The sequence below is a fragment of the Petromyzon marinus genome, unplaced genomic scaffold (assembly GCF_048934315.1).
Source record: "Petromyzon marinus isolate PM22_M1 ecotype Great Lakes invasive population unplaced genomic scaffold, UKy_Petmar_22M1.pri1.0 PM_Scaffold_26, whole genome shotgun sequence".
NCBI lineage: Eukaryota > Metazoa > Chordata > Hyperoartia > Petromyzontiformes > Petromyzontidae > Petromyzon > Petromyzon marinus.
In genome coordinates, this window is record NW_027423235.1 from 856771 (window position 1) to 928859 (window position 72089).

The window sequence follows — 72089 nt, forward strand, 5'->3', positions numbered from 1 at the left end:
TCATCTCATTCAGTCAACCCATCGCACTGGGGTCTGTCCCCTGATCTCCTGTCGGCAAGCCTTCGACACTTCAAGTGGCCTCGGAGTGCACCAGGCCTGGCACAAGCGCCATGGTGACGTCTCCGTCACCTAGTGGCGAATGAGGGCTGTTGTTGTTATCTGAGTCGGTTAGGGGCCTCCCCTAGGTCCACTCAGCCTCAAATAAGTATCTGATACGGTGTGTAAACATCGCCACTTGGGAGACAAAGACGGACAAGTGTGGTGCTGGCAACCCACCCCTCGTGTGCGGTGCCGGCCGTCATAGGTGCTCACTAACAGCACTTGCTCCTACAGTGTTTCAAGGCTATACACAAGATTTCTGTCTTTGTTTGTGTCTATGTGCAGTGTCTGTATGAGTGGTTGGGAGCAGTTGTGTCTGTGGGGATCGTCCTGAGTTCGATTCCCATTCACAACCATCAGTGACTAATAAATAAAACCGGTCGTGTGCCTCCCCTACATCTACTCAAACTTAAAATAGTACCTCGTGCAACGTATAAACATCAACACTGGGGAGACAAAGGCATCCGGATGCGGTGCTGACCACCCACCCCATCATAGGTGCTAACTCGCTAACAGCACTTGACTCAAGAGTCTGTTAAGGCTATACGGGGATCTGTCTTTGTATACAGGTGCATGTGGCTGTGTGTATGTCTGTGTGTGGAATTACAGTACTCACTTCCCGTCGGCTTACTCATCTCTCCACCCTGCAACAAAATCACAGCAGCGCACGTGAGACTCTAATCATATCACAGCTTACAACCACCACCACGATCATCATTACCGTCCTCATCATTAAACATTTCGAACAGACACACATTCACATATAGATGTTCTCTCAGATTAATGTTATCCTGATACAGCGCGCGTGTGGATGTACTCACGGAAGACATCGCCTTGAAGGCAGAACGAGAAGTCACGGATGGTCACGTTTTGTCAATAGATTTCGTTAACTGTGTTAATGAAGTGTTCAACCTAACGGATGTTTGTCAATGAGGTTTACCAAGTAATTTAACCGCGTTATCGATGTTCACTGACAACGTTGTCGAAGTGTGCTCCCGAATGCGATCTTTAAGCACACAGAGCGCGCGTCCACCTCCGTCTGTAACGATCGACCGTTGCTAAGGAAGTGACGTCACTTGTTAAGGTAGCAAACCCCGGAAACCACGTGGTCCACTGTATCCTCCAGGCCTGATTAGTTACACGACTGTCAAATTTTTACTTTAAACTTTCGTAACTTGCTGGAATTCATAATTTTTGGTTATTTCGGTAAAGTCACGTAGATAGAAAATAACATTTTAAGTGAAGGCAAAAAACCCACGAGGTTTCGGTGGCAACACAAGCGGTCTTCATCACGTGTTGCGATCGAAACGTCGTGGGTTTTTTTCTTTTATTTTAATTTATTTTTATTGTTATTATTTTCTATCTACGTGACTTTACCTGAAAGAACCAAGAATATAGTAAGGATTGTACCCTGGTCGCCACGGATGAAGAGGCCGAGCGGGCTCGGTTCGACTGTTGCCAGGTACCTCCACCACTCAGCTCGCAGCACACACACACACAGTGTCCACTATGTAAAAATCAGGCTAAACTAAACCTTTCTAGAAGTTACTAAAATAATGCTATAAAAACAATGCAACAGTGATCATAAGAAATGTGATTGAAAGTTAACAATAGCGACATATATAACATATATTACTAAACCTAGCATCCTTCGCTAGCTGTTTGAGTCAATCCATAATAGCAGGAGTAACAATTATGTATGTTGATTAACTGCGAATAACCCAATCAATAACAGATATCCATTGTAATTTACATCAATACATTACCCCCCCCCCCCCGTCTTCGTATCGGATCTGCTTACAAGCGACGACGTCACATTTATCCCCCGTCTACGTCTATTAAAGACCGAAACAGGGGAAGGATTTCATCACAACTCTGGCTGTCACCTGACGAGGCGGATTGTTGTTGTAGTTACAGGCGAAACGTCACGGTACTTGAATTGTAAATGTTTTGGGTTTACTCTCCAACACACCGATGTGCTGAAATAGTCACTAATTGGCATGTTTTGTTTACGTGACAAACTTGACTAAGATTTACGCGATCTAACCCAAACAAACAAAAACACCCTCTAATCAGTAAATATTTGTATTAATTCCACGAATGGACCTTGGCCTGGGACTGTGCGTATTGAGAAGTTATGGATGCAGCTTCTGTTTGTGCTGCCATCAGAATGACCAACAAATAAATAAATAATACACACGGATTGGTGACTACAGTACTAGACCCCCAGTGCTTTTATATTTAAAAGTGTATGTGCTTTGTGGTTGCTTTATTGCGCATGTTGTTCATACTGTGTAACACTTTTTTGAACGCAGGTGATGGGGTTGTCCATGTTGGGTGTCATTACAGCCAAAACAAGCAGCAGTACGAAGACCAGGACGCCGTGGCCGACCATGAGGACGGAAATTGGCCTCGCCCGGTCACAACGTACGACAGCAGTACAGGTTTCCCTCCACACATGCACACACCTACGAGTTTCCCACTACAGAGACGAAGATCCCCCATATAGCCTTAACAGACTGTTGTGGCAAGTGCTGTTCGCAAGCACCAATGAAGGTCGGCATGGTATACCAGGGGGTAGGTGGCCAACACCAAACCCGGCCACCTTTGTCTCCCAAGTGGTGACGTATTACACACACCGCTCCAGGTATTCATTTGAGGTTGAATCGACCCAGGACCAGTTCAGATAAATAATCGTTATTGGTGTTGGCCATGAGCGGGACTCCAACTCGCATGTTTGCGGGGTTCGGAGCGTAGCGTACTATCCACTGCGTCACTGCTACCCTCACATAACGCACACAGAAACAACACACAGGGACCCACACACACGGACGGACACACAGGGGCCTGCTCAACATTGAAATGTGCAGCCCTTGTGTGGCGGCATACGTTGAATTTTGGCGTTCATCTCGTCACCCATACAAAAGGTCTCGACACAATCAATGGCAGTCCCCCTTGCCCTGCCTGGCACGCACATCGGGCCAGTCACCCCACGCACAGCGCACACAACGTGCGCGTCGCGTATGCCAAATCAAGAGTCGTCCCCGAGTGTCCGGCAAATTGGACCGACTATCCCGGGCCCCGCGCTTCGGGGGAGGCCCCACGTGTAGACATCAGTGTCACATGTAATGCTTCCGGTTTAGTTTGAAGGCATCGGGGGGGGCCCCACGCACCCCCTATGGACGGCCCTGGTCAAAGCACACGGCAGCGCGGAGCACGCGCGTCACGCGCACGGGCCACGTGCATCACGGGTACGTGACATCTACAAGGCAAGCACCTGCATCGCGTGGTCATCACTTGTAAGGCATGCCCTTTGTGCATGGGACGTGCGTAGTGTGTGCAACACGTGGCACATGTATGTCACACATGCGCATCGCAACGTGATGTCATGTGTACGTGAACATTTGAATCGCATGTAGCTGTCTGGTGGGCAGGACGGATCTACGCGTGGGCAAGTAAGGGGGTGGCTGAGTAAGACTGATACGGAGACACGTCAAGCCACACACTCACCACACACTCACCGGCACACTCACACACACCACATTCACCGCACACTCACTTACCGGCACACTGACTGCACATTCACACACTCACTGGACCCTCACTGCACACTCACCACGCACTCACCGGCACACTTACTGCACATTCACACACACTCACCGCACACTCACTTACCAACACTCTGACTGCACACTCACACACACCGCACTCACACCGCATTCACACACACTCACACACACTCACACCGCACTCATTCACTCACACACACTCACACACGCACTCACACAAATTTACACACACTCACCGCACACTCACACACAATCACACTCACCGGCACACTCGTGTGCAAGCACACTAGTGAGCTTCCACAAAATGTGCTGCACATTAGTGAGGCCACACACCAGCAGGTTTAGACATCAGTGAGCTTACACACTAGTGTGCACACACACAGTCGTAAGCTTACAGATTAGATAGCGTACACACCAGCTCACCGGTGAGGTGAGCTACACACTGGTGAGTTAACACACCCACCTGTTTACGTGCGCAAAGCTCTTAACCCTAAACCTAACATATCCCAAATGTCATGGCTAAAGTTATTTTACACACGCACGTGCATACACACGCACGTGCATACACGCATGCGCTTATGAAGGCACGCATGCACACATACGTGCACACAATCACACATGCACGCACATGTTTAAACATATACAATTCCATGGCGTTGGACTTGAGACTCCCAGAAGTGGAATCAGGACTCCTGAGTGTGCGATATAGCTCAGTGGGCCTTTCTTGGTAAAATTGAAATAATTAGTTTAGTTTCAGGATGTAGGGTTCTGAAGATATTTCATCTTTCAGTCCTTTCTGACCGTTTGAGTGTGGGTGAGTGAGTGACAACTACTTATGCATTTTTTTTTATTACAAATACAAGCATTTCCAGCTATTGACATGAAATGTATTAACTCTGGAAGATGATGGTGATACAGGTGGTGGGTAGCGGTAGTGTAGCGTTTAGCACGCTGCACTACGAACCCGGCGACCCGAGTTAAATTCTCGCTCATGCCCAACGCTGGTAACGACTCTCTGAACCGGTCATGGACCTCCCCTAGGTCGACTCAGCCTCAAATGAGTACCTGGTGTGGTGTAAACATCACTACTGGGGAGACAAAGGCGGCCGGGCGTGGTGTTGGCCACCCACCCCTCGTGTGCCATGCTGACCTTCACAGGTACTCGCTAACAGCACTTGCCCCAACAGTCTATTCGGGCTATACAGGGAGTCTTTGCTTTGGTGGTGATGATACAGATGGTGATTTATTATACAGATGGTTAGGATGATGATAATGATACATTTGGTGATGATGGTGGTGATGATGGGACTGTAAGAGTTGTCCTTGAAGATATTTACTGTGTAATATTAAGAAACACTAATATAAAATGTAATCATTAAAGCACAATATATAACATTTGTAATTTCTGTTGAAAGCATGTGCTTATAATTGTGACGTGTATTTGTACGTGGTTGTGCATGAATGCACGTGTTTTTTATTTTCTGTATTAGGTGCTTGACGACAGCACTTGGCCCAACAGTCTATATTGGTTGTACAGGAAATCTTTGTGTTTTGATTCATGAATGTTCCATTCACGAAATTTAGTGAAAACGAAATTGACAAATTAAGGATACTTTTCGACTTACGAAATAGGATTTCAGCGGAAACAATATATCACATGGCACGCACCATGAGATCATCAAGCAAAAAGCTGTCATCCATCCACGACAGTGTCACGGTATGCCCATAGTGCAAAAGTAACGCCTCGTCACCTCTCCAGTCATTCCAACATGCAGATCTTTTGGTGAGTTCCTTGAAGATGTTAATTATTTTTGTTTTAAATTGATTATTATTCAACCGTTGTAATATTTGTTCTTTATTATTTTTAGCATTGTGAAATGTTGGTGTTTATTTTGGGTTTATAGTAGAAATAACTCTCTGAAACACATCGCAAGTTTTTCGTATTCAATTAATGAGAAAACGCCATTCCGATTTACGATATTTTGTTTTACGTGCGTTTTTCGAAGAACGCATCCCTTTCGTAAGTAGAGGCATACATGTACAGGAATCCATTGCCAACCGCTAATTTACCAACCACGAGATTTTAGTAAACACGGATTGACTACTGGACACCTGTTTACTAACCACGAGCAGCTCGCTTTGAGTATTCGCGAGTCGCGCCGAGTCGTGAAATCAAAACAACACGATGTACCTTATGGGGGGGGGGGGGGGGGGGGTTCTTGTATTTGTTCTTGTATTTGTACGAGCTGTTGTTTGTTTATGTTACTGATGTTTATGGGGAGCGTTAGTGCAGCGGGTTAGCGAGCTGTACTATGAATCCATTAATCCTGGTATAATTCCTGCTCATGGCCAACACCAGTGGCAATTATCTGAACCATTCCTGGACCTACCCTTGGCCTCAAATGAGTACTTGGTGCATTGTGAAAACATCAGCACTGGCAGAGACAAACCCCATATGCTGTGCTGGCCTGCATAAGTGCTCATAACGGCACTTACCCAACAGTCTGTTACATGGGGGGATCTTAGTCTTGGCGTGTAAGTGAGAGTTTGTGGACTTTGCATGTTCTTCCCCTGTTGTGCACGCGTTTTCTCAGGGTTCTCAGCTTTCAAAAAAGAACAACCAATACTAACAGTGAGATTTTACTTGCAAATTACTTAAACAGGGATTACACACCGTGGCAACATCGCCCCCTTCTGTGAAAGCTGGACAGGACCCTCCTGCAAAAGAGTGAGACTTCCCTGAATAAACAAGTGTAGCACGGTAATCTTTGAAATAATAAAATAAACTATTCACCCCTAGAGTGGACAGGGTAACGAGGGCGATCCTAGCAAGTGAGGGAGGTGTACTCGGACGGAACGGACGACGGCTCCCAGCCGACCTCTTCGCCTTTGTCGATCTTGTCATCGTTGGAGGCCGGTCTCAGCTCTGCGAGGATCGCCTCAAACGTGGGGCGCTCTAACGGCGCGTGGCTCCAGCAGTGGTGCATCACCTTGCGGCTGTGGGGTGAGGGGAAGGTGCGGTAAGGGTGCGAGGAAGGCGAATCGTGCACAAGCTCGGACTGCGCTTTCACCTCTTCCAGTGCGCGTTCGTTCTCAGAATGGTTGAATGAGTGCCGATGATGTTAATGACGTCACGGAGGGGGATGAAGAGGGTCAGGTGGCGAGGGGGGTGAGGGGGGGTGTGAGTAGGTAGAGGGTCATGAAGGCATAAAATATCTACAGTATGGATTCACACAGCGGCGTCTAAATGTCACTGCATCTCCATACGTAGTGCAGAAACACTGGTCATGTTTATCTTGTAGAGAGAGAAGAAGTATGTGGGTCTCTACAGTGAGGGAAAAAAGTATATGATCCCCTGCTGATTTTGGACGTTTGCCCACTGACAAAGAAATGATCAGTCTATAATTTTAGTGGTAGGTTTATTTGAACAGTGAGAGACAGAATAACAACAAAAAAATCCAGAAAAACGCATGTCAAAAATGTTGTAAATTTATTTGCATTTAATGAGGGAAATAAATATTTGAACCCTCTGCACTTGGTGGCAAAACCCTTGTTGGCAATCACTGAGGTCAGACGTTTCTTGTAGTTGGCCACCAGGTTTGCACACATCTCAGGAGGGATTTTGTCCCACTCCTCTTTGCAGATCTTCTCCAAGTCATTAAGGTTTCGAGGCTGACGTTTGGCAACTCGAACCTTCAGCTCCCTCCACAGATTTTCTATGGGATTAAGGTCTGGAGACTGGCTAGGCCACTCCAGGACCTTAATGTGCTTCTGCTTGAGCCACTCCTTTGTTGCCTTGGCCGTGTGTTTTTGGTTATTGTCATGCTGGAATACCCATCCACGACCCATTTGCAATGCCCTGGCTGAGGGAAGGAGGTTCTCACCCAAGATTTGACGGTACATGGCCCCGTCCATCGTCCCTTTGATGCGGTGAAGTTGTCCTGTCCCCTTAGCAGAAAAACACCCCCAAAGCATAATGTTTCCACCTCCATGCTTGACGGTGGGGATGGTGTTTTTGGGGTCATAGGCAGCATTCCTCCTCCTCCAAACACGGCGAGTTGAATTGATGCCAAAGAGCTCCATTTTGGTCTCATCTGACCACAACACTTTCACCCAGTTGTCCTCTGAACCATTCAGATGTTTATTGGCAAGCTTCAGACCGGCATGTATATGTGCTTTCTTGAGCAGGGGAACCTTTCAGTCCTTCACGGCGTAGTGTATTCCAATTGTTTTCTTGGTGACTATGGTCCCAGCTGCCTTGAGATCATTAACAAGATCCTCCCGTGTAGTTCTGGGCTGATTCCTCACCGTTCTCATGATCATTGCAACTCCACGAGGTGAGATCTTGCATGGAGCCCCATGCCAAGGGAGATTAACAGTTCGTTTGTGTTTCTTCCATTCGCGAATAATCGCACTAACTGTTGTCACCTTCTCACCAAGCTGCTTGGCAATGGTCTTGTAGCCCATTCCAGCCTTGTGTAGGTCTACAATCTTGTCCCTGACATCCTTGGAGAGCTCTTTGGTCTTGGCCATGGTGGAGAGTTTGGAATCTGATTGATTGCTTCTGTGGACAGGTGTCTTTTATACAGGTAACAAGCTGAGATTAGCTTGTTACCTGTATAACTGGGTATTGGCCAAGCATCCCAATGCTAACGTTACCTGCAAATTACTTCATTGGGATGACACTCGGCAGCAGAGCCGGATGATGGCATTGCTGGCGCCCTATGCCATTGTCAAGCTTAAGAGGCCCCTTCCATGAATGCCTGTATATTTTTGTCAGCAGAATGAAAATAACTGCTTTGGAGAGTCTTTTTTTCTCACCGATCTTTATTTATTAAGCAATTATGTTAAAACTCGAAAACTCATGTCCATTTCTTGTTTCGTATTTAGAGATCCCCCCCCTCTCTTAATGCGAGGCCCTAAGCTGGAAGCGTGGCCGGTGTGAGCTCGCCTGTGATGAATCACACGTATAATTGTGCACTCTAATTTTCTATGGGTGGCCAGGAGAATTTATTATTATTTAAGTGAATGCAATGGTGATCAGGGGATTGGATCCAGAGCCCCTCGTACACAGTAGAGTACAAGGGAACGCCCACAATACAGATTTGAGCTGACCTGCGGATTGAGAAATTGAACTGTTTTGTGACGTGGAGGGTGTTTCTGAATGCTATTGTGACCGACCCGTCCCGACGGGAGGAGAGGGGACAGGGTGGACGGGCTGCATGAGCTTACTCTCCGGCACTGCACAGCACAACATCGCCTCCCTACTGCAAAAATACTCGGCAGGACCCTCCTGAAAATGAAAGTCTTCGGAATCAGTGAGGCCTGTCCTTGGGAGGACAGGCGTAGTCTTGGTCGTCACAAGCGAACATTTGTTTCTCCACATTAATTTGTATCCCCGGGTTACCATCAGGGCTGGGCGCTGCAAGCTTAGCTTCTGAGATCTGATGAGACTGGCCGTTTTTTAAAAGGTAATTTCGGCATCTGGAGCCCAAGCATGCAACAACTTTATGCAACTTCTTGGTTATTTTGGTAAAGTCACGTAGAATGGAAATAAAATAATAAAACATAATAAAAAATAAAATTCTCACGACAATTCTGCCAAAACACAAGTAGCCTTCTTCAGGTGAAGGAACAGAACTGTCGGGACGACAGCGCTTCAATAACTGCTGCTAAGATTCGCAGCGTCTTTTAAGCTAGGTGGGAGAGGTAAAGTGCCTTGACAAAGGAGTTTACATATCAAACAGGAGAATTTAGCATTGAAATCGCTGTGTTAAAGTGTTGGATCAGCAGGGTGTTAAAGTCAGAAATAAGCATGTAACTGGGAGATTAGCATGATGTTAATGTGAGGGATTAGCATGTGACTGGTCACGGAAATAGCTATGTTAAAGTCAAAGTTTACATCTCAACAGAGGCGTTTAGTATATGGACGCTAAAGGACTGCAACTACCCAACTATCATACAATAAACCGATGTGAAAAAAACTAAGTATAAACTACATCAATGTTATCAATAAACTCTATATGCTCTCCAATCAGCAGAGCGCTTCAATGAACGCTGCTAAGATTCGCAGCGTCTTTTAGGCTAGGTGGGAGAGGTAAAGCGCCTTGACAAAGGAGTTTACATATCAAACAGGATAATTTAGCATTGAAATAGCTGTGTTAAAGTGTTGGATCAGCAGGGTGTTAAAGTCAGAAATTAGCATGTAACTGGGAGATTAGCATGATGTTAATGTGAGGGATTAGCATGCGACTGGTCACGGAAATAGCTATGTTAAAGTTTCCATCTCAACAGAGGCATTTAGTATATGGACGCTAAAGGACTGCAACTACCCAACTATTATACAATTAACCGATGTGAAACAAAACTAAGTATAAACTACATCAATATAATAAATGTACTCAATATGTTCTTCAATATGTTGAGCTATAAACATAAAGTAACTGTGTATACACTACACTATATAATGAATACCATATAGTAAACGAATTAATAAAACTAAAATATAAACTACATCAATGTTATTAATAAACTCTATATACTCTCCAATCAGCTGAGCTACTAACAATAAGTCATTATACATTACAATGCCCTATGGCGAAAAAATGGGTGGCGGTTTTTTCCTTCTTTCAAACGTTAGCACCATGGAGAGCGACGAGCCTCGTTCAGACGGACGAGTCCATCCATGCTCGGAACGGAGGAGGGGGGAGAAACAGCCACGATGTGCTGCTCTGTCCTGTGTTGCGTTACCATCATGCCATAAACTAGACTACTATACATTGTAACGTTATACCTTCCAATCTAAACTGCATTGTATAATATCGTATACACAGCCCAATGTAAGATCGAACATTATGCAGTATATTTATATGTCTTCAACTAAACTTTTTCATACATTACACGACTATACACCGTAATATACACTACCATAGACAAACCCACCCTTGAATTACACAATGCGTTACTTTACACTACCCTATACTTTAGACTGTAAAATGTTAGACTTGTAATATTACACTATGTATTATTCTACCAACCCTACTGTATACCACACTGCTGTATATTCACAATACAATTACGATACAATATATTGCCTTATGAATTATGTTAAACATTACAATGTTATACTATTTATTATTATAACATGCTATAAACCATACCATTGACCGTCGTGTGAAGAGGCAGTGCCAGCGAATGGACTGCAGTCTGAATGTCACCATAAAATACAATCAATTAAGAACTGAAATTGTTTATAACGTCTTTCCAATGAAATTTTCTTTTAAAGCTTTCGTGACTGCAGTAATTCATATTCTTAGTTCTTTCGGTAAAGTCACGTTGAAGGGAAACAACAAAATAATAAAATATATATAAAACAATAAAAATTCTCATGACGTTTCGACCATAACACAAACCAATTCCTCGACCACATCAATTCCATACACCCAGCCATCAGATTCACCATGGAGGTCGAAAAAGATGGCAAGCTACCCTTTTTGGATGTCCTAATTAAAAGGAGACCTGATGGTTCAATGAGCCACTCTGTCGACAGGAAAGCTACGCATACGAATGCTTACTTAAAACCGGATTCCCACCACCATCCATGCCAGAAGAACTCCCTCATCAAGACTCTATACCATAGAGCCCAATGCATTTCCGACCAGGAACACATTGCCAGTGAACTTAAGCACGTACACCAAGCTCTCAAGGCTAATGGTTACTCCGACTACACAATCCGCAAAGCCATCACTCCAGCCATGAAGAAGGATCCTCTTGAGGAGCCATTCAAAACCATCACCTTACCCTACATTGTGGCGGTCACAAAAAAGATCTCCAAAATCCTGAATAAACACAAGATCCAAGTCCGATTCAACACAGTACATAAAATCCGTGATCTGGTTCCGTCTGTAAAAGATGTGGCCCCAGACATACAGTACCCAGGCGTCTACAAACTAAGTTGCCTCTGTGGTAGCAGTTACATTGGAGAAACCAAACGACATATCTGGGACCACATCCGTGAACATAAAGCAGACTTGAAACACGGTAGGACGAGCACCTCAGCCGTGGCAGATCACTGTTATAATTCAGTGGGCTCACATGACATTGACTTCTCCAAGACGGACATTCTCTCCAAGCCATCCGGCTACCATGAGAGATTCGTTCATGAGGCCATCCACATATACAAACACAGAAACAATTTCAACCGAGAAGATGGATTCTGGCTTAGTAACCATTGGAAAGACGTTATAAACCATTTTGGTACTTAATTGATTGTATTTTATGGTGACTTTCAGATCGCAGTCCATTCGCTGCCACTGCCTCTTAATACCTTTCACACGACAGTCAATGGTATGGTTTATAGCAGGGGTGTCCAAACTTTTTTTCCCGAGGGCCACATACAGAAAAATATACGAAGGATTGGGCCACTCATTAGATGTGAGGTATACTGCCTCACTTCTCATGCACTAATATTGTCAAAATCAATCAAATGCAGGTAAATTACGTTTGATTATTGAACATGTTTGAAGAAAAAAAGCCTCCATCATAGCTCTTCATTAGTAGATTTAAATTTTATTTTTTACAAAAAGGTTGGCAGGTAATTCTCTCAGTGACAGCCTCAGATTGGTTCTTAGGGTGCTGATCCCCCTTCATTGTCCACATGAAGGGAGAGCCAAGAAGACAAATAGGGGATGTGGATATTTCAAGCTTATTACACAAATACATTATTGGGCTTGTTAACACATCAACTAACGTTTGTTAAAAAAATTGTCATCAACTTTAATTGACTGAATTTATGAAGTAATTGGGCTTATTAACAAATGAAAACGGTGTGTATATTTTTAACTCACCTGTAATGGGAATAATGTTACGCTCAGTGGGAGCAGTGATGCTGCGCTTTGGTCTGAAGGATAGCTGGCAGGTCAGGAGTAAGTTTGGTGGTTGAGATGCGAAGGACGTCACGGAGATGGCTGTCGGTCGTTCTGGTTCTCAGCCTGCTTTTGTTCAGCGTTAACAGAGAGAATGTCTGCTCACATATGTATGTTGAGCCGAACAGACTCATGCCCACATATGTATGTTGAGCCGAACAGACTCATCATTCGTTTTGCATGGCGTCTCGTCAGAGGAAACTTGGCCTTTTCCAACCTCCGGTAGAAGTCAGGTAGGGAGAGAAGCTGATGCTGATTCTTCAGAGAATCATCACACTGAATTTCGATCAGTTCTAATTGCAGACTCTCCTCCACTTCTTTTGCATCCATTGAAAACGGAGCCGCAAACAGTGTGATTTCCTTCTCAATGACAGAAAAATCTTGGAAGCGCTGACTGAATTTTGTCATGAGAGATGTGGTCACAGACACATATTCTCCCATTTTTGCAGAGAGCTTGGCATTTGGAAATGCGCATTGATTTCGGTCAGCGTGGGGAAGTGCGCTACATTGAAGTTGCGCAGTTGTGACTCGAAGAGACGGAGCTTCGCACGGAATGCTTTCATGTGCACATACAGCTGTGGTACCAGCTGCTGTTTGCCTTGTAGTCTCTTGTTCAGGGTGTTGAGATGATCAGTGAGATCAACTAAAAAAGCCAGGCCTGCCAACCATAAAGGGTCACTGATCTCATGGAGAGGTCTGCCCTTTTCTTTCAAAAACTTGTCGATATTTGATCTCAGGGAATAAAACCACTGCAGCACGGAGCCGTGACTGAGCCAGCGCACTTGAGAATGGTAGAGTAGGTCCCCGTATTCAGCATCGACATCAGAGAGGAACGCTTGCAATTCTCTGTGGTAAAGCCCTCGGGCCATAATTTTTTGACATTTTTCACAACTGTGTTCATCACATCGCCAAGCTGGATTATCTTGGCACAGAGGGCTTCTTGGTAGATGATACAGTGCATTTTAACAGTCTCACCTCCGCTCTCCTGCACCTTGGCACTCACCATAGAAGCCATTCCTTTGCGCTCGCCTGTCATTGCTGGAGCCCCATCCGTTGTAATTCCACACAGCTTGTCCCATTTAAGTCCAGCCTGGTTAATTGAATCTGACACAGCTTCAAACATGTCCTTCCCAGTTGTTGTCCCCTTTAGACTCCGAAGATCAAGCACTTCCTCCGTAATGCAAAAATTCTCATTAACTCCCCACAAAAAAATTAACAGCCGTGCAGTGTCCGTGGCATCTGTGCTCTCATCACATGCAATCGAGTAAAAATCGAAAGCACAAGCTTTATCTGACACTTGCTGTTTTAAGTTAGCCGACAAGTCTTCAATTCGCCGCACAACCTTATTTCTGGACATACTAACATCGTTAAAATCCTGCATTTTCTCCAGGCACATTCCCACGACTTTAGTGAGGCACTGTTTGATGAAGTCACTGTCTGAGAAAGGTTTCCCGTGTAGGGCAATGAGTTGAGCTACTTCATTGCTGGCTATTGTTGCATTTTCTTGAGCTTTGTTAGCACGGAAAAAAAACCCTGCTGCTGCGTTAGCAGGCTAGCTTGCCATTTGCTTTACCTTCTTTCTCCGCTCGGCGCCAGTGTAGGACGTGAAGGTCTGATGTTTCGTTTCATAATGCCGTCGTACATTGTACTCTTTCATCACGGCAACACTCTCATTACAAATCAAACAAACACACTTCCCCTTGGTTTCAATGAAAAAAAATTCATTTTTCCACCGAGTCTGAAATTTTCTGCACTCGCTTGCAATCTTGCGTCTCTTCGGTTCCGGCATTTCTGGTGACCCTGAGCAAATGTTTTCTTCGATTGCTTGCTTTGTGGAGACGCTGCCTTGTTCAAGACAATAGCGCCATCTAGTGTTTAAATTAAGAAATGCAATACAGTGGGCCATAGTCCATTATATTTTTAAACTTTGATACGGGCCAATTAAAAATGGATGGCGGGCCGCAGTTGGCCCGCGGGCCGTAGTTTGGACACCCCTGGTTTATAGCATGTTATATAATAATAAATAGTATAACATTGTAATGTTTAACATAATTCATAAGGCAATATATAGTATTGTAATTTTATAGTGAATATATGTGTGGTATACAGTAGGGTTGGTAGAATAATACATAGTGTAATATTACAAGTCTAATATTTTACAGTCTAAAGTATAGGGTAGTCTAAAGTAACTCATTGTATAATTCAAGGGTGGGTTTGTCTGTGGTAGTGTATATTACGGTGTATAGTTGTGTAATGTAGGAAAAAGTTTATTTGGAGACATATCAATATGCATAATGTTAGAGCTTACATTGGGCTGTGTATACGATATTATACAATGTAGTTTAGATTGGAAGCTATAACGTTACAATGTATAGTAGTCTAGTTTATGGCATGGTTGTAATGCAACACAGGACAGAGCAGCACATCGTGGCTGTTTTTCCCCCCTCCTCCGTTCCGAGCATGGATGGACTCGTCAGTCTGAACGAGGCTCGTCGCTCTCTGTGGTGCTAACGTTGGAAAGAAGGAAAAAACCGCCACCCATTTTTTTCGCCATATGGCATTGTAATGTATAACGACTTATTGTTAGTAGCTCAGCTGATGGAGAGTATATAGAGTTTATTGATAACATTGATGTAGTTTGTATTTTAGTTTTTTTTATTAGTTTACTATATGGTATTCATTAGATAGTGTAGTGTATACCCAGTTACTTTATGTTTATAGCTCAATTTATTGTAGAATATATTGAGTACATTTATTATATTGATGAAGTTTCTACTTAGTTTTTTTTCACATCTGTTTATTGTATGATAGTTGGGTAGTTGCAGTCCTTTAGCGTCCATATATTAAATGCCTCTGTTGAGATGGAAACTTTGACTTTAACATAGCTATTTCCGTGACCAGTCACATGCTAATCCCTCACATTAACATCATCCTAATCTCCCAGTTACATGCTAATTTCTGACTTTAACACCCTGCTGATCCAACACTTTAACGCAGCTATTTCAATGCTAAATTATCCTGTTTGATATGTAAACTCCTTTGTCAAGGCGCTTTACCTCTCCCACCTAGTTTAAACGACACTGCGAATCTTAGCAGCAGTCATTGAAGTGCTGTCGTCCCGACAGTTCTGTTCCTTCACCTGAAGAAGGCTACTTGTGTTGTGGCCGAAACGTCGTGAAAATTTAATTTTTTATTACGTTTTATTTTTTTTATTTTATTTCCATTCTACGTTACTTTACCGAAAGAACCAAGAAGATGAATCCCTGCAGTCACGAAAGCTTTAAATCTGAACTTTACGCAATTAAAAATCATAGTGTAAGATAAGACTACAATCGTTGTCTGCTGTGAGGATCTTCTGTACTCAGGGCCCCGAATGTTTGTGGCAAGTGAAAGTTTGTCTCAGCAAAATATAAGATTTCTCACAGTAGCATACTGTATGACCACACGTCGCTCTGCACCTTGTAGAGCCCATGGAACATGCTTTCTGAAGACATACACTTTACAGGCAGAGGCACCTAATGGACATGACCGCATGGCCACAAGCACAACAACAATACGTTCAGTAAATTCAGTTCAGGGCGATGCTTCGCGATTCGTCATACGTTTTTTGCGTGAGGCCACATATTCATCTGGCCAAATTAGCGTCATCTAGCCCTCCACTACCCTGAAGTGTTAAATGTGTAGTGACATCACGGGATGTCACTGTGTAGTGCCGGCCCTAGAGAGGCACGGCGTGCGGTGTATTGACATCGCGGATACCACTATGGTGTGGGTGTAGTACTGGCCCTAGAGGGGCTCGGTCAGCGCTGATTGATCAGCTGGATGGCATCACGCTTGGCGTGCAGTGCCAGCCCGACAGGATAGGGTGTGGGAATGCCGGCCGTATGAAAGGGGTTACAAAAGGCCATGGCACTCTGGTTGACCCGAGAGGACACGTGACCGGTTAAGTCTACAAAGGGGCCCCAAGTGGGGGCTAGGGGTGGTCACGTGGTCGGGGTCCAGATCCTGCTGCTCGAGGATTCTAGAAGGTGGTCGTGGCCAAGGGCGGAGCCAGCCACGCCACAGAGAATATAAGCCGGGTCCCCCAGAGGGACCGGCGTTGTTGTTCATCTTGAAGAAACCTTTGTCTGCGTCTACGTTCTACCGAGTCTCCAACACGTGGACCTGGACCCGAGCTGTGGTCCCGGTCTGTCGTAGCTAGTCATGTTGTAATTAGTGTAGTTAGCCTGGTGGTCACCACCACAGGTTATTCTGGGCCAGAGTTACCCCGTGTACCACATGGTGGGGGGGGGAGGAGGAAGGCGATTTGTGAAATTGCCCCATATTTTAAACTATCGGCAGAGCAGAGAGATTGAATCCAATTACCGACCTCTAGATTGCAAGTCTAGGGTGGGGGGGCCATTGCACCACCATGTGTGGCAGCACCCCCCACTCTTTTTTCTTAGGGGCTGTGCAAAATAAAATAAAAACATTGAGTACAATTAAAGTGATGGGCCTTCTATCCCGATGATGGTGATGACATTGGCGATACTGATAATGATGCTGATGATGCTAAGTAAGGTTAGGACTCACATTGCCCTTCACGTATTTGGGGTCAGTGTGGACGTCCCGTTCCAGCCCAAAGTCGCAAATTTTGGTGATGTGTCGATGCGTTACCAGCAATTTCCTCGCAGCCAGGTCCCCTGTTGTATCTGTGTTCCCCCCTACTTGGGTGTCTGTATATACATCTGGGGTTATGTGTTTCCTCTCTCTCGTAAATTTAGCTCTTCTGTACCTGATGATGGCTGCTTGTGTTGCAACCGAAACGTCGTACGCTATTTAGTTTTTTTTATTATTTCTTATTTATACGTGACTTTACCGAAAAAAACTAAGAGTAATTCCTGCAGTCACGAAAGCTTCGAATCAAGTCTGAACTACCTCTACGGGGAGGTATGAGGTTTGTGTCTTTGTGTTGTCTCTGCTTGTGTATCTGCCTTTGTTTCTTGGCTTGGATTTGTGTCTCTGTGCTGTCTCTGCCTGTGTGTGGGCCTTGGTGTTTTCGAGTGTGTGCTGCTGCACCCCCTTTGCTCCATGCATACCTCATGCTAAATTGTCCCATTGTCTCTCAGCCTTACCTTCTCTGCCTATTTAAGGCGACTTCACTGTGTGCATGTCTGTGCTGGTCCGCTCTACTTGGATGTCTATGTGTGTGTGCGCGGTCTGTATTTTAAATTTCATACTTAACTTGCAATTTAGCAATCTTTGAAATAGCGTAATCAACCAGACTATGCGTTAATTGTGTTTTGACCGACCGTCTGTGTTGCTTTATATGGTTTCCAAATGTTGCTAAACCCTGTTTGTTTGGTATGCTTCTCTCTCTGTGTCCCCTGTTGTATCTGTGTTAGTTCCACCCTACTTGTGTCTGTATATACATCTGGGGTTATGTTTCCTCTCTCTCGTAAATTTAGCTCTTCTGTACCTGATGATGGCTGCTTGTGTTGCAACCGAAACGTCGTACGCTATTATGTTATTTTATTATTTCTTATTTTTACGTGACTTTACCGAAAAAAACAAAGAGTAATTCCTGCAGTCACGAAAGCTTTGAATCAAGTCTGTAGTGCCTCTTGTTAAACAGTGCTTCAGTTAAACAGGAATATTAATAAATCTAGCAGCCATGACTTGAAAAGTAACAAATTTACATTTTGGGTGGCACTCTAAATCGTCCGGTAAATCGTGTCGCCAATTATAATGTCTGCGTTTATCTGCGCGTGTCTGTGTACCCCCAGTGGAGGAATACGTGCGCAGCTTGCTGGACAACCCTGAGTTGATTGACCGTCTGGCACTGGCCTCGGAGCAGGTGAGACTCCGTATGCGTGCATCAGCTCTGCCCCCCCTCATATTTTTGGTGCGGGCCTGTACCCTTGTCCGACCCCTCACTTCCGCGTTGCATCCAGCTGCCTCACTGAAGAAAGGGACACTTGCCTTGCGCTGAGTACGACGTTTCGCTGGTTGTAATCGCCAGGGAAACGATATACTCGATTTGTAAGTGTTGTGGGTTTACTCTCCAATACACTGGCGTGCTGCAGTAGTAACTAATTGACACGTTTTGTTTTACGTAACAAACCTTACTAATTGGCTGTACCTGGTTAACTACACACATTTACGCGCTCTTACCCAAAAAACCTTTATTATGGATATTGGTCGCGATAGAATACGTGTTAAACAGCTCCCTTTTAGAACGTCTCATCCTCACCAGCAATGGTCAATCAATCAAATAAATCCTAGATTCATAACGTGGCATATTTAGCAAAAAGCAGAGACGGAAGGGTGAAACTCTAGAGGTAGCTCTATGATATCCGCTTTTGTGGAACGTTCTCTAACACGGATGGCCGTACTGCTCTGAGATAAATCAGACTGGATCCTTCGTCTCGTTACGTGATGGCGGTTGCAAAATTGTTGTTGACGCCTGCATGTGCCGTGCGTGTGCTGTGTACGTGTGCAGGATGTGGTGGAGTCCCGGGTAATCTTCCCCGAACATCTCCCGCTGTCCCAGCTGCAGCAAGGTGTGCGCTCCGGCCGGTTTGTCCAGGGAACCTTCCTTGCGAGTCGTGAGAATTACCTGGAGGGGACTCTGAGGGTGCGAGGGGACGGTGACAGTGATAAAGAGGTACACGTTTCACAAGCCTGCGTCTGGAAGGAACAATGCTGTCCGATCGTATCTGTGTGAGTTTTAAAAACTAATTTATAATTAAGCAGTGGCATAGCGTTCTTGGCATGAGCAGTAGCTCTTAACCTTTACTGCAAGGCTGCAGTAAAGGTTAAGAGCTACTGGGCTAAAATATTTGTATTTTGAACGTCTTTTGCACCCTACGTAGGTGTCATAGCCTGGCTCCTGCCCCCCCGGCCTGTGAGTCTTGGTGCAGTTGCACTGCCTGCACACTCGATAGCTACGCCACCACAACTACAGTATATACGTTAATTGTGACTACTTTAATAATAGGGTTTTTCCCTTTTTTTTCTGGCAACAAAACTGAAACCTTTTACAAGGAATCATGTGTGCATTAACCACAATACTTGTGGTCAAAATGCAAACAAAAAACACACTATGATAATATATGCATTGTCCTTGAGACGGATTGGTTCACACCAGGGACGGCTTTCTTTTGAGCCTCGACCCAATTGGTGCGAGACCAGAGGACGCCAAAAGGCGTACGCATATATTGCAAATATTATCAGTGTGTTTTTGTTTGCATTTTGACCACAAGTATTGTGGTTAATGCACACCTGATTCCTTGTAAGAGGTTTCAGTTTTGTTGCCAGAAAAAAGGGGAAAAACCCTATTATATTTTGGTACTGGCAAAGGAGGTCTAATGATGGTTGTGACTACTTTGTTAACAAAATGAATGGTCTATTTCCACCTCCAAAATGTAACGTTAAATAACAATTAGGTACATTGGCCCTTTGTTGGAAAAAAAAACCCAGTCTAGAAATTGCCCTACTTGAACATATGTTACTGAAAAACATTGGTTTCAGAAGATTCATGGGCTCATAGTCCTACATTTTAAATTGTTTATTCGTGGTATTAAAACTCTTGTACAGTAAAACCTTGGATTGCGAGCATAATTCGTTCCGGAAACGTGTTTGTAATCCAAAGCACTCGTATATCAAAGCACTCGTATATCAGTTGTGATCACGTGACGCTCGGCAGTACAAAGCTGCTCGTATTGCAAGACCCTCACTCGTTTATCAAATTAATATTTATTAAAAATTTTGCTTGTCTTGTAAAACACTCACAGACCAAGTTACTCGCAATCCAAGGTTTTACTGTATATGCTGCTCTCTAACAGCACTTGGCCCAGCGGTCTGTTAAGACTATACGGGGGATCTTTTTTGTCTGCGTGCAGGTGTTGATCCAGGGGCTGCAGCATTTAAACCGCGCGATGCACGACGACATCGAGTGCGTGGAGATGTTCCCCGAGGAGCGCTGGGTTGCCCCCTCCTCGCTGGTCCTGCACGATGAGGGCGTCGCAGGGGACGTTGCAGAAGAGAGTGAAGAGGATGTGGTGAGTGGAGCGTCAACACTGCCGAACCAAAATCAAACCCAGACACCTGCAGTGTGCGTGTCTCTCTCCCCGTGGTCGCATGGATTTTTCTCCAGGTCCTCCGGCTTTTCCCTCCACAGTTACAATCTGACATGCACTTAGAGTATGTGGCTGCTATCAATTTCAAATGTGATAAGATACTTCACTGAACGATCATTTGTGACCAGGTCACTTAAAAAGAGCTATAGAGCTCTCAGGGTCCTTACCTGGTAAAGTTATTTAGTTTATAGTTTTTAAATAGTTTTAATATAAATTTTGATTTAAAGCTTTCGTGACTGCAGTAATTCATATTCTTAGTTTTTTTTCGGTAAAGTCACGTTGAAGGGAAACAACAAAATAATAAAATATATAAAACAATAAAAAAATTCTCACGACGTTTCGACCATAACTCAAACGGTCGTCTTCAGGTGTGTTGGTTTGCATAAATTTATTTTTAAATGGCGCATTTATTTATTTATAAAAACGTTAGCGCCACGCGCAACGATTTGGCAGTTTATTTAGGACTAGCCCATCTATATTCTGAAAAGAGGAGGGGGGAGACGAAATTTTTATAATGTATGCTGTCTGAAAGCCACTGTAAGCGTGAACAATCAATTAAGACCTGAAATGGTTTATCAAATCTTTCCAATGATTGCTAAGATAGAATCCATCTTCTCGGTTGAAATTGTCTCTGTGCTTGTATATGTGGATAGCCTCATGAACGAATCTCTCATGGAAGCCAGATGGCTTACAAAGAACCTCTGTCTTGGAAAAGTCAATGGCATGTGAGCCTACTGAATTAGAACAATGATCTGCCACGGCCGAGGTGTTGGTCCTACCGTGTTTAAGGTCTGCTTTGTGTTCACGAATGCGGTCCGAGACATGGCGTTTGGTTTCTCCAATGTAACTACTACCACAGAGGCAACTTAGTTTGTAGACACCAGGGTATTGTATGTCCGGAATCACATCTTTTACAGACGGAACCAGATCACGGATTTTATGTAATGTGTTGAAACGGACCTGGATCTTGTGTTTATTCAGGATTTTGGAGATCTTTTTTGTGACCCCCGCAATGTAGGGTAAAGTGATGGTTTTGAAAGGCTCCTCAAGAGGGTTCTTCTTCATGGTTTGAGTGATAGCTTTGCGGATTGTATAGTCGGAGTAACCATTAGCCCTAAGAGCTTGGTGTACGTGCTTGAGTTCACTGCTTATGTGTTCCTGGTCGGATATGCATTGGGCTCTATGATACAGAGTCTTGATGAGAGAATTCTTCTGTGATGGATGGTGGTGGGAATCCGGTTTCAGATAAGCATCCGTATGGGTAGCTTTCCTGTAGACAGAGTGGCTCATTGAACCATCAGGTCTCTTTTTAATTAGGACATCCAAAAAAGGTATCTTGCCATCTATTTCGACTTCCATGGTAAATCTGATGGCTGGGTGTATGGAATTGATGTGGTCGAAGAATTGGTCTAGAGCAAGCCGGCCATGTGGCCAGATGACAAAAGTGTCATCCACGTACCTCTTCCATAAGGTTGGGCGCAGAGTGGCAGTCTGGATGGCGTCAGTCTCAAATTTCTCCATGAAAATGTTAGCTATAACTGGAGAAAGGGGGGAGCCCATTGGGGTGCCCTCAGTTTGTTTGTAGAAAGTTCCATTCCAAGTGAAGTATGTATTGGTTAAACAGTGTCTCACCAGGGGGGGTACCTCAGTGTTTAGTCCTTGATGAACCAAGTCTTCAATGATTGCAATGGTGTCAGGTACAGGAACCTTGGTGAATAAGGAAACTACATCAAAACTGATAAGCAGGTCGTCTGGGGACAGGGAAATACCCTTGATTGTCGATACCAGGTGAGTCGAATTTTGTACCACAGAGGTGGTCTTTCCAGTGAAAGGACGCAGGATTTCAGACAAAAAACGAGCTAGTTTGTAGGTGGGGGAGCCGATAGTAGAGACTATGGGACGAAGGGGTGTATCTACTTTATGTATTTTTGGTAAGCCGTATAATCTTGGTGGCCTGGCAGCAGAAGGTTTCAACGAAAACTGTTTAGATTGATCAATTAATGCGGTTGAATCAGAAATTATTTTGTTGGTTTGTGTGACGAGGCTGTTGGTGGGATCTCTTTTTATTTTTGTATAACTACCATCGTCGAGTAATTCTTTAATTTTGTTGTTGTATTCTATTTTATCCATGATGACAGTAGCATTGCCTTTGTCAGCTGAGAGGACTACAATATCATTCCTCTTTTTTAATTTATATAATTCAAAACGCTCATCTTTGCTGAGGTTGCTAGCTGGCATCTTAGCGTTTTTGAGGGTTGCAGCGATTTCAGATCTTGCTACGTCTGCAGCGATGTGACCCAGGCCCCTGAGAGCAACGTCTACTTGGGCAATTATATCATTAACTGGTATGTGTTTAGGTGTGACTGCAAAGTTTAGACCTTTAGCTAAAACGGATTTCAGACTATCGGAAATAGAACTGTTACTGAGATTAATTACGACTTTGTTAACGTCTAACTATAAATGCACCGTTTAAAAATAAATTTATGCAAACCAACACACCTGAAGACGACCGTTTGAGTTATGTTCGAAATGTCGTGAGAATTTTTTATTGTTTTATATATATTTTATTATTTTGTTGTTTCCCTTCAACGTGACTTTACCAAAAAAAAAAACTAAGATTATAGTTTTAACATAGTTTAAACAAAGAATAACAACAAAAACTCAACCACTTCAAGAGAGACCTTAAACATAATGAACACCGTGTGACCAGACAACAATCCACATTAGAGATGCTGTTAGCTTGATTTTGCGTTTATTAAATGACTTTACATTACATTACTTCAAAATCAAGTCAGGAGTGCTAATCATTTCATACTATTTTTGTATGTACGTAGGGGTTATTTGACCATACTTCGATGCGGGTTGCTGAACGGGGGGGGGGGCATAGATCAGGAGCATAGAAGGACAGGACAACAGTTCATTTTGCTGTACTGCGCTCTGCTGCCTGCCATTTTGGCGCAGAGCCTATACCACCTGTTATGCATATCCAGGCTCAACACGGTGGCGCTTCCACGGTCTGAGCTCCTTTTTAATGTTTATTTTAATTAACTTAATTAGAACTCAAGAGATCAGGACACGTATCATTTGCGAGAGGGACATGGGTCACAGGGTGGCCTCTATATTGAAAACTAATTTCTTTAGAACTGCTTTTTGTATTTAGATTGTTGTCCTTTCCGCGCACCTCCGATTAGCATGGTTGGCTGTGTACGGTGCGAAATAAGTTCTACATGCATACATACCACAGTGACAAAATGCAAAACATAATAAAGTACAGCAATGAAGTTAATTGAAATTGGCACGCAAACAACTGTGGTTTATGAAAAGTCGACAATATTGCACAAACATAAACAAGTGTTAGATATTAAATCGCATGTAGTGCAAGTTGGCTTGGGCAGATTATTTATAGGCTGATCATTGCACAGTTATACTTATTAAAACGTTACGTAAACATTAAACACATATAGGGTGACTGATGTGCTAAGCAGGTAAGAGAAAATGTCAATCAGTGAAATCATAAAGAATCGAGAGATTAAGCATCAAATTGTGAATTAGATGGGAGGGTAACCTTTGTTGTAGATAATATTGGTCGCAAAAGCTTACGCGTTTTTTTTTAAACGTGTGGTATCTGATGGGCGTGTTCCGGTTGATTCTATCAATCGCCAGAACTGTTTTAACTTATAAATATTTACGGAGGACTCCTCACTGTGATCTTTTGTCATTTTAACAAAGCGTCAGTCTCATTATTGACATTGATGAGACACAGCATGAAACCACATCCGCAGGTTAAGCGCTATTGTTTTGGATTGCTCCTTCCCCTTCAAGCCAAATTGTATTGTGTTATGCAGTGAGTTGGTTAAAAAAATAGTTATTTCATTATTTCAGTGTGTGAGAGAGACGCTACTGTGGTGAGTGCTCATTTGAGTTTGCGTTGTCATCTCCCGGTGCTATCCCAGCTGCTGCTGCTGTCGTCGCTCTTGCTTAGATTACGCAACACGATGTTTGTCCTTTGTTTTGGTCTCCAGCTGAAAGCCGAAAGTGGGAAGATGCGTCGGCCCACTGGCAAAGTGGTCGGCATCATCAAGCGGAACTCGAGGCCGCTGTGCGGCATGCTCATGCCCAGCCCAATCAAGGAGGTGGGCTGATCTGCATGTGTGTGTGTACGTGTGGGGAGCGGTAATGTAGCGGTTAGCGCGCTGCGCTACGAATCCTGGGACCCGAGTTGGATTATATTTATCGCTCATAACCAATAAACAGCGGCAAATGTCTGAACCTGTCTTGGGCCCTTCCCTAGGTCGACTCGGCCATAAATGAGTCTCTGATGTGGCATGTAAACATCAGCGCTGTGGAGACAAAGGCGGTCGGGCATGGTGCTGGCCGTACCCACCCCGTCGTTTGCCGTACCAGCTTGAATAGGTGTGTGCTGACGGCACTTGCCCAAACAGTTTGTTGAATGCCTTACTGGGGGCTCATTGGGCGTGTTGCAGGCCACCCGCCACCTGTTCACGCCCGCGGACCGCCGCATGCCACGAGTGCGGGTGGAGACAAGACAAGCAGCGTCCCTGCAGGCCCACCGCATCGTGGTGGCCATCGGTGGCTGGCTGCGACACTCCCGCTACCCGAACGTACGACTGCACCGTGACGCCCCGGACGCCGTGACACCTCACCCGTCTGTCCCGTGGTCGGCATCGTCGGGCTCATCCTTCTGTCACTTGACGCGCGGCCACGCGGCTCTGTATGCAATACAGCCGTCGAACCCAAAACACGAACGGTGACACGGTGAATTGGAAGTCAGGGTGGATGAAGTGGCACCACTGTGATATTTTTTTGTTTGAAAGCATGGCAAACTCACCTGTGATTCAACCTAGGTTATTAAGGTGTTGTAAGTTGATAGTCTCAGCCCAGTCACCAATAACTGCACCAAAAACGATATTAAATTTGGTCGTGCACTTCGATTGTTTGATTTCCATCTCTGAGAAAACTACTGTGTTTGACTGCCATGTGATGAACATTACTTTGATTGGCAGAGTGGTTGGAAAAGCACTGCCCCCCTACAATTTGGACTGCATTTCACTTCAATGGATCTTAGAAGTAGCTCTGTTATGTCTGCTCCTGTGGGTCGTCCTTGACCACGAAGGGTTTGTATAGATTGCTTGTCTTGTGCAATACCATTAACACAATGAGAAACAAAATTGGTGAAAAGTTAAATATATTGTTAAGATGTATTCTTTGGGTTGTATCTTTGTTTAAACAGATGTCGGTTAATATTCTGCATAATGTACGTTAGGTACAAGGTTGGCATTGTGGTTGTGCTTTTCATACCTATTTGCCACTGCACAACCGAGCGACACCATGGCTGGCACGGTTTAGTAGGCTGCAGGTTGTTTATCCACTGCAAAAGCGGATCCATGCCATGGACGGTCAATGCTTTGAACAAGTCTAGGCACGTGCAGATGATGCTGTGGTGCCACGTCCCCGTGGTGTACCGACTGCCGTCACACAACGTGTCCCTAGCCCCGCCCCTGGCCCTGCTCGGCCCCCGGATAGATTTGGATGCCTTGTGGGGCCAGCATACTACGGTTTGGTTCTGGTTCGACACGGCAAAAAGCCAGTGGGTGACCACAGACACTTCGAGAGATCTGCACTGTCTGGGTTCCAATGTACCAGTGGAAAAGGGATACCGGTGACGATTGGCCACGTATGTGCATATGCATGTTGAACTTCTTCCGTACCATACGTAGACAACCGTGCTAATCGTCGGTGTGCTTGTGCAGGGCCATTTTGCGCGCTCTCTGGGCGAATGTGGGGATAAGGAGACGGAGACGGAGGTGCTGCTGCTGGAGCACGACGTGCCACACCAGCCCTTCAGCCAGGCCGTACTTGCATGCCTGCCCCCTCTCACGTTCAGCATCACAGCAGAGGTACGCATGAGACGTGTGACGATATGTCAATTCATCGATTGAGTTCAATTCTTACGCCTGCGGTGTGTTGGTGTGTTCGGTCGTGCATGTGAGAATCCTTTACTTCAATGTTCTTTATTACAAGGCCCACGGGCCACTGGTGGCCCCTGGGTGGCCTTTGGTGTGGCCCATGACGTGTGGCCCCCGACGTATAGGCCCCCGACAATAGACAAATGCGAAAACACCCCCCATCATCATCATCGTGCTGTCAAACCGCAATAGTTTCAAGATGTTTGGCCTGCGTAGAATACCTTCTAGAGGACCTCTCTGGAGCTCTCCCTCCAGTCGAGGTCCTTCCGCTGCACTGTCATGAACGAGAAGCCACGGGGCTCTACACCTTTACCGCAGACCGTATATAGAAAAGCCGTCGACCTGAAAGAAAGTCGATGGCTCGGACACATCATCGTAAGAAGAGAGGAAATTCACATCGGAGGAATGAAGGCGATGGACTTATGGAAGCACCAGGGCGGAGACCCAAGAGGCAGGCCTCGAGAGATGCGGATCAAAGTGGTGAGCCAGGATATGGAGGACTTTGCAGTAGCCGTGGAGATGGTCCAGTACATAAATGAATGGAGCAAGGGGACTACAGACTTTTTTCCTATAACGCTGTACTTGCGTTCCTGAAGAACACCGAATTGTGGAAAAATCGCATAATAAATAATATAGGGTAAAGCACAGTCCGCGATAACACGTGAGATGCGTACGCAGGCTTAACAAAGACTTCGGGTACGTGAGTAGCATCTAGAAGCATCCAGAAACATCCCGCCTTGTGTGATGCTACACCGAGGCAACCGTACAACCGCTTATTCTGCCTCGCACAACGCAGTTCTGTTCACTCGATCGCCTTTTATCCAATTCGCATCCATGTTATGAAAAAATGTGTTCCCTAATGCATTCATCGCATTATATCTAATTCACGATATGAAAACACGCAGAGTTATAGGAGAACGGACTGTACTTTCAGAATATTCAGTCGCCTATTGAGAAGATAGAACGCCATTAGAATGAAGTTGGTTTACCCATGTATGGCTCACCCTGTGTTTTGTTTGTTGTAAGGCAGCGTTTTGTTGAACCTGGTGCTGTGTGTGTCCCGTACAAGGACCAGGCTGGCAGGGAGGACCTTCGTGCGTTGTCCATCTGCAGTGTGGATCCTCCAGGCTGCACAGACATCGACGATGCCCTACACTGCAAACCGCTCGACAATGGGAACACCGAGGTATTCATTTGGTGGTGGTAATCGTGGTCACGGTCGCGGTAATTCGTGCCTATTCCTTTCATGGTTTTGTCAATGCTAGCGGAGGTTACAAGGGGAGTTTAAGTGGCACAATGATAAGTGCACTGCACATTCATCCTGTCAAGCTGGTTTAGTTCCAGTCATGGCTAACACCGGTCAGGACTGATTTCAACATGGCTTGGTTCTGGCTTGATCTGCTCCGTTGCCTCCAAAGAAGTATGAGTGGCTCAGCTGTGCCTTGGCTCAGGCTCAGCTCACGGAAATTCTGAGCGTGGCTGGGAGCATGCAGAGATATACGTGGAGGCACAAGGGACACGGAGGCTCAGGGCTGTAACCATGCTTAGAGGCAGCTTGGGTTTTAAGCGTTGCTTTGATGTGGCTTATTGAGAATTAGAATCAGAATATTTATACTGGAGGAATCCAATGAGCTATAAAGCTATTTTTCACATGTCCAGTAGAGGTGGGTAAGAACGTTACAACAACAAACAGTACAAAAACATAATAGTAGTGCAAAGTACAAGAAAGATCAACAAATAACCCAAACACAAACAAATACAACTAAACCATCCCCATCTTACCAGGAAAAGCCCACTGAGGTATTGATTTATTTTTGATTAGTGACCTGGCCACAACTGAATAGCTCAACAAAGTGGCCCATCATTTGGACATTTATAGCAGCCAAAATAATAGAAATAATCTCAATGCATGTTGCGCGAGAGCCAAGCCTGAGCCAAGCCATGGCTAAGACCCCACTGGCCTAAGTGTCCACGTCACTGGCCGAATGCCTGGTTCACAATGAATGCACCAGGTAGTAATGGGTGTGCATTTCATTTCACATTATTGTGCTTTGGTTGGAGTGGCTATGGTGGAGGTTATGCATGCATGTGGAGTGAGCGACTTCCGCCAGACGTCTAGTAGAAGGCGTCTTATTTATTAAAAGCACACAGGGCGATACACTTCGTAACGCGGCTACACCTAGGCTGTACAAACACGCAGCCCATTTGCGTCCTGCGTAGCTACGCTGGCTGGTTGACGAGCGTAGCGGCGGAGACAGAGCTGCTCTTGCAGAAGAACCAGCCACGTGGTCGGAGACGAAGAGATGACGACCGTAGCGACGCAACCAGGACCCAGACCCCACGCTAACAGCCCCGAAGTTCTGATTCGGTGCTCTTTATATCTGCCTGGAGTGGCCAAGCTCCACCTCTGGCCACGCCCCCTTTCTAGAACCTTCTAGGCCCTTCGGGATGGTTCCCGGAGCTTCTCGACTGACTCCGCCGTTGACCTTTACCCCAGATACGCCCCTTCATAATAAGGCATTATGTAATGCAGCTATAACCTTAATTACCCTTACAGGCCGCAGGTATCACCCTGTCATTACACATCCATGCATGTGAGGGTGGTGACGGTGTGTTAATGTGTGTTCTAGGTTGGGGTACACATCGCCGATGTGAGCTATTTTATCCGGCCGGGGAATGCCTTGGATGAGGAGGCATCTCTGCGTGGTACCACAGTTTACCTGTGTGAGAAGGTGAGATGTGGATTTCTTCTTGCCACAATATCAAGTGTTTTACGACCCGCCGATTTCATCCTTTCATTCTTAACTTTACGACATGATGTAAAATATTACGATGTAACGATCATCGCGGTACCAGTTTCCCCACAACTTTGTAATTGTATTTGCCATTTTCATCACATTTTTTTGCGTGCTTTTCAGTACTTCCCGTATGAATAACGATAACTTAAAAATGAATTAGAATTTAAAAAATGTGCAACAACAATGCTAAATATCTCTCATGATGTTTTAAACGAGGTGATTTTTGTGGATTTCTTATAATATGATGTACCGTGACATCATGAGCGGCAGGCTATCGGCGCAGTGGTAACACTCGTGCCTTGCAGCAAGGAGACGCTGGGTTTGATTACTCAACTCTTGTGCCTTTTTGCTTGCAGCTTTGTTTGTTCTCCCCCCTGTTAGTGAATGGGTTTCCTCTGGATTCATCAGATTTCCTCTAAATAAAACCCATACAATCTTAACTGGCATTCGCGAAAACATCCCCTTGCTGAACAGTTACCTGCAGGTGACTTAATCATGTGTGGGTTTGCTTGCAAAACACTCGTTGAGTTGGTGCATATGTATTTGCCAGATTGTGTTTATTGACAGAGAAGTTGTTGCGTTTATGTGTTTGTGCGCCTGCAGAGGATTGATATGGTGCCAGAGTTATTGAGCTCAAACCTGTGTTCCTTGAGATCCAACGTCGACCGGTGAGATGCACCAACAACTGTGAACTCGCGAGTGTGCACATTGCAACCCATACTCAGCAGCTAACGTGCGTTGTTGCCAGGTGCACATGTAATCCCATGATGCGTGGCACTGTTTAAGTGTCATTGTACAGATCCACACAAGCATGTGTACATACATAAGCAGCCAAACCAGGATGGCACAATGGTAACACATGTCTCACAGCAAGAATGGCCTAAGATTGATGCCCGACTTGGTTGCCTTTCCATGTAGATTTTGTATGTTCTCCCCCTATTTAGCATGGGTTGACTCCAGGTTATCAGGTTTCCTCTCATCGCTAACATAAACGTGTTATTACTACTATGATCCTTAACCATGGAAAGCCTCACTGAATCTCATAACTTCGGGAGGGTACTGCAAAGCTTTTGCAGTCGAACAATGGTTGCTACATATATATTCTAGTTGAGTAATTTGTAACAACCCAAACCGGTATTTGGCCAAACATCCCGCTGCTGAAAGAATGACTCGACTACCAAAAACTTGGCAAGACCCTCCTGAAAAAGAGTCTCGAGACTTTGCGAGGCTTTCCTGAGTGAACACTGAGATTGTGAGCACACGTTTTACCAAGAGCATCATCAATTCCAAGGTGATTCCCCCCCCCCCCCCCCCCCACAGACGTTCAGTTTTTGTAAAACTCTCGTTTGCTTTCACGTGTATTGTATCGGTGCCTTGCTATGTTAGTGCAGTTGAGGTTTCCGGATGGCTGAGAGGTCAGAGCGTTGAGCTTGCACCTCTGAGTTCACAAGTGTAGCGAGATGAAACGGGTTCACAAGTGGTAGTATGTATGTTGAACTTCTTTCGCACCGTACGTAGCCAACTGTGCTAATCGGAGGTGCGAGGTAGGACATGAAAGTAGTGAGTTGATGGTCTCTGTCCAGTCAACAATCACTGCACAAAACACAGGTTTGTTTTTTTAGGTTAGATCGTGTAAATATGTAAATGTGTCATTAAACCCACCCCCACCCGACACAGCCAACTAATAAGGGTTGTCACGTAAACAGAACATGCCAATTCGTCACGAGTACAGCACACCGGTGTGTTGTACCAGTGACGAATTGGCCACGTTCTGTTTATGTGACAACCCTTACTAGTCGGCTGTGTCGGGTGGTGGCGGGTTTAACGACACATTTATGTATTTACACAATCTAACCCAAACAACCTGTATTATGGATGATATTGGTCACGAAAGCCTACGTGTTAAACTCACTGCATGAAAGACCACCAAATTACATTGCACTAAATTTGGTTAAATTCCAGCTTTGAGAATTAAAAAAATATATCAATTTTACTTTCTTTGGGTGAGCGTAACTCTCAGTGGTCATCGGGAGCCACGTAGACATCTGTTGAGTTCTGGCTTGGGCTTGGATCAGGCGTGGGCATTGTGTAATTGCGAGGACCCCATGGTTCACCCGTGGTGTGTTCATCGTATCCCCGCAGGCGTCTCTGACGTACGCAGAGGCTCAGCTAATGATGGACGACGCTGGGCGGAAGGATCCGGTCACCAGCAGCTTGCGTGGCCTCAACTCCCTGCCCAAGATCCTCAAGCAGAGGCACATTCAAAACGGGTAACTCATTGTCAAGATCCTCATCCCCTCCACCGCCACTGGAGCGCTGAGCAGTATTAATGTGTGCACCGCATTTAGTCGATCGGCAGGTCGCCTGTGGCGCGGTAAAGTGTGGTTACTCCCGTGTCTTCTAAGACATCCGGCCAGCGTGGAAGAGTAGGCTAAAATACATTGAGAGGGACTGTAAAAGGGTGTATCCCTAGAGGGGCCGCCTCTTATGGGAGCCCCCTTCTTCCAGCAGTGGCTTGAGCAAGCAATTGCAAGGCTGCACCTGTTGCTTTTTTGACCCCATGATGCATGAGGCTTGGGTGAATATCATGCACAAACAAGTGTTACAGGATTCATACTCTGGTTTTTTTCGGTAAAGTCACGTAGGTAAAACTATAAAATAAAATAACAACTAAATTAAATCATGACGTTTCGGGCGCAACACAAGCATCCTTCTTCAGGTGGGACAACCACAGCCAGAAACAATTGCTGAAGTGGGCAAAAAAGGGCTGTTGTAACAAGAGGCTATATAGGTAAGAGAGTGGGGGGGAGCAAGGGGGGAGAGATAGAGATGGGGGGTGTGGGGTAGGGGAAGTGGGGTGCTGCTAGAGGGATTAAAGGGGCGAGCACGGCAAAATGCCGGGGGGGGGGGAAGTGAGTGGGGCTGGGAGTGGGAGGCTGAAGAAGCTGGAGATGCGGAAATGAAGGCAACAATAAAGAAGTTAAGGTTTTACCTGGTTAATAACATCCTTCTAGATTGGAGTGTTACAGGCTGCTGCGGGGCTACATTGTGGGCAATAGAGGATAATGCAGTGACATAAATTTTTTACTCTTCTTAATGCTCCCATGTCTGTGCTCCCCCACCTTTGCCAACGCGTACTGACCACCACGGTTAAGTACGGTAAAACCACCCCACGACCCGTATGACAGGGGGCGGCCCTCATCCAGCAGTGGATTGACTTAACGAGCTGTGCATGTTCAACTCAAATATCTGAGTTTGTGAAGTGTCTTATATTAAGATTCTGTGTTGTTTTGGCTGGACATGATAATCGCTCATGTCCCTTCTCCACCCATAGGGCATTGACTCTGGCATCCCCTGAGGTCCGATTCCACATGGACAGCGAAACCCATGACCCGATCGACCTGCAGACCAAGGAACTCAAGTGAGTCTCGTCAAGAAGACACCTCCCATGACTGCAATCCGACTGTTGTGCAGACCTCTCTATCAGAATCAAAATATATATTTCTACTGGAAGAATCCGATGAGCTATAAAGCTCTTTTTTCACAGATGTCCAGTTGGGGCAGGTCACAACGTTACAACAACAAACAATACAAGCACACGTTAGGATTGCAAAGTATTGGAAAGGTAATTAAATAACTTAAACAAATATACAAATGAAACTAAACTATTTTTATCTTACCAAGTAAAACCCTGACCACAAATGATAGCTGAACAAAGTGGCTTATCACGTGGGAAATTTATTATCAGCAAAATAATCTAAGATAAAGAATCTTGACCCTTGTGGTTGATGTGTTGTGGTGGCGGAAATGGTGCGTGTACACAGGGAGACCAACTCGATGGTGGAGGAGTTCATGTTGCTCGCCAACATCTCCATGGCGGAGCGCATTGTAGGCGAATTCCCCGAGTGTGCGCTGCTCCGACGCCACCCGGCGCCTCCGCCTTCCAACTACGACATCTTGGTGAAGGCGGCGAAATCAAAGGTAGAGTTAGAACCCCTTTTAACGACCACCCTTGTTAACTAATCGCTTAACAACGGGCCTCCATAGAGCTCAATGTGTAGGCTTAACCGACCATTTCCCTGTTAACGACGGGCTCTTGTAGGTACAGTAAATATGAATTAATGCCACGTAAAAGGAGATTTGACAGTTTGTTCAGATGGACGAGTCCATCTTTGTTCGGAAAAGAGGAGGGGGGAGACAAAAAATAATGGATGCGTTCTGACACCCACCTTAAGCGTGATCAATCAATTAAGACCCGAAATGGCTTATCAAATCTCTCTCCGTGGTGCTAACGTTAAAATAACCGCCACTTTTTTCAAATTTTCTTGTTGTGGTTTTCACACCTGATGATGATTGCTTGTGTTGCAGTCGAAACGTCGTGAGAATTTTATTGTTGTATATTTTTATTATTTTATTGTTTCCCTTCTACGTGAATTTACCGAAAGAACCAAGAATATGAATCCCTGCAGTCACGAAAGTTTTAAATCAAAATGAATTCATGCATTTATTAACAGTGTTTATTTTAATATGATGTGTTTATAATGTTAGTATCTTTATGTATTAATATCCATTGTTTAAATATTATAAAGTACGTTTTTTGGGTGAACAAGGGAAACTTTCGATGCTATCGGAACGAATTAAGCTTTTAACACGTATTTCCTATACTCGCTTAATGACCAAATCCTTTAATGCTCGTGTTCGTGGAACCAATTACCGTCTTTAAGAGGGGTTCTACTGTCTCTAGATTGCTGTTAACCTTCCTTCAATATCATCCTCCTCGCAAGGAATTCAGAGGTCGTCGGGTGGCTCAAATTTTTGTTTGAGGTCTTTTGGTTTAACCGGGTGAGAACTCAAGAGAACATAATAGTCTCATTTGCAAGGGTCACCTGGGTCACCCTATGACCCAGAGATTACAGCTGGGACCCTGGCTTCAAAATTCAGCAGCCACATTGAACATACTGTGTTATCAAGTGTAGGGAGTTGAAGGACTCGGCTCGTTTCCCAGCTACTCCACAGAAATAAGCAACAAAAAACCATCACGATAAATGTAGTACTGTATTTAATTTTAGATAAATTCCAGCAATGAAATGTTGAAATATCAGGTCGACTTATTGTGATGAACATTATGCTCAAAATGGGTGGGAATGTGCTACCCCCTACTGTGAAGCAGAGGTGTCTTGAAACGATGTCAGTATTGGCCTGAGCGAGCAATTGCAGGGCTGCACCTTTTACCTTTATCTTGAGATGTAGCCGTATAGTTTCCACTCGCCCTTAGAGGCAGAACAACTCAAAAGGTGTGACGAACCACAGACAACGCTGGAAGGCAGCCAGGCACTGTGCCAGATGTAGATTAATCCACTTGCTGTACTGCCTTCTCCTGGCAAGCCAGGTTATGGAAACCTGAATGCCCACAGGAAGTGCGCTGAATAACGTTTTTTTTCCAATACACCACAACCCTTGCTGCTTCCCCAGCACTGAACTACAAGCCACGTGCGGGATAGTCACCTCACAAACGCCGGTGTGCCCGATTTTTTTGCGCAGAACATCGAGATCCAGGTGGACTCAGCTAAGGCGTTGGCCGAGTCCCTGGACCGGGCGGCGGTGCCGGGAGCGCCACCATACCTCAACACTCTGCTGCGCATCCTGGCCATGCGCTGCATGATGCAGGCCATCTACTTCTGCTCCGGCATGGAGCCCGACACCCACCACTACGGGCTCGCCACCGCCATCTACACCCACTTCACGTCGCCCATTCGACGGTGACGTGCTCTGGCGTCAGGCACACGCGTTAAATCGACCTTCGCGATTATTGAGGGGACTATGTTGTTGTCTTGGTGTGGTCTGGGACTGTGCTGCCTTTCCCAAGTTTAGGAATTTATTTATTAATTGATGTACTTATGCAATGTTAACTTGTGATTACGGCACACCTCCAATTAGCACGGTTGGCTACGTACGGTGCGAATTAAGTTTAACATACAACTTGTATATCTTTTTTCTATTATTTACTTTTACTGATTTGTTTACCTTTCCTCTTCTTAGCACTCCTATCATATACCTACTGGACATCTGTCAAAACGAGCTTTTATCGCGAATCGGATTTCTCCAGGATAAAGATTCAGATTTTGAGTTATTTTTCTAAAAGGTCCTATAAACGGGAAGTTTGGCCAATTCCTTAAATGGTTGTTTGGCTTGTGTTGGGGAAAAACTAGAGGATCCGGAGAACACCAACGCCTACAAGGAGGGTGACAGTGTTCCACGTGCAGAATCAAGAATCCATTGCCGTGTTGCAGCGGCGGCCAAAAGTGAAATGCAATTCTGCCATGGATCGCTAACGATTTTGTTGTGGATCTTAAATAAGAACACAGATATGAGCAGGCAGCAATTTGCGCTACATCTGTTGACAAATAAAAAAATCCTCAACAAAGAATTAAATTCATACATTAACAAAGATAATTTCCACCAGCAGATGGTGCTAGAACGTGGTATGGCCAGAGTACAGTATTCTATCACAGCGTTAAATCCATCTGAGTCATTGTTTGCATAGCTTTCTGGTGGATCGTCAAACCCGCTGAGATCCACCAGAATGAATCGCGGTGCTTGGTGGATTAATACCGCTGCTCCGTTGGCATCTCGTGGCCATACCGCAGCCTGTATCTACTGTAAATTTAATCTTCATATTAAATAGAGGCTACAACAAATGTGAATATTGTTGTTGTTGTTGTTGTCTCCCTGTACCGTTACAGATACTCGGATGTGATTGTGCACCGGCTGCTGGCCGTGTGCGTGGGCGCCGACCCCACGTACCCGGCGCTCACCGACAAGCAGAATCAGCAGCAGCTCTGCAACAACCTCAACTACCGCCACAAGATGGCGCAGTACGCCCAACGCTCGTCTGTAGCTTTCCACATGCAGGTGGGAGGCGGAAGTGTGGGCCACGTGGAGCTTGCACGGCGTGTGCTTAGGCACCTGATAATGCGTCCATTCGTCTCTTGAAAACCATTTTTTAAGGTCACGAAAGCAGGCATCGTATTGTGCGTGTAGTAAGAATCAATTGTTTTCTATTCGCACGCTTACGTGTGGTGGTGCCGTGGCTGTACTGGTTGGCTACACTTGACATTGCTTTTCAGCATTCTTCTGTGTTTGCTGAAAAACCTGTTTACTTGGCACATTTGCCCATGATGTGACAACTTTATTTGATTGGCTCTGTCAGGTGATGGAGGATTATAGTCAATACAATTGACATTGTACCTTCACGATTGAACTCAAAATAATCCCCATGACATGATGCCAATAGCACAACTGGAATTAATTAGCGGGGGGATGCAGAAAAATACCTTAAATTTTGTTAAATAATTGTGGGCCTGGTAAGTGATGCACGTGTGTCTGCTCTTGGCAACGTAGCGGTGATTAACGGCTGCTGTTGTTGTGGTCTTAGTTGTTCTTCAAGAGCAAGGGAGTGGTGAGCGAAGAGGGCTTCGTGCTGTTTGTGCGCAAGAACGCCGTGGTGGTGCTCATTCCCAAGTACGGCTTGGAGGGGACGGTTTTCTTTGACTCCAAAGATCTCAAGCTCAACGTTACCTTCGACGAGGAGGTAGGGCATGTGTTCACTTAACCGGGAGGCATTGGCATTTCCCGAACGGCTGAATTCTGCATTTAAACCCAGGACTGGCTTAATGCACTGGGACCCAAGCCCCCTGACCATCTCTCTACGATTAGGTTTCTATCAGACACACAGACACTTGGTTTAAGGTGGAAGAACGCAGTGAGATACGAAGCTCCGTTTTTTTGCCATTTGGCAGTGTGGACTATTACAGAGGAAGTTACACCGGTGGATACATTAGAGCCGGATGGCTCACAGGGCTATACCAAAATAAACTGAAACTGAATTTAATGATGTAAATGCGTTTCAATTATAAAACGGTCACAGTTAAATATGCTTTGGAAATAACTGCCATGACGGAGCCCGTATTGTCACGGAGAGGACATCAGATTAAAAATACAGTAAAATCCCTCAGATCCGGAAGAATTATAGAGAAAATCTAATGCTTTCTGTAAACAATGAGAAACTCAAAGGGCAGAAAAGTACTTGTAGAATAAAAACAAATGAGGGAAATAGTAGTTGATGCAAAAAGTGATCTCTAGATGGCAAAAAGCACATGTGTGACCAGTGGATCCGGTCCTTTCCAGCATGCCTTGCATGCCGCATTACATTGTCACTCTGCGTGGATAATGCACACAGCCTAATTTGGACCAGAAGCTCAAAAGGGCTTCTCATGCCTGGTTTTCAGCTCGCGCTGAGGTGGCCCAAGCGGTATTGCATTCGCTGTGTGTTGTGGAGGTTTGCGTTTCAAACTCGGTGGCCACTCCGGTTAATACTGTGGTGTGTATTAAGCGTAAAATATTTACAGGCTATCCGCTTTAACAGTGTACGTTAAGAGATCCTGTAACGTTATTCGTGTGCCAGCATCATGGTCCAAGGTTGGCAAATTACATGCAAATTACTTATTTGGGGAGCACATATCAATCGTTCGCCTCCTTTTACAAAGACGTAGCAGTGACCTTGAATGCAAACGTTTTGAGAATCAGTGAGGCTTTTCTGAGTGACCCATGTAATAGTATGAATAATAACGTTGGGTTTACGTCAATCCGTGCTTGTGTGCAGGGCACTTGGCAGAGAGCAGTCAGCGGTAGTGTAGTGGTTAGCGCTCTGCGCTACAATCCCGGCGACTTGGGTTCAATTCCTTCGCACGGTCAACACCAGTGATGATTATCTGAACCGGTCCTGGGCCTCCCCTAGGTTGACTCGGAACTCAATTGAATGCCTGGTGCGGTGTGTAAACATCGCCACTGGGAAGACAAAGGCGGCCGGGCATGGCGCTGGCGACCCACCCCCTTGTGTGCCGTGCCGGCCTTCATCTGTCCTCCTCGCCAACAGCACTTGCCCCAACAGTCTGTTAAGGCTACATTGGAGATATGTCTTTGTGTTTTGTGTAGGGCCCCACGCTGTGCGTGGAGGGCATCGCGCTGAACATGTTCGACCGCGTGTGCGTGCGCGTGTCGCTGGATTCGTCCAACCTGCAGCACCAGCGGATCCGCATGCACCTCGTCCGCCCGGAGGTACTCACCGTGCGGCGCGACGCGCAACCTCGGAATACCACCGATTTGTATTGTGACCATGCTGCTGTTGCTGCTTGCTGCGCCAGCAGTAGTGCACAAAAAACAAACGCTCGCCGCATCGGAACGTCAGCGGGCCGAAAATTAATGACACAAGCCACAGCATAGCGCTTGTTGCCATGCAACCCAAACTGTGGGACCGTATAGTAAACCCATAGAGACACAGAGATACATAGGAGATACAGAGAGACCCATTATGATTCCTAGAGATTCATAGAGACTCATACAGATACATAGCAGTGCATTAAAAACAAGCTACTGTACGATTGTGGCCATGCAACCCAAACTATGGACCACATTTTACACCACTGTAGTCTGCGCTCCTTCAATGGAGGGGGTGGCAAGATGACACAAACTCTCTCCTGAGGCTCTCCCGTGGCTATCAGACCCATACATTGGCATTTAGCCCCTGAACGTAATACCCTTATAACACAGGAATAAAATATAAACTCCGGTCTTGGATGGAAAAAATATATGTTTAGCTAGCATTTTGAGCTGCAGTCTGTTGTCCTATACCTCCTGTAACTGGCAAATTGGATATAACGCGATGATGAATGTATGAAGGAACGCATTTTTTGTATAACGCGGATCCGAACTGGATTTAACTCGGTTGAATGAATGGAACTACGTCGCGCGAGTAGGAATAAGCGGTCGTATCGGCTGTCTCGGCGTAGCATCACACAAGGCGGGATGCTGCTGGATGCTTCTAGATGCTACCCACGTTCCTTAGTCTTTGTTCAGCCTGTGTTACGCATCTCACGCGTTATTGCGGACTGCGCTTTACCCCATATAATATATATTATTTATTATAACACGATTTTTTCAAAACGTGGTGTTCTTGAGGTACGCAACTACCGTATTATAGAACAGACTGTATATCCAAAGACTATGGGATACTATCCCTACCTATATCAGTTGTGACTGTCCGTGTGTTTAAATCCAGCTTGAAAACGTCGTTATTAATTGGCTTTTCCTGGATTCTGATTGGTTATTACTGTGAGGGGAATCATTATAATTAGCTTTTATTGCATTTTGCATGCTGTGTAAAGTGTCAGTATCACTATCATTGTTATTATCGGCTTTTACTTTATTTGTATTGGCTTGTATCTATACTTGAGTAGTTTTTTAATGTCCAGTGCTTTTTTGAGATGTTTCGATATGCAAGGTACTGTATAAAATAGATTTTTATTATGGCCCTAGTTCATTGCACAAGAAGGGCCATTATCTGAAACGTGACCTATTTAAATGATCGTTTGGGGCTGTTGTTGATGAATGCGAGTTCTCAAGATACCAAGCTAAGTCAGGGTGTGGGAGCCTTGGTAGATATCAGATTTCTTAACAAAACTCCATGAGTCTGTTCTGCATGGGTTTCCTCCGGGTTCTCTGGTTTCCTCCCATATCTAAAAATAAGCATGCGTTGAAACTGGTATTAAGGTAGTTTACGTATCGCCATGGGCGGCAGGGTGGCACATTGGTAAACCCTTGCGTCTTGCAGCAAGAAAACTCGGTTTGATTCCCAACTAGAGTGTTACTGTGTGGAGTTGTTAAGTTTTTCAGTGTTAATAAGTGTAATAATAACGTATCACTTGTGTTGGAAATACCTGCATGTGTGTGTGTGAGAGCATTGGTGTAGTGGTTAGCACGCTGCGCTATGAACCCGGCAACCCAATTCCCACTCACCGCCAACACCAGTGAGGATTATCTGAACTGCTGTTTTGCCTACCCAAGGTCAACTCTTTCTTAAATGAGTACCTGGTGCAGTGTGTAAACATCAGCACTGGGGAGAGGTGTTGGCCACTTACCCCCTCGTGGGCCATGCCGTCTAACAGCAGCACAGTCTGTTAAAGGCTTATTTGGGTGACTATCTTCGTTGTACGTTTGTGCCATTTGTGTGTCCGCTGTCACAGATTCCAGGCTACAACCCTGCGGAGTCTACCCCATGGGGCTCGCCTTCTCCCCGGCCTAAGAAACCCAGACAGCACTAGTGTATCGTGGATGCGGTGTCAACAAGATGTCGGAGCAGGTGCATGAGTGGGCACACACTCTGGGTTTTACATCTGCAGAGTTAATTAAGTGTACATTGTGCTCGCAAGCAGAGGTGAACAATTGAAAAAAGCAGTGGCGGTTATGAGAATTGCTACCCTGAAGTAACAGACGGTTTGCACTCTGAACTTGCAATCCAGAGGTCACTGGTTCTTTGTTCTCCTGTCGCAGCGGTTCAAACGGTAGCACAATTTTTTTATTTAGAATTTTTACCTTGCCAACCAGTACAATCAGCCAATTAAGGTGTATACGCATCAAGATGTATGAAAGGTTTAGGATATATTCTTAGTTCTTTCGGTGAAGTCGCGTTGAAGGGAAACAATAAAATAATATATATTTTATTATTATTACGTTGAAGGGAAACAATAACATAATAAAATATATATTTTATTATTATTTTATTGTTTCCCTTCAACGTGACTTTACCGAAAGAACTAAGAATATGAATTACTGCAGTCACGAAAGCTTTAAATCAAAGGTTTAGGATATCTTATGCCCAACTTCTTTGCCAGCCAAGACACTGACCCCCTTGTGATGAAGGTGATTTCACAAAAATATTGGTTACTGAATCGGTGGTGTTTATTGACTAACGCAGCAGCGTCCAACCCACAAAGCACTGTGATCCATTCTGGTATATCTCAACATGTTCCGTGATCTACCAGCAATATATGACCAGCAGTTACCCGGATGGATTTAACCGACTAATAGAACACTGTAGACATGCCAAGTGCTAGTGCAATCTATTGGTTTAAAATATATATTATTAATCCATTAATTCTTAGTCGGGGATTTTGTTTTGCCATCTGCTATAGCAAGAAATGCTTTATATTAGAGGTGTTTATTCCTATTTGTCCCGAGATCCACAATCAAAATCTTTTGCGATCATCCACCCATGGATCGCGATTCACATATCGGCTACCACTGATCTAACAGTTGAAAACCAGTTTAACACGTAGGCTTTCGCGACCAATATCCATAACACGGGTTTTTTGGGTTAGATCGCGTAATAAATATTTAAATGTGTCGGTAAACCCGCCACCACCCGACACAGCCAATTCGAAAGGTTTGTCACATTAACAGAACGTGCCAATTCGGTACTAGTAACATCACACCGGTGTCTTGGAGAGCAAAGCCACAACATTTACAATCTGAGTACAATGTTTCACCAGTATTTACAACCAGCTTCATCAGGCGACAGCCAGATTCGTGGAGAATCCTCGTCTTTTAATGCGCATGCATAATGTGTGTTGATTAACATATAAATAACCCAATCGGCAATGGATACCCATAGTCAATGCATTCATTGATTCCCCTCCCAATTCGCGAAAGAAGTGCTCACAAGTGATGGCTGTCGCCTGATGAAGCTAGTTAGTGCTGGCGAAATGTTGTACTTAGATTGTAAATGGTGTGGCTTTGCTCTCCAACACACTGGTGGACTGTACTAGTAACGAATTGACATGTTCTGTTTACGTGACAAACCTTACTAATTGGCTGTCGGGTGGTGGTGGGTTTAACAACACATTTATATATTTAAACGATCTAACCCATAAAATGTGTATTATAGTTGAAAACCTACAATTGTGCCAGGTTTGGCCTGTCGGAGTGGGCCATTAGGGTGGCCACTCGGAGGGCAAAGCTCTGGGGAATCCGAGCAAGAGCTTCGAAGTATGATTGTGCACGGTGATACCCGCAGGGGTCTCGTGATGGATGGCAAATTGAAGATTTTTTATCGCGAGAGGATTCCCTGCAAGGGATGTTAGGTTACTTATTCTTGTGAGGATGCCATTTACTGTATGAAGGGGCAGCGGTCAGCTGCATAGAACATAGTATAAAATTCCCCGAGCTGTTGCTGTTTAAATCGTCGGTTTAACGGAGAATTTCACCTCAGGTTTTTTTACACAGCTGCCCCACCCCTCATCGGACTCTGTGCAATCACACAAGGAATGTTTTTTGGAAAAAATGTCGGTGTCAGAAAATTTTAAGGTTTAATCGTTTACAAATGCGCATTTCGTTACAGCTTCTCTTGTCCTTTAGACGTGCAAAGATAATTTCTGACAAAATATTGACACGTTTTCAAATTGTTTCGTAAATGGTCATAACTTTGCTCACGTATATACAGTACTTGGGCAATAATTCTGAGCTCCTGGAGTACTGGTAAAGATTTAAGCGAGTTGATGTCTTTGCGACTTTGTGTAAATGTGTTTAACATTTTTTAGCTGAATCGTATATTTACAAGCATGTACACATGAGTTATACGCGTTTATATACAAAATTAAACCGATTTATTTTCCATGCATCTTGTTATTTTGGTTACTTTAAGTTACGTTTTCCACTGCTGGATGAACATCTCGCCACGTGATGTTGGATGCCAGCTTTAGTTTGACCATACTTCACCATGCTGGTCACTGTTGGATGATAATAATGTCCACTTGCAATGCACCACCGCGCAGTATTCACTCACCTTCGAATCGAGTCCTGCACCGCCGTTTCACATGCAAATTTGATTCACAATCCCTGGGCCAACTTGCTCCTGATTAGCATGCGATTTGCCACATTTCGATCTCGGAGGTGATTAAATGCGCCGGCTTCCAGGCTTGTTGAGCCGCTCGGAGCCCAATTAACGAAAATTGTTGCCAAAGCAAAAGCGTGAGCTCGAATGTTTGTCCGTGTTCTTTTCAAACCACCAGTCGAACGCCGGCCTCTGCCCACTCCGACCGTGCGGAGGCCCTGGCCGTCGGGGAGGCCCTCATGGTGCCTCACGGCAAATGTGGGGCCCGGGTGGGCGCGTCGACGGTTGATCGCGTACAGGCGGTGCAACTCCCACAAATGAAACATCACACCTTGCTGATCTCGTGTCCAGGAGCATAAACGATCATCACGCAAACTCCGGTCATCCTCGCAGCAGCAGCTCTTGGCCATCGAACAAAGACGATCACCGCTTCCTTCCGATATTAGAAGCCACGAGCTATGAACGACTCGGAGGTTCGAGCAACCACAGCCGAGTGGGAAGGCAGCAGCAGCCCAGGCGGTGAGCCAGCTCCAAAATCCCCCAAGCACTGAAGTTCTCGATTTAGTACATTGAAAAACACGACAGTAAGTGAAACAACGTAAATCGAAACCAATTTTGCCATTCACTTGAGGGGCCGTCCATAAATGACGTCACGCAATTTTTGACCTCGTCACTCGGCGTCACAAAAAGTCAGACCCGCCCCCTCAAATATGGCGTCACAAAGCTCTGCCCCCCCCCCAAAACCATATTTCCATTTTGAAAATAAAACATGCTTCAACTATTGCCATTGTAGTGCGTGGCGCTGCACTGATGTTGTAGGAGTGTTATAACAATTAGTGTTATAACAATTCTATACTTAAAGTTGCGCATTTTGATGTGACGTCACATTTCTCAAACCCCCCCCCTCCCCCACGTCACACATCGTCACAAATGTCTGACCCCTGACCCCCCCCCCCCCCCCCGAGGTGCATGACCGCGTTACCGTGTTCATTCTGTGGTGAAGGGATGAGGAAAAGGAAGAGGGAAAAGCATCCAGCGTCGCCGCACGCAGGCAACGTGTATATCACAGTGGTAAAAATATAAAAATACACATATGTAGTGGGTTCCACGGAGACTGGAGACGTCTTTAGAGGCAACACGGTTTATTTGTAACTATGAACAGAACTCCCCTTAACTCCCACTATCTAGGGAGGTACAGCCTCCGGGCTAGCGTGCCCTCGCACTGATCAAACCTGGCTCTCAGCCCTCTGGCTATCTGTGCCCTAGGGGAGGCTAACTGACCCGACCCAGCCAAGGTACGGGTCCTGACCACTGGTCCGAGCTCGGCCCAGCCCTTACAAGGACGTCGGGTCCCAGGGTCCTAGCTAGGATGGTCTTCTGTTCTTCGTCTTCGGAGCACTGCCCCGAGCTGTCCCAGAGGTGCCCCTTTAATACACCTCTCGGGGGCTCTCCGCCCCCGGTGCCGCCCCCTCTCTAGAACCTTCCAGGGGGCTCTGGAAGAACCCCCCAACCCCTCACCTGGGGCCTGGCTCTCTCTGTCCTTCCCCAGCTCAGGGTGGCACCCCCTATGGGCTTGTGCCCGCAACTGCAGGTAAGTATACCGACGGTATAGGATGTGCATTTATTACGCTACATCTATGCGAGAGAGGTTGTGGACAAGAGTCTGCTCTGCGGGAAGCAAGCATTGCCATACGAATGAGATGAGCTCGCGTTCGATGCGGGCATTCTTGAGGACGACCGTCGACAGGCACGCGTGGAGGCACGCCGTGGTCACAGCGCAGCGCCAACTAGTGTAGGTGGTGATGGCCCAGTTGTAGAGAGGAATGCCGGAGCTTCGAGCAGATGTAGCCGAATGTAGGATAGAGCATCTTGAGGAGCGTTGCACTCGAGCCCCTCCGGGAAGCCGTATGGTTTACTTGGCACTCCCGTCCCTTAGAGTCCAGTCTGATGTAAGCCTCCTCAGGTTCCAGCAGCCTGGCTTCGTAGGTCTTCATTGCACCGCTCTGCTCGTCTAGCATAGTCTGAAGGGTCATATGTGGCTGCCTCCTGAATCTTCACCCTCCTGCAAACCTTACTCGACATCTCGTTGAGGACCCGAAGAAGGGCAGTATTCTCTTTGTTTTTTTTACAAAAGGGCTTGTAAGAGCTCTCGTTCCTCCCACCGGGATCTCTGGTGTCAACTTGAACGGGGTGGGGGGGGGGGGAGACAAAGCTATGGCTTTTTTCCCAGGGGATCTGTCTTCCATGGAGCACAAAGATACAGGCGGAAGGTCCCCTTGGCCTAGCCATGAGGTCAGGCTCGAGTTGCTTACTGAGGACCCTACACCTAAGGAGGCTGTGGATCGCCCTAGGAAGCTCCAAAGTAAAAAAAAAACAGCTTTCCAAGGCCCCCTATAAAGTGCCTGAGGCCAGGTAGAAAATAAGAAAACTATCAAACAGGAAAGCGAGTGGTTATGTTGGGTCGAAAAAGGTAATGTTCTAATGTAGGGGTTGGAGCGGTCATTGCTGCTTACTCGACCATGACGTCATTGCAACTCGTTTGATTAACACTTTTAAAAGAAAAAATCACAACGCGCACTGAACATATTATTCCGAATCGGTTTTACCACCACTACCACCATGACACAGTGGCAAGGCTGGCACATCGCAGTGCAGCTGCTAGGCTGAATCATATGAATAAATATAATCAAATCTAGAAATATCCTGTATGTACCCAGGAGAGCCACATTGAGTCTCGAGATTCATTATTAGCTCCGTGCTGCATTAAGATGTTTGGATAATTTCAAGCATCAGGGTTCGGCACGTAGGAGGAAACCGGAGAAACGCGCAGATGTTGTGAAGCTGGCTTGGTGGTAGAAGTCAGTCCAGAACATTTGGCCCCACACCTATCACTGTAACGAATCAGTGTTCTACGGGAGCATTCTAAGCGAGGACTGATTGTATTAAAATCTACTTTGATCTACGAATCGTAATGTATCAATAATGTTAACGTGTAACATGCCCCATGGTTTTTCTTAATCTGGAAGGAGGGAACAACGGATGATCTGTGTGCTGATGATGTTGGTGATGATCTCGTAATGGCTGTTCACTTCAAGGAGTGGGAGAGTCTGATGGTGAACCTGGATCGTGCCAATAAGAGGTAGGGCCTTACCATTCGCCCTACCAAACAAATCAAAGCAGTACCTGCCTTGATATTTTGTATGTCTTCAAGGACTCCACCCCCTCAACTCCGCATGATAGGTAGTTGTGGAAAGAGTGGAGGTATTCCCATATCTGGGCAGTTGTTTATGACCCGCTCCGATTTCAGAGCGGAGGTCTTACTCTGAATTAGTTCAGTGGCATATCCTTTTTTTCAGCTGCCTAGTGCTGTATAAAAGTTACATGGCCTATCACTTCATACAAAGCTCTGGTTCTTTTCTGCCACACTTGTCCTCTCCCTCCCAGCTATAACCTCCCGAAAGCAACATTTGACCTTTGTTTTGGCGTGACAAACACCAGTGAAAGCAAAACACCGAAAGTGTAATGACTACACGTAATGCAAGAATCTCAGTTGTATTTCTCAACGGGTATTGAATATGAAGTCCCAGGAGTGGTGAAGGTGCATCAACCTGCAGACCCACAGGTGGCAGCGGTGGATTGGCCTGCAGACGTTGAGGTGGTGGTGGATTGGCCTGCAGACCTTGGGGTGGTGGTGGATTGGCCTGCAGACGCTGGGGTGGCGGCGGTAGATCGGCCTGCAGATGTAGGGGTAGCGGCGGTGGATCTTCCAGCAGTAGCCGACCAGTGAAGTTCTCGAATAAATTTACGCAATTTGCCGAACCTGGTGGCTTTGGCACAGGCGGTGGTGGATCTCCCAGCAAAAGCTGGGGAGGCAGTGGTGCATCTGCCAGCATGAGCTGGGTTGGGATGACAACGTTGGATCTCCCGGCAGCAGCCGGGGCGGTGGTGGCGGTGTTGGAGATGCCAGCAGCAGCCGGGGTGGCAGCGCTGAATCTGCCAACATCAAGCGCCATGGCGGTGGGGGTGAATAATATGCCAGAAGCAGTCGGGGTGGGGGTGTCGATGCATCTCCCAACAGCATCCCTGGTGGTGGCGGCGGAACTGCATGTGGCTGCCAGGATGGCGTTGGAGGCAGTGGTGGTGTTGGTGGAGACCGTGGCCGTGGCTTTCTCCAGCTCCTTGAGCTATCGACGCATCATTTCCAACTGCAGATGGCGCTCCACATTCTCCCGTTTGTATACTTGAGTGCAGGGAAACATTCGACAGTTTGATCAACATTAGCCCCTACACGAGCCTTCTAATCATCGCAACTCTTCAAACTATATCGCTTATATAATGTACATCATTTCAGTCACAACAAAAATTACATAAACACATCGGGGCTGTGAAAATTACGGCTTCGTATTACCAATATCTTGCCTGTCGAGAGAAGCCCATGAACTAACGTTGTACATACAAACTCATAGACTCAGAGGCCCATAGACTGAGTCACAAATAGCAGTGGATAGGGCCCGGAACGGTGTGGTGTTAGTGAAAATATGAACCCAACTGCGTCCTTTTCAATGGAACCAGGGACCCAAGTGTCATCATAGGCTTTCCCTCGCAATCGAGGATTGCCTTCCAGAGAAAATTTGGATTTTCTGTGGGTCCAAAGATGGCTGAAGAGACCAATCTGGGATCGACAGATTCTGCCGCAACTCTGGCACATGTGTCCAGAAATAGTGGTGGGTGGAACTGCATTAGTCGGGCTGCAGGCTGTTGTTTCCGCCATTCCCACTTTTTCTGTTTCTGCTATTAAGTTTTAAAATGTTTGGCTTCTTGAAATAGACTGTCTCCATCTGAGGTGATCCTGGGAAAGATACTCCCTTGAGTTAGTGTCGATGGAGCACTTCTTCATGTTGGACTTGAGGACATCCTTGAAGCACTTTCTCTGACGAACTACATTCTCCCACTTTTGGTTAATCAAGTTTGACAGTTTTTCATTGAGGCATTGGTGGAAGAGGTCTTGCTTAATGGAGTCCTATAAAGCTTCAATGTTAATCTTCTGTAGACATCTCTTCTGATGAAGCCGTCACTTGCGAGCCAGTTTTATGAGCATGGTTGAGCAGATGAGTCAATGATCAGTCCAGCCACCAGCAGCTACTAGAACAGCCTGGATGATGCAGACATCTTTGGGATCCTGTTCATGGACAATGACGTAATCGATCAAGTGGCGGTGCTTAGATCACGGATGATGTTATGATGTTTTGTATTTGTTTTTTCTGGCGTAACAGGGTGTTGATGATGATGACTCCATTTTCCGTGCATTTAGTCAAGGGAAGGATGCCGTTGGAATTGACTTTACCCACTCCTTCTTTCCCGATGGTTCCATTACAGAGGTTTATGTTTCTTCCAACTCTGGCATGCATATCACCGAGCAGAATAAGTTTGTCTCCCACAGGAACAGTAGAAAGGACCTGATCAAGGTTGACGTAACATTCATAATCGGAGTGAAGAATCAGGACATATACGCTGATGACAGTAGAATATTGGCTGCCCACCAGTTTGAGACATAGAGTCATGAGGCGCTCACTCATCAAGTAAATTCTTGATGGAGAAACCAACTCTGTGCAGCCGCCGCTGTTCTTCCTGTCTGCCTTTCCAGAAGAGGGTACAGCCAGCTCCTTGTTCCTTGAGCTGCCCCTTCTCTTCTCGTCGAGTATCATTGAGGGCAGCTACGTCAGTGTTGTGTCGTCTGAGTTTCCGGGCCACGATTAAGGTGCAGCATTCTGGGCGTTCACTTTTAGTCTTGTCCATAAGGGTCCTGACATTCCAGTTCCCAAAGGTAATTATCTGACTTTTAGTTTTGTTTCCACCACAGTAATGGGGATCCTTCTGAACGTGGTTATCCAGTCCGGAAGAAGTGAGACAGACTATGTTTAGGGCCACTTTCCTAGCTCCTTCCCCACGTGGGGTGAGCAGAGTGGATCATTTGAAAGGACTTCTTAGTCGCAGGTACAGCTGCAGAAACACACTCTTGTTTCTGCTGAGTGTTAGACGACCTTCTTGTAGCTGCCACTAGAAGCTTCCAGACTTCACAATCAAGCTCCCGTCGTCACTAGCTGGTCACCAAAAACACTGTATTGAATGGGCCAGAAGATGTTGTTCCTTTAATGAAACACGCCTGTGCATGATTTATTTTATTGTGGAGAAGCTAATAATTGTTTTTTTACCCTGTTATCTGGCAACAAAACTGACACCTGTTTTTTACAAGGAGTCATGTTTGCATTGACCACAATACCCGCGGTCGGAATGCAAACAAAAAACATAACTCTGATAATGTATGCACTGTCCTTGAAATTGATTGGTCCACACCCGAGACAGCGTTCCTTAGAGCCTAGTCTCACATGGTGTTGGACCAGATGACGCCAAAAAGCTGTTGTACAGTAGCTTCCACACAGTTCTTGAGAGAATGGGACCATGAATCCAATGGCAAGGAGACCAGTACGATTGGAGATATCGTTCTGCTGCAGTCTTGGTCCGCCTTCACAGCTGTTGAGATGTTAACATCTTCTTCCTCCTGCTCTGCTGTTGAGGACTTGTTAACCCATGGCTGGTGGCAGACATGCTTATTATAATGGCGGCCTATACTCGCCATGTGGAAGCATCGTTAAAGGGTATATGTCGCTTTTCAAGAGGAAAACCATTGGCATTTTCAGTCCTAACCACACCCTGGTGGTGCTGTCACTGCTTGGTCCACAACTGCTTATCCGCCAGGGTTGCCGCTGCTTATTTTGCAGCTAAAGTTCACAGAAGGTCGTTCCACTATCCACCACCTGCGGATACGCTGGGTCCCTGATATACAATACCCTGGCGTCTACAAACTAAGCCGTGTCTGTGGCAGTAGTTACATTGGGGAAACTAACCGACATGTCTCGGACTGTGTTCATGAGCATAAGGAAGATTTGAAACACGGTAGGACCAACACGGTAGCCTTGGCTGATCATTGTTTTAATGCGGTTGGCTCACACGCCAATTGATTTCTCTAAGACGAAGGTACTTTGTAAGCCCACTGGCTATCAAAAAAATTCGTTCATGAAGCCATCCACATATACAGACACAGTCACATTTTCGACCGAGACGATGGGTACAAACTCAGCAATCATTGGAAGAACGTCATCAACCAGTTTAAGTCATAACTGGTGTTGTTCTCATCCTGCCACCTTCCGATGTTAGTTTTTATTTTCCCCGTAGGTTCGGCTCTCCGATCTTACATTAACAGGTGAAACAAATTTCACACCAACATAGCCCCTTCCGCATGCTGACCTAGACGTGGCGGCAGCTCTGCGATCTTACATTAACATGCCAATCTCTCACATTAACCTAACCACCTCCGCGCCCTCGTCATGAAGGCCGCTCTCCGATCTTACATTAATGTGCTAATTTCTCACATTAACATCACTAGCCACGTCGTTTATGACCCTTGGGCTACACCCATTTTCAACCTTTAAAACAGTCTGCCTCAGCAGCTTTCCCCCTCTTTCTTCTTCCTGATGACGATCACTTGTGTTGTGATTAAAACGTCAGAGCTTTTTTGTTTATTTTATTTTTATTAATTTGAACCTATCTACGTGACTTTACCGAAAGACCCAAATAATATGAATTCCTGCAGTCACGAAAGCTTTAAGTCAAGATTTATAGTAATAACTCTTCCTCAGATCTAATTAGATGAAATCATTACCGGATGTATTTGCACCATTCCTACAATGCAAGGCTCTCACGAAGGTGATATGTTTTACAGACGGGTAGAGTGTGCCATGGTTTCACATTAAGGGCAATGCTGCTCTGTGGTTTTAACCAATTGGATAATTGGAAAGTATTATTTAAAGTCTGGTAAATTTGGACTGTGGCACTGACGCAAATGGCCGACTCTTTTTTGAATAACAACCACCATTAAATTTCGATTTAAAGCTTTCGTGACTGCAATGATTCATCTTCTTTGGTTCTTTCGGTAAAGTCACGTAGAATGAGAATAAAATAATAAATTGATAAAATAAAATAACACAATAATATTCTCACGACGTTTCGGCCACAATGAAGGTGTTTAAAGTATCTGTTTATCTTCTTTGGTTCTTTCAGTAACCACCATTAGTTTAACAAGCCTAACTGATGAAACCCAAATGGGAGCCGGTATAATTATATTGCTTAAAACAAATGCTGCTGGGGAATGTTGGTGGGAAAAGCCATTAGGCTGATGTATTTAAACATCGTATTCTGATTTATGTGGAGACACAAAAAGCGAGTTATGCTTCTACAGTATTTGCTTGTGCAAAGCATGGACAATCATTGCCACAGAGACTGAATCAGCTCGGTGGCTAGGAGATGTTAACTACCTCACCTGGTATGGAGGAGGCCGAGGGTTTGATCCCGACCCTGATGCCTTTATAAGGAGTACCTTGGATATCGAGGTGGTTACATTTTTGGAAAGTGTAGCAAAAGCCAAAAGCGTGATATTCAATACTTAAGCTTGACCTAAATAATGAGCTTACATACACGCAACCAAAAATAGACACATCACAATGGAAATGTGCTGTACTGAATGCCAAATTTACTACTATAATGAGCCAATAATGTCTGTGTCCCGCACGTCACGTCACTCCACGTCGAGCAGGCCCCCTCATTAATACTCATGAATAGACTAATCTCTCACAATACAAAGGCCACTGCCACAGCCATTGACATGCTAATCTTACAATACAAAGGCCACTGCCCCAGCCTCTGTGGTTGGACCATCTCTAGCTCCACCCACCTACCTTGATGCACTCATCTCAGGCCTATATAAGACCTTGTCTCAGCAACTTTTGGGTGACGTCACTCCACATGGGGGGGGGGGGGGGGCGAGGTGCCTCCTCCCCCCTCCTCAGCGTCAACTTAGAAACTCACTACAAAGGCAGAACCCTCACGTCACACGATCTCCCTAACGCTATTGAGACATCAAAGTAAAAAGGACGTCATGATGAACAAGGGATTATAACCTTTAAATGAAATAGGTCTGTCACCGCGGCCTTACAAATTGCACACAAATGGATGCAATGAATATCATTTCGCGGTCTGATTTACTGCAATAGATTTACTGCAATACACCCATCCTTGGACGGGCAAAAGGCTAGTAAACAAATAATCCCCTCGCCTGCTCCCCACCACAATATCACACAATGATATAGTACTTCCTTGTACAGTATACCCGCTAAAGACCAAAACTAATCCCCATGATAGGTAAATTGATATACATAGAGCTTGCCGGCGATAGGTCTAAACCACGAACTATGAACTCGTGATATTCAAGGGTCTCCCGTATTTGGAGTGTGCATGTTCTCCCCATGGTCACGTATCCTTTTCTCCAGGTCCTCCGGTTTTTTTCTCCACATCTAAAAACATGCGTTAAGATAATTACTGCTATAAATATTCACATAAGCCACTACGTTGAGCAATCATATGTGGCCAGGCTGCTTCTGGAAAAGAGCTATATATCTCGGTGGGCCTTACCTGGTCAAATAAAAATAGGTCGCTTACAGGAGCTGAATGGATTGCCACATCACAGGGACGCAAGGAATCGCAGCATGGAGAGGGCTTCATCCAGCAGTGGATTGATCCTGGTTTATGTTTTGCAAATAGTAAACGTAAGCGTGCACTTCCAAATGAAGGTGTTTAAAGTATCTGTTTATCTTCTTTGGTTCTTTCAGTAAAGTCACGTAGAATGAGAATAAAATAATGAAATAAAAATAAGACAATAAAATTCTCACGACGTTTCGGCCGCAACACAAGCGGCCTTCTTCAGGTGAAAGAACAGAACTGTCGGGACGACAGTGCTTCAATGAGTGCTGCTGAGATTCGTGGCGTCTTTTAAGCTCGGTGATAGGTGTTAATGACCTCGAAAGCAGGAGAATTTAGCATTGAAATAGCTAGGGATTAGCTTGTGACAAAAAATAGCTGTGTTAAAGTCAAAGTTTACATATCAACAGAGGCATTTAGTATATGGACGCTAAAGGGCCTCCAACTACCCAACTATCATACAGTAAACCAATGTGGGAAAAAACTAAGTCTATATTACATCAGTATAATAATTGTACTTGATATATTCTTCAATAAGCTGAGCTATTAATCACAAAGCAACTGGGTATACACTACACTATATAAACAGGTCCCTGCAGGGTGGGCTGGTAGGAACATTGGAATTTTGTCTATTGCAGGTTGGTACACTCAGTTTACAACTTCGTTCCTTCCAGTATTAATACCATATAGTAAAACCAATGAAAACCAAAATATAAACTACCTCAATGTTTTGATTTAAAGCTTTCGTGACTGCAGTAATTCATATTCTTAGTTTTTTCGGTAAAGTCACGTTGAAGGGAAACAACAAAATAATAATATATATATAAAACAAAAAATTCTCACGACGTTTCGACCATAACTCAAACGGTCGTCTTCAGGTGTGTTGGTTTGCATAAATGTATTTTTAAACGGCGCATTTATTTATTTATAAAAACGTTAGCGCCACGCGCAACGATTTGGCAGTTTATTTAGGACTAGTCCATCTATATTCTGAAAAGAGGAGGGGGGAGACGAAATTTTTTATAATGTATGCTGTCTGAAAGCCACTGTAAGCGTGAACAATCAATTAAGACCTGAAATGGTTTATCAAATCTTTCCAATGATTGCTAAGATAGAATCCATCTTCTCGGTTGAAATTGTCTCTGTGCTTGTATATGTGGATAGCCTCATGAACGAATCTCTCATGGAAGCCAGATGGCTTACAAAGAACCTCTGTCTTGGAAAAGTCAATGGCATGTGAGCCTACTGAATTAGAACAATGATCTGCCACGGCCGAGGTGTTGGTCCTACCGTGTTTAAGGTCTGCTTTGTGTTCACGAATGCGGTCCGAGACATGGCGTTTGGTTTCTCCAATGTAACTACTACCACAGAGGCAACTTAGTTTGTAGACACCAGGTTATTGTATGTCCGGAATCACATCTTTTACAGACGGAACCAGATCACGGATTTTATGTAATGTGTTGAAACGGACCTGGATCTTGTGTTTATTCAAGATTTTGGAGATTTTTTTGTGATCCCCGCAATGTAGGGTAAAGTGATGGTTTTGAAAGGCTCCTCAAGAGGGTTCTTCTTCATGGTTTGAGTGATAGCTTTGCGGATTGTATAGTCGGAGTAACCATTAGCCCTAAGAGCTTGGTGTACGTGCTTGAGTTCACTGCTTATGTGTTCCTGGTCGGATATGCATTTATAAATAAATAAATGAGCCGTTTAAAAATAAATTTATGCAAACCAACACACCTGAAGACGACCGTTTGAGTTATGGTCGAAACGTCGTGAGAATTTTTTAGTGTTTTATATATATTTTATTATTTTGTTGTTTCCCTTCAACGTGACTTTACCGAAAAAACTAAGAATACCTCAATGTTATCAATAAACTCTATATACTCTCCAATCAGCTGAGCCACCAACAATAAGTCGTTATATATCACAATGCCATATTGCAAAAAATGGCGGGTTTTCTTCCCATCAACGACCAGCACCACAGACAACGAACGAGCTTCGTTCAGACGGACGACTCAATCCATGCTCGGGAACGGAAGAGGGAGAGAGACAGCCATAATGCGTTGTTATACTCCATGTTATAAACCATACCATTAACCGTGGTGTGAGAGGTATTAAGAGGCAATATCAGCGAAAGAGCTGTGGTCTGACGGTAACCGTAAAATACAATTAATTAAGAACCATTGTAAAGATGTTTTAAACCATTTCGGAACTTCATTAGATTTATTGGCTGGTTGGGGAGGCTATATTAAGTTTGCGAGGTCTGAAACTCCAGGCCAAACATAAACTTCCGTTATCTCCGAAAAAGTAAGATGGATTGATGACCAAGCTGTGGAGGTCTGCCTAAATTCATGAGATGTCCATTGTTTCACAAGAGATAGCATGACTCGGATAAGAAATACACTATTAATTCTTATACACTGGTCCATGCATACAATTAGTATATTAGTGGACTACGTTAGAGAAGGAGAAGATCAAGGGAGTAGAGGAGAAGAGGAGGGCCGGGGTGCCCAGAGCCCAGAGAGTGCCCAGAGGGGCCAGAGAGCCAGGGGCAACCCTCATGTTTATGTTGGCTGGATAGCATGTGCTCCCGTGCATGTGAGGTTGCTCTCAACAGAAGTCGTTCCTTGCACGAGAATGGCTGAAACGCTGAGAGGTATAGTGGTTAAGCAGTGGAGACGATATAGTGGAAAAACAGTGGAGATTTCTGAAATATAGAAGACTTAAAGTGTGTTGCTAAAAAAATCTTGGAGGAAAGAGAGGATACATGTGTGCCTCTTGGAGAAGGAAAGGCATTGCTCAAAACTGTGCTGCAAGGTCACGTGCCATGAATCACATGAGTTTAGAAAAAACGTGACTGTAAACCAACAAGCTTGTGAATAATTATCATGGTTAAGACACCTCTATACGTTGCATACTGAAGGAAAACCATCGTGCTACGCATCGTCAAAGCACAACAACACCTGACATTTGAGAAGTACAATTTCATCGTTCTACACATCGTCAATACCCTACAACACCTGGAAAGTCACCAGCTGCATCAAGCATCTGACTGTTGTATTGTTCGAAAGACACTGTGTGTAACGACTTTACATCCACCGGCACAGCGGATTTCTAAACGCCTGCCATGTCACCTTCTCAACACTAGCGTCAGAGACCGTCTGATACAGACTGAAAGCTGATTTCCTTTGTTGCACTGTTTGTCTTTTCATGAATGTCATATTGTGCACTGGGTTATGCCTTATTAACCTAAATTCTGAATTTAGCTATTCATGTATTTCTATTACAGTATCACATATTCTTTGGACCAAGTGTCAATTGCCTATTTGATGACTGGTACTCTGATTATTTTTTACAAATAAGGAACTTGTTTTATTTAAAATGTGTATGTGTGTGTGGTTGAACAGTGTAACAAATCCATGCGTTACATGTGTAGTGTTGCAGCGCCGACCTGGGCAAGGCCTATGATACAATCAGTAGGCCATGGCTCTGGATTGTTATTCGTGTTTTCAGAGTCCCTTACCATCTGCTCACAATGAGTAAGGACCTTCACGATGGTGGGCAGGCCCGGATAAAGTTGCGTGCCCGGGAGTCAGATCAATTGCCTGTTTACAGTGGGGTGTGACAGGGATCTACAGTGAGGAAAAAAGTATTTGATCCCCTGCTGATTTGTACGTTTGCCCACTGACAAATACATCATCAGTCTATAATTTTAATATTAGGTTTATTTGAACAGTGAGAGACAGAATAACAACAACAAAATCCAGTAAAACGCATGTCAAAGATGTTATAAATTGATTTGCATTTTAATGAGGGAAGTGAGTATTCGACCCCCTCTCAATCAGAAATATTTCTGGCTATCAGATGTATTTTATACAGGTAATGAGCTGAGATTAGGAGCACACTCTTTAAGGGAGTGCTCCTAATCTCAGCTTGTTACCTGTATAAAAAACACCTGTCCACAGAAGCAATCAATCAATCAGATTCCAAACTCTCCACCATGGCCAAGACCAAAGAGCTCTCCAAGGATGTCAGGGACAAGATTGTAGACCTACACAAGGCTGGAATGGGCTACAAGACCATTGCCAAGCAGCTTGGTGCGAAGGTGACAACAGTTGGTGTGATTATTCGCAAATGGAAGAAACACAAAAGAACTGTAAATCTCCCTCGGCCTGGGGCTCCATGCAAGATCTCACCTCGTGGAGTTGCAATGATCATGAGAACGGTGAGGAATCAGCCCAGAACTACACGGGAGGACCTTGTCAATGATCTCAAGGCAGCTGGGACCATAGTCACCAAGAAAACAATTGGCAACACACTACGCCGTGAAGGACTGAAATCCTGCAGCGCCCGCAAGGCCCCCCTGCTCAAGAAAACTCATATACATGCCCGTCTGAAGTTTGCCAATGAACATCTGAATGATTCAGAGGACAACTGGGTGAAAGTGTTGTGGTCAGATGAGACCAAAATGGAGCTCTTTGGCATCAACTCAACTCACCGTGTTTGGAGGAGGAGGAATGCTGCCTATGACCCTAAGAACACCATCGCCACCGTCAAACATGGAGGTGGAAACATTATGCTTTGGGGGTGTTTTTATGCCAAGGGGACAGGACAACTTCACCGCATCAAAGGGACGATGGACGGGGCCATGTATAGTCAAATCTTGGGTGATAACCTCCTTCCCTCAGCCAGGGCATTGAAAATGGGTCATGGATGGGTATTCCAGCATGACAATGACCCACAACACACGGCCAAGGCAACAAAGTAGTGGCTCAAGAAGAAGCACATTAAGGTCCTGGAGTGCCCTAGCCAGTCTCCAGACCTTAATCCCATAGAAATCTGTGGAGGGAGCTGAAGTTTCGAGTTGCCAAACGTCAGCCTCGAAACCTTAATGACTTGGAGATGATCTGCAAAGAGCAGTGGGACAAAATCCCTCCTGAGATGTGTACAAACCTGGTGGTCCAACTACAAGAAACGTCGAACCTCTGTGATTGCCAACAAGGCTTTTGCCACCAAGTACTAAGTCATGTTTTGCACACGGGTCAAATGCTTATTTCCCTGATTAAAATGCAAATCAATTTATAACATTTTTTACATGCGTTTTTCTGGATTTTGTTGTTATTCTGTCTCTCACTGTTCAAATAAACCTACCATTAAAATTATAGACTGATCATTTCTTCGTCAGTGGGCAAACGTACTAAATCAGCAGGGGATCAAATACTTTTTCCCCTCAATGTATGTGAGGAGTCTGTGGGTCGCAACATCACGTACGGCTGGAAGTAGGACATTCCAGACTAAGAGGGTTAATGATGGCAATGTCAACGATACTGAACCAGCCAGCACAACTCACTGCCAATAACATATATCACGTAATTCACCCTTAAGCAATTGTTCAATCAATTAATTGAATCACTACAATTAAAACCAAAGAATCTCCCAGAACAAACACTTCGCACTCTCCTCCGTCAGCCACCTGCATCGACAATAGAAACGCATCAGTCCAGCAGTGGATAAAACCTGGCGTCGGAGGTATGGGGGGGGCGGCGGCTTACACTTGCGGTGGACAGCAGGGGGGTGGCTGGATGCAGTAGCCATCGCAGATCAAGCGGTAGAACTTGTCATCGACTGCCATGCGCCAGGGTAATGGGCATCTCCTACACCCACACACATCACACTGAGCGGCACACACGTCACACCGAGGAGCACGCACTTCACACCGAGGAGCACGCACATCACACACCGAGCAGGTTGCACAGGTCTCCTTTATCAAGACAAACGTGGAGCAGATTACAACTACAACTCTTCTACGCCTGTCACAATGCCCCCCTCTCCCCCCCCCCCAGTTTATGGGGGGCCGAGGGCCTCACTCCACCCCTTTGCGTCAGCCCCCCCTAATAAATGGTCCGGTTGCATTGTGAATGCACCACTCGAATGACGTGCAGTCCCGTGGCGCACTGTAACGGGCTCGTGATTTACTCACTAAAATTCAATGTAAAAAAATAAAAACGATCCCAAGACATTATTTAAAAGAAAGTATGGCCATCGTGTGTCAGCATCACAGGCGAAAATTGGCATGTAAAAAAAAACTTCACTCCGAATCACTCAATTGGGATTGCTCGCAGCAAAGAGCACTTGACCTGCTTGCAGGTTAGGTGCTGAATAACCGTGTGTCACACAGAGAACAGTTGCCACTGAGGCTGCCCTTTTAAAATGCTTGAGATGAGATGTGATTATCGCGTGTAAATGTGCACACTAAAATAAAAAAAAATCATAATTATAAGCGAACTATTATCGTTTCAGGTGGCAGGGTGTTGCAGCGGTGATCTTTGACCCTCGCAACAAGAAGGGCCTTGGTTAATCATCTGACTGGCACTTTGCGGATGTATGGGTTATCCACTTTGCTCACGTAGCTAGAAAACACACAATCACAATGTAACTGGGTATTGGCCAAGCATCCCAATGCTAAAGTTACCTGCAAATTACTTCACTGGGATGACACTCGGCAGCAGAGCCGGATGATGACATTGCTGGGGCCCTATGCCATTGTCAAGCTTAAGAGGCCCCTTCTATGAATGCCTGTATATTTTTGTCAGCAGAATGAAAATAACTGCTTTGGAGAGTCTTTTTATCTCACCGATCTTAATTTTTTTAAACAATTATGTTAAAACTCGAAACCTCGTGTCCATTTCTTGTTTCGTATTTAGAGCCCCCCCCCCCCTCTCTTAATGCGAGGCTCTAAGCTGTAAGTGTAGCCGGTGTGAGCTCACCTGTGATGAATAACACGTATAATTGCGCACTCTTATTTTCTATGGGTGGCCAGGAGAATGTATTATTATTTAAGTGAATGCAATGGTGATCAGGGGATTGGACCCAGAGCCCCACGTACACAGTAGAATACAAGGGAACGCCCACAGTACAGATTTGAGCTGACCTCCGGATTGAGAAATTGAACTGTGTTGTGACGTGGAGGGTGTTTCTGAACGCTATTGTGACCGACCCGTCCCGACGGGAGGAGAGAGGACAGGGTGGACCGGCTGCATGAGCTTACTCTCCGGCACTGCACAGCACAACATCGCCACCCTACTGCAAACAAACTCGGCAGGACCCTCCTGAAAATAAAAGTCTTCGGAATCAGTGAGGCCTGTCCTTGGGAGGACAGGCGTAGTCTTGGTCGTCACAAGCGAACATTTGTTTCTCCATATTAATTTGTATCTCCGGGTTACCATCAGGGCTGGGCGCTGCAAGCTTAGCTTCTGAGATCTGATGAGACTGGTAGCCGTTTTTTAAAAGGTAATTTCGGCACGTGGAGCCCAAGCATGCAACAACTTTATGCAACTTCTTGGTTCTTTCGGTAAAGTCACGTAGAATGGAAATAAAATAATAAAAAATAAAACATAAAAAAATTCTCACGACGTTTCGGCCACAACACAAGTAGCCTTCTTCAGGTGAAGGAACAGAACTGTCGGGACGACAGCGCTTCAATAACTGCTGCTAAGATTCGCAGCATCTTTTAGGCTAGGTGTGAGAGGTAAAGCGCCTTGACAAAGGAGTTTACATATCAAACAGGAGAATTTAGCATTGAAATAGCTGTGTTAAAGTGTTGGATCAGCAGGGTGTTAAATTCAGAAATTAGCATGTAACTGGGAGATTAGCATGATGTTAATGTGAGGGTTTAGCATGTGACTGGTCACGGAAATAGCTATGTTAAAGTCAAAGTTTACATCTCAACAGAGGCATTTTGTATATGGACGCTAAAGGACTGCAACTACCCAACTATCATACAATAAACCGATGTGGAAAAAAAACTAAGTATAAACTACATCAATGTCATCAATAAACTCTATATACTCTCCAATCAGCAGAGCGCTTCATTGAACGGTGCTAAGATTCGCAGCGCCTTTTAGGCTAGGTGTGAGAGGTAAAGCGCCTTGACAAAGGAGTTTACATATCAAACAGGATAATTTAGCATTGAAATAGCTGTGTTAAAGTGTTGGATCAGCAGGGTGTTAAAGTCAGAAATTAGCATGTAACTGGGAGATTAGCATGATGTTAATGTGAGAGATTAGCATGCGACTGGTCACGGAAATAGCTATATTAAAGTCAAAGTTTACATATCAAGCGAGGCATTTAGTATATGGACGCTAAAGGACTGCAACTACCCAACTATCATACAATAAACCGATGTGAAAAAAACTAAGTATAAACTACATCAATATATTTTTCAAAAAGTTGAGCTATAAACATAAAGTAACTAGGTATACACTACACTATATAATGAATACCATATAGTAAACGAATTAATATAACTAAAATATAACTACATCAATGTTATCAATAAACTCTATATACTCTCCAATCAGCTGAGCTACTAACAATAAGTCATTATACATTACAATGCCCTATGGCGAAAAAATGGGTGGCGGTTTTTTCCTTCTTTCAAACGTTAGCACCATGGAGAGCGACGAGCCTCGTTCAGACGGACGAGTCCATCCATGCTCGGAACGGAGGAGGGGGGAGAAACAGCCACGATGCGCTGCTTTGTCCTGTGTTGCGTTACAACCATGCCATAAACTAGACTACTATACATTGTAATGTTATACCTTCCAATCTAAACTACATTGTATAATATCGTATACACAGCCCAATGTAAGCTCGAACATTATGCATGATATTGATATGTCTCCAACTAAAATTTTCCAACATTACACGACTATTCACCATAATATACACTACCATAGACAAACCCACCCTTGAATTATACAATGCGTTACTTTACACTACCCTATACTTTAGACTGTAAAATGTTAGACTTGTAATATTACACTATGTATTATTCTACCAACCCTACTGTATACCACACTGCTGTATATTCACTATACAATTACGATACTATATATTGCCTTATGAATTATGTTAAACATTACAATGTTATACTATTTATTATTATATAACATGCTATAAACCATACCATTGACCGTCGTGTGAAAGCTATTAAGAGGCAGTGCCAGCGAATGGACTGCGGTCTGTAAGTCACCATAAAATACAATCAATTAAGAACCGAAATGGTTTATAACATCTTTCCAATGGTTACTAAGCCAGAATCCATCTTCTCGGTTGAAATTGTCTCTGTGTTTGTATATGTGGATGGCCTCATGGACGAATCTCTCATGGTAGCCGGATGGCTTGCAGAGAACGTCCGTCTTGGAGAAGTCAATGTCATGTGAGCCCACTGAATTATAACAGTGATCTGCCATGGCTGAGGTGTTCGTCCTACCATGTTTCAAGTCTGCTTTATGTTCACGGATGCAGTCCGAGATATGTCGTTTGTTTTCTCCAATGTAACAGCTACCACAGAGGCAACTTAGTTTGTAGACGCCCGGGTACTGTATGTCTGGAACCACATCTTTTACAGACGGAACCAGATCACGGATTTTATGTACTGTGTTGAATCGGACCTGGATCTAGTGTTTATTCAGGATTTTGGAGATCTTTTTTGTGACCCCCGCAATGTAGGGTAAGGTGATGGTTTTGAATGGCTTCTCAAGAGGAGTCTTCTTCATTGCTGGAGTGATGGCTTTGCGGATTGTGTAGTCGGAGTAACCATTAGCCTTGAGAGCTTGGTGTACGTGCTTGAGTTCACTGGCAATGTGTTCCTGGTCGGAAATGCATTGGGCACTATGGTATAGAGTCTTGATGAGGGAGTTCTTCTGGGATGGATGGTGGTGGGAATCCGGTTTTAAGTAAGCATCCGTATGGGTAGCTTTCCTGTAGACAGAGTGGCTCATTGAACCATCAGGTCTCCTTTTAATAAGGACATACACAAAGGGTAGCTTGCCATCTTTTTCGACTTCCATGGTAAATCTGATGGCTGGGTGTATGGAATTGATGTGGTCGAGGAATTGGTCTAGAGCAGGCCGGCCATGTGGCCAGATGATAAAAGTGTCATCCACGTACCTCTTCCATAACGTCGGGCGTAGAGTGGCAGTCTGGATGGCATCAGTTTCAAATTTCTCCATGAAAACGTTGGCCCCCGTGGTGCCTCACCACAAACGTGGGGCCCGGTCAGCCGCGTCGACTGTCGTGATCGCGTACAGGTGGTGAAACTGCCACACATGAACCATGATACCTTGCTGATCTCGTGTCAAGGAGAATAAACCAGCAGCCCGTCGCTAGCAATGGGAATGATCGGTAAGGGAACACATTGGGCTCTATGGAGGCCTGTCGTTAAGGGATTACTCGTTAACATGGGGTGGTCGTTAAGAGGGGTTCTATTGTATATAACAAGTTTAAATATTTAATAAGTTAATAGAGAGTACTCAACTGAGATGGCGGAGGAGTTTGCTAAACTCACAATACAAAGACCACTGTCCCAGCCTCTGTGGTTGGACCATCTCTAGCTCCACCAACCTACCTTAATGCACCTATCTCAGGCCTATATAAGACCTTGTCTCAGCAACTTTCTCTCTCACCTGACCTGAAGACGATTGCTTGTGTTGCGATCGAAACGTCGTGATATTTTTATTATTTTTTATCTACGTGGCTTTACCAAAGGACCCATAGAATATAATCATAAACAGGTTACGTCCTCTACATGGACCCCCCCCCTCATTATTAATCATGAACAGGTGACGTCCTCCAAATGGACACCCCCCTCCATTGATAATAATTAGCGGGTGACATCACTCCACATGGGGGGGGGGGGGGGGCGAGGTGCCTCCTCTCCCCTCCTAAGCGTCAACTTATAAAGTCACTACAAAGGCAGAACCCTCAAGTAACGCGATCTCCATAACGCTATTGAGACATCTAAGTAAAAACAACGTCATGATGAACAAGGGATTATAACCTTTAAATGAAATAGGTCTGTCACCGCGGGCTTACAAATTGCACACAAATGGATGCAATGAATATCACTTCGCGGTCTGCTTTGCGCTTGCAAGTTTCAGATTTACTGCAATACACCCATGCTTGGACGGGCAAAAGGCTAGTAAACAAATAATCCCCTCGCCTGCTCCCCACCACGATATCACACGATGATATAGTACTTCCTTGTACAGTATACCCAATAAAGACCAAATCTAATCCCCATGATAGGTAAATTGATATACATAGAGCTTGCCGGCGATAGGTCTAAACCACGAACTATGAACTCGTGATATTCAAGGGTCTCCCGTATTTGGAGTTTGCATGTTCTCCCCATGGTCACGTTGGGATAATGACTGCTATGAATTTTCACATAAGCCACCTCGTTGAGCAATCATATGTGGCCAGGCTGCTTCTGGAAAAGAGCTATGTATCTCAGTGGGCCTTACCTGGTCAAATAAAAATAGGTTGCTTACAGGAGTTGAATGGATTGCCACATCACAGGGATGTGAGGAATCGCAGCATGGAGAGGGCTTTATCCAGCAGTGGATTGAGTGTTCTTGTTGAAACGTGTGTATTTAATATTTCTCTGATGTTCTTTTAGTCTCGTGCTGATCATTTGTCCTGTTTGCCCAACATAACATTTGCCACAAGTGCAGTTAATCCTGTACAAACCTTCTGTTGATAGCTTAGGTAATACATATTTTATACCAGAAGTCGAGTTCAAGAAACATACGTACGTTTTTATTTCAACTGAAATGTATATATACATATATAAATATACATGTCCATACAACCACGTCTCAATGTCTATGTCTGGGAGAACACGCTAGTTTCTCCCTCTGTGGAGTCTCCACCACTTTTCTTTCTTCTTGTTTCCCAGCTCCTCGTCTTGGTGCTCCTTCCCTCTGTCTCCTCCTCGTTCATTCTCCTCTTCATCTTTCTCCAGCTGCCGTGTGCAGCACATGAAGCTCCAAATTGCCCAACGCCAGAAACTGTTCTTTCTCTCTCCCTTAGAAGATGGGATGTGCTTAATCTCTTTCTTCTCTTCCTGAACACTCTCTGCCCTCCAAGGTTGCTCACATCTTCCTTCCACATTCACCACTTCCTGCTTTGTACCGTCTTCAATCGTGTCGACCTCCTTCAGCTCTACCTCATTTGCCTCTAACTCAATAGCTCCTACTTCTTTTGCGTCTACCTCTATTGCCTCTACATCATTCGCCTCACTCTCCTCCACCTCAATATCCCCTACCTTCACTTCTACCTCAATCACCTCTACGTCATTCGCCTCTAACTCATTCGGCTCTACCTCCATAACCACCTCCTGCTTGGCCTCTCCCTCAATCTCCTCTACCTCTTTTGCCACTTCCTGGATGGCATCTACTTCATATGCCTCAACCTCATTTGCCCCTTCCTGCTTTATTTCCTCCACCACGTTCTCAACTTTTGTTGCCATTTCCTGTTTGGCCTTTAGCTCATTCTTGTCTACCTCATTGATCAAGACCTGCATGGCCTTTTCTTCGATCGTGTCGACCTGAATTGCCTCGACCTGTTTCACCAATTCCTGATTTGTATGTCTCGCAATCCCTTCTACGACATTGGCCACAACCTCTTTCACCACTTCCTGCTTGGCCACTGCATCTACATCAATCACCGCTACCTCTACCTCACTCGCCACTTCCTTCTTGGGCTCTACATCATTCCCCTCTCCCTCAATCTCGATTTCCTTCATCTCTTCTACTTCGCGAAATTTCATCTCAGTCCTTCGTAGCTTCCTATTCCTACGTTTCCTCTGAACACCATCCTCTCCTTCTTTCTTTGTCTCCACAACATCATCAACTTTCTTAGCCACTTCCTGTTTGGCTATTCCCTCATTCCCATCTACCTCACTTGCCTCTACCTCTTTCCCTAAGTCCTCCTTGGCATCTCTCTCAATCCCTTCTACGACATTGGCCACTACCTCTTTCACAAATTCCTGTGTGGCCACTGCATCTACCTCAATCACCGCTACCTCTACCTCATTTGCCTCTACCTCACTCGCCACTTCCTTCTTGGGTTCTCCATCATTCCCCTCTCTCTCAATCTCGTTTTCCTTCATCTCTTCTACTTCCCGAACTTTCATCTCAATCTTTCGTAGCTTCCTATTCCTACGTTTCCTCTGAACACAATCCTCTCCCTCTTTCTTTGTCTCCACAATATTCTCAACTTTCTCCGCCACTTCCTGTTTGGCCATTCCCTCATTCCGATCGACCTCATTTGGCTCTACCTCTTCTGCTAATACCTGTTTTGCATCTCTCTCAATCCCCTCTATGACATTGGCTGCTATATCTTTCACCACTTCCTGCTTGGCCACTGCTTCTACCTCAATCACCGCTACCTCTGCCTCATTCGCTAATTCCTGCTTGTCATCTCCTTCTAATACCTCTACCTTATTCAACTCTACCTCATTCATCACATCCTCCAAAGCCACTGCCTCAATCATCTCTACCTCAATCGTCCCAACCTCCACCACTTCCTGCATGGGCTCTCCCTCACTCCCCTCTCTCTCAGCCACCTCTTCTTTCACTGTCTCCAGAACTTTCTTCTTGTTCTTGTGTTTATTCCTATTCCTACGTTTCCTCTGAACACCATCCTCTCCCTCTTTCTTTGTCTCCACAACATTATCAACTTTCTTAGCCACTTCCTGTTTGGCTATTCCCTTATTCCCATTTACCTCACTTGACTCTACCTCTTTCCCTAAGTTCTCCTTGGCATCTCTCTCAATCACTTCTACGACATTGGCCACTACCTCTTTCACAAATTCCTGTGTAGCCACTGCATCTACCTCACTCACCGCTACCTCTACCTCACTCGCCACTTCCTTCTTGGGCTCTCCATCATTCCCCTCTCCCTCAATCTCGTTTTCTTTCATCTCTTCTACTTCCCGCACTTTCATCTCAGTCCTTCGTAGCTTCCTATTCCTACGTTTCCTCTGAACACCATCCTCTCCCTCTTTCTTTGTCTCCACAACATTATCAACTTTCTTAGCCACTTCCTGTTTGGCTATTCCCTCATTCCCATCTACCTCACTTGCCTCTACCTCTTTCCCTAAGTCCTCCTTGGCATCTCTCTCAATCCCTTCTATGACATTGGCTACTACCTCTTTCACAAATTCCTGTGTGGCTACTGCATCTACCTCAATCACCGCTACCTCTACCTCATTTGCCTCTACCTCACTCGCCACTTCCTTCTTGAGCTCTACATCATTCCGCTCTCTCTCAATCTCCTTTACCTTCATCTCTCCTACTTGCCGAACTTTCATCTCAATCCTTCGTAGCTTCCTATTCCTATGTTTCCTCTGAACACAATCCTCTCCCTCTTTCTTTGTTTCCAAAACATTCTCAACTTTCTCCGCCACTTCCTGTTTGGCCATTCCCTCATTCCCATCGACCTCATTTGGCTCTACCTCTTCTGCTAATACCTGTTTTGCATCTCTCTCAATCCCCTCTATGACATTGGCCGCTATATCTTTCACCACTTCCTGCTTGGCCACTGCTTCTACCTCAATCACCGCTACCTCTGCCTCATTCGCTAATTCCCGCTTGCCATCTCCTTCTAACACCTCTACCTTATTCAACTCTACCTCATTCATAACATCCTCCAAAGCCACTGCCTCAATCATCTCTACCTCAATCGTCCCAACCTCCACCACTTCCTGCATGGGCTCTCCCTCACTCCCCTCTCTCTCAGCCACCTCTTCTTTCAATGTCTCCAGAACTTTCTTCTTGTTCTTGTGTTTATTCCTATTCCTACGTTTCCTCTGAACACCATCCTCTCCCTCTATCTTTGTCTCCACAACATTATCAACTTTCTTAGCCACTTCCTGTTTGGCTATTCCCTCATTCCCATTTACCTCACTTGCTTCTACCTCTTTCCCTAAGTTCTCCTTGGCATCTCTCTCAATCCTTTCTACGACATTGGCCACTACCTCTTTCACAAATTCCTGTGTGGCCACTGCATCTACCTCAATCACCGCTACCTCTACCTCACTCGCCACTTCCTTCTTGGGCTCTCCATCATTCCCCTCTCCCTCAATCTCGTTTTCCTTCATCTCTTCTACTTCCCGCACTTTCATATCAGTCCTTCGTAGCTTCCTATTCCTACGTTTCCTCTGAAGACCATCCTCTCCCTCTTTCTTTGTCTCCACAACATTATCAACTTTCTTAGCCACTTCCTGTTTGGCCAATCCCTCATTCCGATCGACCTCATTTGGCTCTACCTCTTCTGCTAATACCTGTTTTGCATCTCTCTCAATCCCCTCTATGACATTGGCTGATATATCTTTCACCACTTCCTGCTTGGCCACTGCTTCTACCTCAATCACCGCTACCTCTGCCTCATTCACTAATTCCCGCTTGCCATCTCCTTCTAACACCTCTACCTTATTCAACTCTACCTCATTCATCACATCCTCCAAAGCCACTGCCTCAATCATCTCTACCTCAATCGTCCCAACCTCCACCACTTCCTGCATGGGCTCTCCCTCACTCCCCTCTCTCTCAGCCACCTCTTCTTTCACTGTCTCCAGAACTTTCTTCTTGTTCTTGTGTTTATTCCTATTCCTACGTTTCCTCTGAACACCATCCTCTCCTTCTTTCTTTGTCTCCACAACATCATCAACTTTCTTAGCCACTTCCTGTTTGGCTATTCCCTCATTCCCATCTACCTCACTTGCCTCTACCTCTTTCCCTAAGTCCTCCTTGGCATCTCTCTCAATCCCTTCTACGACATTGGCCACTACCTCTTTCACAAATTCCTGTGTGGCCACTGCATCTACCTCAATCACCGCTACCTCTACCTCATTTGCCTCTACCTCACTCGCCACTTCCTTCTTGGGTTCTCCATCATTCCCCTCTCTCTCAATCTCGTTTTCCTTCATCTCTTCTACTTCCCGAACTTTCATCTCAATCTTTCGTAGCTTCCTATTCCTACGTTTCCTCTGAACACAATCCTCTCCCTCTTTCTTTGTCTCCACAATATTCTCAACTTTCTCCGCCACTTCCTGTTTGGCCATTCCCTCATTCCGATCGACCTCATTTGGCTCTACCTCTTCTGCTAATACCTGTTTTGCATCTCTCTCAATCCCCTCTATGACATTGGCTGCTATATCTTTCACCACTTCCTGCTTGGCCACTGCTTCTACCTCAATCACCGCTACCTCTGCCTCATTCGCTAATTCCTGCTTGTCATCTCCTTCTAATACCTCTACCTTATTCAACTCTACCTCATTCATCACATCCTCCAAAGCCACTGCCTCAATCATCTCTACCTCAATCGTCCCAACCTCCACCACTTCCTGCATGGGCTCTCCCTCACTCCCCTCTCTCTCAGCCACCTCTTCTGTCACTGTCTCCAGAACTTTCTTCTTGTTCTTGTGTTTATTCCTATTCCTACGTTTCCTCTGAACACCATCCTCTCCCTCTTTCTTTGTCTCCACAACATTATCAACTTTCTTAGCCACTTCCTGTTTGGCTATTCCCTTATTCCCATTTACCTCACTTGACTCTACCTCTTTCCCTAAGTTCTCCTTGGCATCTCTCTCAATCACTTCTACGACATTGGCCACTACCTCTTTCACAAATTCCTGTGTAGCCACTGCATCTACCTCACTCACCGCTACCTCTACCTCACTCGCCACTTCCTTCTTGGGCTCTCCATCATTCCCCTCTCCCTCAATCTCGTTTTCTTTCATCTCTTCTACTTCCCGCACTTTCATCTCAGTCCTTCGTAGCTTCCTATTCCTACGTTTCCTCTGAACACCATCCTCTCCCTCTTTCTTTGTCTCCACAACATTATCAACTTTCTTAGCCACTTCCTGTTTGGCTATTCCCTCATTCCCATCTACCTCACTTGCCTCTACCTCTTTCCCTAAGTCCTCCTTGGCATCTCTCTCAATCCCTTCTATGACATTGGCTACTACCTCTTTCACAAATTCCTGTGTGGCTACTGCATCTACCTCAATCACCGCTACCTCTACCTCATTTGCCTCTACCTCACTCGCCACTTCCTTCTTGAGCTCTACATCATTCCGCTCTCTCTCAATCTCCTTTACCTTCATCTCTCCTACTTGCCGAACTTTCATCTCAATCCTTCGTAGCTTCCTATTCCTATGTTTCCTCTGAACACAATCCTCTCCCTCTTTCTTTGTTTCCAAAACATTCTCAACTTTCTCCGCCACTTCCTGTTTGGCCATTCCCTCATTCCCATCGACCTCATTTGGCTCTACCTCTTCTGCTAATACCTGTTTTGCATCTCTCTCAATCCCCTCTATGACATTGGCCGCTATATCTTTCACCACTTCCTGCTTGGCCACTGCTTCTACCTCAATCACCGCTACCTCTGCCTCATTCGCTAATTCCCGCTTGCCATCTCCTTCTAACACCTCTACCTTATTCAACTCTACCTCATTCATAACATCCTCCAAAGCCACTGCCTCAATCATCTCTACCTCAATCGTCCCAACCTCCACCACTTCCTGCATGGGCTCTCCCTCACTCCCCTCTCTCTCAGCCACCTCTTCTTTCAATGTCTCCAGAACTTTCTTCTTGTTCTTGTGTTTATTCCTATTCCTACGTTTCCTCTGAACACCATCCTCTCCCTCTATCTTTGTCTCCACAACATTATCAACTTTCTTAGCCACTTCCTGTTTGGCTATTCCCTCATTCCCATTTACCTCACTTGCTTCTACCTCTTTCCCTAAGTTCTCCTTGGCATCTCTCTCAATCCTTTCTACGACATTGGCCACTACCTCTTTCACAAATTCCTGTGTGGCCACTGCATCTACCTCAATCACCGCTACCTCTACCTCACTCGCCACTTCCTTCTTGGGCTCTCCATCATTCCCCTCTCCCTCAATCTCGTTTTCCTTCATCTCTTCTACTTCCCGCACTTTCATATCAGTCCTTCGTAGCTTCCTATTCCTACGTTTCCTCTGAAGACCATCCTCTCCCTCTTTCTTTGTCTCCACAACATTATCAACTTTCTTAGCCACTTCCTGTTTGGCCAATCCCTCATTCCGATCGACCTCATTTGGCTCTACCTCTTCTGCTAATACCTGTTTTGCATCTCTCTCAATCCCCTCTATGACATTGGCTGATATATCTTTCACCACTTCCTGCTTGGCCACTGCTTCTACCTCAATCACCGCTACCTCTGCCTCATTCACTAATTCCCGCTTGCCATCTCCTTCTAACACCTCTACCTTATTCAACTCTACCTCATTCATCACATCCTCCAAAGCCACTGCCTCAATCATCTCTACCTCAATCGTCCCAACCTCCACCACTTCCTGCATGGGCTCTCCCTCACTCCCCTCTCTCTCAGCCACCTCTTCTTTCACTGTCTCCAGAACTTTCTTCTTGTTCTTGTGTTTATTCCTATTCCTACGTTTCCTCTGAACACCATCCTCTCCCTCTTTCTTTGTCTCCACAACATTATCAACTTTCTTAGCCACTTCCTGTTTGGCTATTCCCTTATTCCCATTTACCTCACTTGACTCTACCTCTTTCCCTAAGTTCTCCTTGGCATCTCTCTCAATCACTTCTACGACATTGGCCACTACCTCTTTCACAAATTCCTGTGTAGCCACTGCATCTACCTCAATCACCGCTACCTCTACCTCACTCGCCACTTCCTTCTTGGGCTCTCCATCATTCCCCTCTCCGTCAATCTCGTTTTCCTTCATCTCTTCTACTTCCCGCACTTTCGTCTCAGTCCTTCGTAGCTTCCTATTCCTACGTTTCCTCTGAACACCATCCTCTACCTCTTTCTTTGTCTCCACAACATTATCAACTTTCTTAGCCACTTCCTGTTTGGCTAATCCCTCATTCCCATCTACCTCATTTGCTTCTACCTCTTTCCCTAAGTCCTCCTTGGCATCTCTCTCAATCCCTTCTATGACATTGGCCACTACCTCTTTCACAAATTCCTGTGTGGCTACTGCATCTACCTCAATCACCGCTACCTCTACCTCATTCGCCTCTACCTCACTCGCCACTTCCTTCTTGACCTCTACATCATTCCACTCTCTCTCAATCTCGTTTACCTTCATCTCTCCTACTTCCCGAACTTTCATCTCAATCCTTCGTAGCTTCCTATTCCTATGTTTCCTCTGAACACAATCCTCTCCCTCTTTCTTTGTTTCCAAAACATTCTCAACTTTCTCCGCCACTTCCTGTTTGGCCATTCCCTCATTCCCATCGACCTCATTTGGCTCTACCTCTTCTGCTAATACCTGTTTTGCATCTCTCTCAATCCCCTCTATGACATTGGCCGCTATATCTTTCACCACTTCCTGCTTGGCCACTGCTTCTACCTCATTCACCGCTACCTCTGCCTCATTAGCTAATTCCCGCTTGCCATCTCCTTCTAACACCT

At 45.1% G+C, this 72089-nt stretch overlaps 1 pseudogene; it reads left to right on the plus strand.

Moving 5' to 3' along the window:
- The first annotated feature begins 16465 nt into the window (after positions 1-16465).
- Positions 16466-35260, plus strand: LOC142923066 (exosome complex exonuclease RRP44-like; annotated as a pseudogene).
- The last annotated feature ends 36829 nt before the right edge of the window (positions 35261-72089 follow it).